Source organism: Lytechinus pictus, chromosome 4 (genome assembly GCF_037042905.1).
Source record: "Lytechinus pictus isolate F3 Inbred chromosome 4, Lp3.0, whole genome shotgun sequence".
In the NCBI taxonomy this organism is placed as follows: Eukaryota; Metazoa; Echinodermata; class Echinoidea; order Temnopleuroida; family Toxopneustidae; genus Lytechinus; species Lytechinus pictus.
The window spans coordinates 27,019,397-27,091,485 of record NC_087248.1 but is presented as its reverse complement, the minus strand read 5'-3'; the positions used below and the strand labels follow the sequence as shown (position 1 = coordinate 27,091,485).

The 72,089-nt window shown below is 36.7% G+C and overlaps 1 protein-coding gene and 1 long non-coding RNA gene across 2 annotated transcripts; one reads left to right on the top strand and one right to left on the bottom strand.

Moving 5' to 3' along the window:
* Nucleotides 1-40,503: 40,503 nt before the first annotated feature.
* On the bottom strand, nucleotides 40,504-43,555 carry LOC135153996 (uncharacterized). Its single transcript, XR_010293457.1, has 3 exons — nucleotides 42,817-43,555; nucleotides 41,478-41,568; nucleotides 40,504-40,612 (listed from the first exon to the last, which is right to left on the bottom strand). It is a non-coding gene; the product is annotated as an uncharacterized LOC135153996 (long non-coding RNA).
* An 8,386-nt stretch (nucleotides 43,556-51,941) lies between these two features.
* LOC135153837 (uncharacterized) lies at nucleotides 51,942-71,781 on the top strand. Its single transcript, XM_064098010.1, has 7 exons — nucleotides 51,942-52,017; nucleotides 55,167-55,478; nucleotides 58,437-58,610; nucleotides 60,138-60,178; nucleotides 67,379-67,504; nucleotides 71,034-71,150; nucleotides 71,689-71,781. The coding sequence occupies exons 1-7, from the start codon at nucleotides 51,945-51,947 to the stop codon at nucleotides 71,779-71,781; spliced, it is 936 nt and encodes a 311-aa protein (XP_063954080.1). The 5' UTR covers nucleotides 51,942-51,944.
* Nucleotides 71,782-72,089: the final 308 nt, after the last annotated feature.

Genomic DNA, 72,089 nt, shown 5'->3' with positions numbered 1-72,089 from the left:
AGTGCAGTTACTACTAACTGTACACATGAATGCTCACATAAATTACAGGCAGGATAAAACTTATGCTAATACCGAAGCATAATGTGTGTCTACATATATATCGATATAAATATGATAAAGGGCAAAGATAGTATGCAGATCATGTATTCCATCTGGTGAATAACACCTGCTGTAAGCACGTAACTGTATTCCTAGTTGGTGTGGTTTGGTTATGAATAGTGTTCTAAAAATATGTCTAAACTTTTTATCTATCTCACTTGAACTATTTATCATTTATGGGTATTTCATTCTATGTTGACAATTCTTTACTTGTCTCTTAAACTATTAATTCAAATAAATACAATGACAATAAAATGACATTAAACACATACAAAAGTACACGTGTGATATGCAAAAAAGCTGATCACATGATCCCAATTAAAACCTATTGGCAATGTGTCCCAATTTAAAACCAATTTGCCAGGGGCGCGCGCGCGCACACACCCTCACACACACATACACACACACACACACACACACACATATATATATATATATATATATATATATGTGACTCATGAGAAAGAGACACATATCTCAACAACAAATTAATGCGAGAGTGAAGCGCGAGCTGAATTTGTTAGTATATTGACCTGAAAACAGGAAAAATAAAAGATACCTGTTCAGGAAAGTGTGTCGTGACTCAAGAGAATACATATCTCACTAAAACAGACAATGCAAGTGCAGAAAGTGAGCTGAGTTTCTTTATCTTCTGACCTGAAAGCTCGATATTCTAATACTTTTTTATACCAATGATTAAGATGGGTATCTAAAAGAACAATTTTTGATATTTCGAACTGAAAAAATGAAAATTTAATGGAATTTTTATTATAAAGACCATATCCAATACACGATTATAGCAAATCGAAGCGGGAGTTCTTTTGAGGTTTAGAACTAAAACCGAGACATGCTATTTATCAATTTAATCAGGAAAAGTATGGGTTTTTTGCTACACAAATGATGTGAGCGCGAAGTGCGAGCTGAAAATTTAGATATTCCAATCTGAAAAGCGGACATTTTGGGCACGATCGTAAAAAGAGCGAATTGTGTATCTCAATCTCGCTCGCCGATTTCTGTGTAACATTACAATTTTATTTTATTTTTGCACATCCGGAATTATGGGGGGGGGGGGGGGGTAAATATTATGTTTGCCCTCCCCCAATATTTTAATTGCTGGGGCAATCGCCCCCCCCCCCCTGGATCGACACCTCTGCAATTGGCGATTGGACGCAATTGAAGCCAAATTTGTATTTGTCCCATTTGAAACCTATTCGGGGTCCAATTGGCCCAGTTGGTCCAATTAAAACGAGTAGGGCAATTTGTCCCATTATAATTCAATTGGGGACCAATAATTGAAAACTCATTGAAGACAAAATTCTTCCATTGGTCCCCCATTGAATTCTAGTGGGGTCAATTGACCCAATTGTGGCCGATTGACCCTATAGTTGGACCTCAACTGGGATTTGATTTGGACCCATTAGACCTATTGAAAACTACTGATATCAATTGAATCCAAATTGAAACTAGTTGAGAATCCAATGGGTTTCAAATGGACATTTGTCATCGGATAGCAACATGCAGTCAGAAAACACGCAAATTTCACAACTTAAACACAGATAAGGATATTTAGTAAAAAGCTGCATGAAAAAAGTTTTTGTCGGCCCCCCTCCAAATATTCTCATTGCAGCCTTTTTTCCAACAAAACATGAATGTAAAGCAAAATCTATCGGGACGTAAATGTTATTAAAAATGTTAGAGGCGCCACTTCTTTATCACTCATTACCATCAATGCTATTTATCTTTTTCTACTGTGAAATATGTGGGAAAGAAAGAATGCCCTGTCCCATCAGACAAAAAAAAACGACTGAAAAACAAACAAACAACAAGTGGAACGCCTCTGACAGTCTCGCCTGCATTACGGAATTCGATATACAGTGCATATCAAAAAACAGTTTATACTTAGGAAAAATCCTGTAAAATTATAAATTTGTAATATCCTGAAGATTTTCCCACATTTTGACATTGGTTCAGATCCATTTAAGCAAGTGACGATTTAACTGTCGAAAAATATTTCCGTTTGAGTGAGCACCACTTACTTTTGAAAAGTTAGTGAAAAATGATTTGCGCAGAATTTCGAAATAGTTATGCGATTATGTTATGTTATTATTAAAAGTAGACCTTAATCATGAAGAACACATAAAATTTAGCTGGTAAAATTGATTTGAAGATATCTTTTACCTTTTTCAACTTGTTTCCTTCCCCCAAAACACTTCGAAGTGTGCATTTGCGCCCCACCCCCCAAACACCGAGGCCATCGTGACGATATTTGCTTTACACTGAGCTGTGATTTACATAAAATGGCTTAGACTGGATTTTCATTTTGTTAATCATTGTCAAGCTAGGAAAAAGTGTGGAGTAACAAGTATTAAATGAAAAATGAAATGTAAACCCACTTTAAATGATAAAAACTCAGTGAAAAATGCTGGAGATGTCTGATATAAACTTTTGTTCAGATTCCGTTATGTCCTCACATCCAGCTGGCACAAAAAGGGTAAAGGTTGTGCTTACTAAGTGTTGGCATTTCAATTTGGGTGGCAAAATTGTTACAAAATGCTTGAATGTATCCGTTTTCTTTCAATTGACTAAAAGTGCAAGGGAAATGTATGAGAGAAATGTTTCGCAGGGTAAGTTTGATTTCACCCTTTCCCATTGACACAGCGTGAAAATGAACATTTCTGCGCAAACAGATTTCTGCGAGCTTTACAAAAATGGACAGTGCTCACTCAGGTGTAACATTCTGTCAAAACTTTTACTTTAATTGGATAGATGAGACCCAAGCTCAGGATTATATGTGAAAAAAATTAACCACATGTTGTATATTTTTAATTCCCAGGGCTTTTTCAAAGTGTAAACTTTTAGTTTGATACGCACTGTATAGCAGCAGTGCTGCCTTTGAAAACAGCTAATGAATTATCATTCACAGAAGAAAACACTTGATAATGAAATATTATGTCCATTCACCCGAAATGACATTTGACTGTGGTCATGTAACGTATAAGACATGTGTAAGACTATGCAAATTCTACACATACTCCCAAGACATTTGATCTGGGCCATGTTCCTGAAATGCGCACAGGGTATTCAGGGATACATTGCTACTCTTATGACCAAGTCTCATGAACTAGATCCATAAACTTTTAAAGTTATGATGACAATTCCACAAATATCCTACCCTCTTGTCGAGGCCCTGGCCCGGAGAGGGGTGGGGTATATAATGCATAGTGGGTATGTGCCGCGGAGGGGACCCCAATTTTCACACTCAAATTTCCGTTCCGAGGCATAGCATTTTTGTGTTATTGAGACAAAAAACAAAGAAAGCCGCTCCAAGGCATAGCACTTTGTTCTTATCGAAAAAAAAAAAAAAAATCCGCTCCAAAGCTTCGCATATTTTTCGTTTCCGGTAGCATTGATCTGCTGCAATTTTGGTGAAAAGCGGCCGCCGAGCGCTGTCCGACCATCGTCTCTGCGCTAGCGCACCCTGCGGAGGCCGCGCTAGCTGCATCATGCACGCATGCCCGTTCCATAGGGGTACATACGCACGTACTCGCACGCTGGCGATCCGTTTCAAGGACCCCCGTCTTCACAAAATTGTAGTTCCGAAGCCCGTTCCGAGGACCCTCCTTTTTACAATAAGCCCGCTCGAAGGCCCCCGTTTTTTGTCTCGCCCGCGGCACTTTCGATATAAATATCTATTGCTAAACTAATAAATCAGAACAATCTGCAAGTGATAATAATTGTGGTAAACCTTCACGAGTATACAGAGTTTCAATTACAGTGTGATTGACACAGTGAATAGCGTGCAAAGTTGTCAAAGTTATACTTAAAGTTGTAATTTTGAAGTTACTACATGATTACCTACTATGATATTTGACATCGTATCAAATTTTTCCATATCTTGTGGGTAGATTTACAAAAACATCTCGTCCTTTCAGTGCAAATTTAATTCCATCGACTTGTAAATCCTTAAATCGGTCAATATTCAGCATTTTAGAGGCCTATTCAATGCTCTTTGATATTTCGTCGTCACTCTTCGCCAATAATCCACGGGTCGCCATTCAAGATGAGCTCATGAATATTCAATATGACGTCATAGTAGCCTGCGCTCTCATTGGATGATTTTCACCTACCAGTTTTTGGTCGGAATATTGGTAAACACAATAAAAAACAAAAGAAAGTCGGTGAAATTCGGCTCAGATGTCAAGAGGCCCTGTCTCGCGCCGCTCTGCTTCGCTCTCTCCCTTGCTTCGCCATGTTCGCTTGGAAAGCAGCCGACAGGGCCTCGACAAGAGGCTAGAAATATCCCCAACATTACCAAAGTTTAATGACCATAAGTGACCTTTGACCTTAATTATGTGACCTGAAACTCAGACAGGATCTTCAGTGATACACTATTACCCTTAATCCTAAGTTTTATGAAATAGGTCTATATATTTTTTGAAGTTATGAAAACATTGCAAAAACTTAAACTTGTTTAAGATTTCGATATTGATTCCCCCAACATGGTCTAAGTTTATTGGCCCTAAATAGCCTTTGATCTTGGTCATGTGACCTGAAACTTGAGCAGGATATTTAGTTATACTCATACTCTTATGTTCAGGTTTCATGAACTAGGTCTATATATTTTTTAAGTTATGATGATATTTCAAAAACTTAACCTTGGTTAAGATTTCAATGTTGACGACACAGTGGGCCAGAATGATCTTGCGTGTTATATTTTTACTTTACCATGTCGAGTAAGGGTAATTTTGGGCGTAAAATCGACTGAACATAATTCAAAGCCGACATGACGTCACCTTGATACCAAATTTTGATTGGCTACTTAAAACTTCTGTGCAAAGCAAATTATGCTAAACAACAGCGTTTATATAAACTTTGTCTTATGACTGTGTTACTATAAGATTGACTAGAGTGAATGTTGATATATGCTTCTCACATGCTTAAAATGATATCCCGAAAATAATTTTATCGCATCAAAATGATTATTAGATTTAAAAAATACTTTAAAATCTGAAAAATATTACCGGTGCTTTATCAAGCTGTGTAGACTTGGGTAAAACGCAGACTATAACACCACGAATGTATCAATATGAGGAGGGTTTTTGGCTGAAATTATTCTACAAGTAACTTTTATCTCTGGAAGAGGGGTGATGGGTATTCCTTATGCGTTATCAACCTTCATTTTGTTTACATTATGCCCGGAATTCATGTCATTTTCATGGAATGGAAGGGGAATCGTCCTCGCAGTGCAAAAATGAACGGCAATGCACACCCCATGCGGTGCGCTGCGAAGAATGCGCGGTATAAAAGTGACCGTTATGGGGATGATGTGTCCCCAGGTAACAAGCCAACGTTGGCTCTACGTTGGAAACTTGAAAGTCGTTGGACGTTGGAAAAACTTGATGGATTAACGTTGAATCGACGTTGGAAACTAGTTTGATGGAAAGATGATGGACAATCAACAATGACACGACGTTGGCAACGTTGGAAACTTGTTAGTTGGAGAGTTGTTGGACAGTCGACAATGTCACAACGTTGGAAACACGTTTGATTGGATAGTTGTTGAACAGCCAGCAAAGGCACAACGTTGGTAACGTTGGAAACTAGTTCGCTGGAAAGTTGTTGAACAACCGACAATGGCACAACGTTGACAAAGTTGGAAACTAGTTTGTTGGAGATTTGTTGGACGGTCAACAATGGCACAACGTTGGAAACTAGTAAGTTGGAGAGTTGTTGGACAGTCGACAATGTCACAACGTTGGAGACACGTTTGATTGGATAGTTGTTGAACAGCCAGCAAAGGCACAACGTTGGCAACGTTGGAAACTAGTTCGCTGGAAAGTTGTTGAACAATCAACAATGAAACGACGTTGGCAACGTTGGAAACTTGTTAGTTGGTCAGTTGTTGGACAGTCGACAATGGCACAACGATGAAAACATGTTTAATTGGATAGTTGCTGAACAGCCAACAATTACACAACGTTGGCAACGTTGGAAACCAGTTCAATGGAAAGTTGTTGATCAACCGACAATGAGACAACGTTGACAAAGTTGGAAACTAGTTTGGTGGAGATTTGTTGGACGGTCGACAATGGCAAAACGTTGGAAACTAGTAGGTTGGAGATTAGTTGGATAGTCGACGATGGCACAACGTTGGAAACTGGTAGATTGGAGATTAGTTAGATAGTAGACCATGACACAACATTGATAAAGCTGGAAACTAGTTAGATGGAAAGTTGTTGAACAACTGACACTGGCACAACGTTGGAAACTGGTAGGTTGGAGATCAGTATGATAGTCGACGATGACACAACGTTGGCAACGTTGGAAAGTTGTTGAACAGACAATGGCACAACATTGGAAAATAGTGTGTTGGAGATTTGTTGGACAGCCAACAACGTCACAACGTTGGAAACATGTTTGATTGGATAGTTCTTGAACATCAGCCAACAAAGGCACAGCGTTGACTACGTCGGAAACTAGTTCGATGGAGAGTTGCTGAACAACCGACAACGGAACAACGTTGGAAACTATTTTCTTGGAGATTTGTTGGACAGTCGACAATGGCACAACGTTGACAAAGTTGGAAACTATTTTGATGGAGAGTTGTTGAACAACAGACAATGGCACAACGTGGACAGTGTAATTGGAATAGTTTATTGGAGAGTTGTTGACAGTTAACATTGACACAATGTTGGAAACTATAGTTTGTTGGATATTTGTTTGACAGTCAACATAATATCCCGGCATAATATACACAGTGTTGAGAACGTGAGAAACTGGTTCATTGAAAAATTGATATACAGACGACTACTCGCATAATTTCCAATGGGGCCAAGGGGGGGGGGGGGGGGTCGATCAAGTAAGTTTGCTTGTCTATCCATGTCACCCTTGGTATCCCCCAGCAATAAGAAAATAAATCGAGAGAGAATGAAAATAATGGGAAGGGAAAGAGGAACTAAAACTAAGGGGAAAACAAAAATAAAGATGGGGTAGAATAGAGAGGCTGCATGCACCGGGGGATGCAAATGTGTCGATTAAAGGACAAGTCCACCCCAACAAAAATTGATTTGAATAAAAAGAGAATAATCCAACAGGCATAACCTGCATAATGTAAAATAATGAAGTTATGAAATTTTAAAGTTTCGCTTAATTTCACAAAACAGTTCTATGCACATCCTGGTCGTTATGCAAATGAGGAGACTGATGATGTCATCCACTCACTATTTGTTTTGTATTTTATTATATGAGATATGAAATATTCTAATTTTCTCCTCATTGTCAAGTGAAACAGTGATTATTTCCTCCCTGAACATGTGGAATTAGCATTGTTTAATGCTTTATGGTTCAGTCAAGTCGGTCCCTATGGTAAAATCTGTAAAAAAATAAATATTTTATAATTCAAACAATAAAGAAAGAAATAGTGAGTGTTGATAGACATCATCGAGTGACTCATTTGCATGTCACTGAGTTGTGCATATCACTGTTTTGTGAAAAATAAGCGAAACTTTAAAATGCCACAACTTTCTTATTTCACATCCGATTTTGATGAAATTTTCAGTGTTATGCTAGTTTGATTTTTCTCTACTTATTCAAATCAATTTTTTTGTTGGGGTGGACTTGTCCTTTAATATAGAAAATAAAGGAAAAAAACAAGAAAACAATTGTAGTTCAAGACCAGAATTTCCAGAAACGCCCTCGTCCTTTGCAGCTGGCTAGGCCTCTCACAGTAAGTACGAGATATATATAGGCCTACCGTCACATAACTAGAAGAAATTGAAGAAGGAAATACAAGCATCAAATGTGCCTATTTAAAAATACCATACTATTCTGATGCGCAGAATTAGTCGCGACGTCGGACTCCTTCTGTGTAGTCTGCTTCCTTCAATTTTGAACTTGAAGAATCTGGCAGAATTTGGACTGGATATAGACAATTAAATTCCTGAATATCTAGTGATCTGGAACAGTACCTATAAGCTGCATATTTAGGACCTACAATCTACAGTGGAATTTTCTTTGCACTTGCAGATAATTGGTAACTGCAACCGTCGCGTTGATCCCCTCCGAAAGATCCCGAAGTCAGCTTCTGTGCGCGTACTGTCCGACGCTAGTATTTTCGTGTAAGTACTTATCACCAGTCACTGCTCAGTATCACTTGTTCACTGCAACCACCCTGCCTGTGGGGAATCTACAGGTTGGACTATGGCATGCCAATGCTGTACAGAGCACACACTTTAAAAAATGATTAAGATATCACTTTTGTGACCAAAATTACTAATTTCCGTACAGTTGCAATTTATTTTTCATTAGTAACTTGGGAATATTTTTTGTATTCACGAGAGCGCTCAAAAACTTGAATTTTGGGCATATTTTTGTGTACGCCCTCTATTGGTGAAAAATAATATGGCAAGAAAATTTTCATTTTTTAATCTCTATTTTTAATTAAGAAAAAAATAATTTAAAGAATCAAATTTACTTAAGGGCCAAGTTGTATGACGAATAGGTGTAATGGAAACTGTCAGTGTAAAAAAAATCAAGCATTTGTCCCAAAGAAAAAGAGAAAATAAGCCAAACATTGCCATCCTTATTTTGCCACACATGGAGATATAACTGAGAACAAGGTTATATCATAACCTTGTTCATTGAATGAGTGCTCAGTATATAACATATTACTAACTTACTAACTTACCTCGTACTTGTGTGAGTGACTAATACTAACCTCGCAATACGTGTGAGTGGGAACGAGTATGCGATACCAAGGGCAAGGCAACAGTCATTGGGTGATTTCAATAATTTCAAGTACAGTGTTGAAATCTGGTGTTGGTGTTGTGACACTGACATTGACAACACCGTACTTGAATCAGGCTGGTGTTGAGATTGACCTCGGAAAATATGGTGTATTTCCGGCAGTTTGTGTTGAAGGCTGGTGTTGATTGTCATCTGCTGAACCCAACACTGCACTGCGGCTGCATGGTGTTGATGATCTACGTGCAATTTCCTCATTCAGCAACACCGACCCCCAGGGATCGATTGGGAGAATCGTGATTTAAAGTTCAGTGTTGGTGTTGATGATCTGTAGCTCACAAACAGGGGGCGAACACGACGAACCATCTCCATAAAATTATCTTTTACATTTAAGATGAGAGCAAATCATTAGAGTTTTTTAATACATTTCAATAAAAAATAATATTACGCTTGGCGTGTTGGAGCTCAGTTCAGCAGCCCTTTCGCGCTCTCAACACCATACACCATACTTGAAATAACCCAATGACTTGCGACCCGGGGGGGGGGGGGGGCACTCGACCAAAAAAGTGGTAGGGGTGTGTCGCGGGCGAGACAAAAAACGGGGGCCTTGGAGCGGGCTTATTGTAAAAAGGAGGGTCCTCGGAACGGGCTTCGGAACTACAAATGTTTGTGAAAACGGGGGTCCTTGGAACGGATCGCCAGCGTGTGAGTGCGTATGCATCCCAATGGAACGGGCATGCGTGCATGATGCAGCTAGCGCGGCCTTCGCCGGGTGCGCTCGCGCAGAGGCGATGGTCGGACAGCGCTCTGCGGTCGCTTTTCACCAAAATTGCAGCTCCTTGTAGCAGATCAATGCGACCAGAACGGCGTAACGAAAAATATGCGAAGCTTTGGAGCGGATTTCTTTCTTTTTTCTCTCGATAAGAAGAAAATGCTATGCTTTGGAGCGGCTTTCTTTGTTCTTTTTCTCAATAAGACAAAAAAGCTATGCCTTGGAACGGAAATTTGAGTGTAAAAATGGGGGTCCCCTCCGCGGCACATACCCACTATGCATTATATACTGAGTGCCCCCCCCCCCCGGGCTTGCTACCTGGCATTCCTGCCTTATTTATTATACGCTGCCTTGAATTGACCTGGTCGGTCCTGCCTGGACCGAGTGTTTTCCAACTGCAGTCAAACCTGTAGTTGCTACGTGAGGCATGCTTACACTTGACGCTGAAATATCATTTAAGAGTTATGGCACGAGCGAGACTAGGCTATGGCCATGCATATTGAGATATCAGTTGACTTCTATCTTAATCAAAAAGAGGCGCTCATTAGTTACAGTAGGCAGTAGCTACGTTACTCTGAGTGAGGCCAAGTTACGCGACCTCCTGAGAGACTGCAATTACACATGTGAGTTTTTGTGATGATTACTGACGTTGCAATTGGCATTGCATACCGAGTCATTAAACAGTTGTAGACAGAAACATATATTGCAACTCGCAAGAAAATGTAATACATCTTAATTCTTATTACATATGCATATGTTTTTTAGTATAAGTCAAAAAAGTTTGAATGCTACAAAGGCCTCAATAAATATCACACGTAATTCTCTTGATTCCTCTTAATTATGTGAAGAGACTTGTAACAGAAAGAATGAAAAGAAATGAATAGCTGTAATAATAGTTGTAATGTTTTTTGACAGAATCATGAACAGGTTACAGATGATGATGGCACAGTGTTGAAAACTGTTGGATGGAGATGGCGCATCGTTGGATTTGTTTAAAATTAGACCATCAAATAATTAACGTTACACCAACATTTAACCGATATAGACAAACATTGAATCAACGTTTACGCCAACGTTGGACTAACATTGGACTAAAGTTGAATCAACTTTCCATCAACATTGGACCAACATTAGACCAACGTTGGATCAACGTCACCCAACGTTGGAACAACATCGGACCAACGCTGCCATACCTGCCTCATCTAGACATAATGATTATGCACTCATGAATATTCATTACATCAGTAAATGACCAAAATTTTAGGTAATATTGCTATAATAATTAGAGTATTTATGTTTATTCAATATTTCCACCATGAAAAGTTTCAGAAAAGTATGTGGCTCCATTACCATATCATTTATAATCAAAACATATTATTTTAAGTGAAATTTTCAAGGTTAAGTGTGGAAAATGATATTAACTGTATTCTGCCAAGTATAGCAAAGTTGCTCTATATATAGGAGTCAATGACAGGATTCTGTGGATAGGTGTAGGATGATAGGAATAGCATTAGGATTAGGATGTAGGATATTAGGATAGGATAAGACATGATGATAAAGATTAGAGTGTAGAGTTGTAATGGTGGACTTCACCTTGAAACCAATTAATGTTTTGTTAATTACTGCCATACGTTGGAATAACGTTGGAGCAATGTTGGAGCAACGTTGTGACAACGTTGTAACAATGTTGGAGCAATGTTGCCAGACAACGTTGGAGCATTGTTGCTGGACAGCGTTGAACCAACGTTGTAAACACAGTTGGACTGACGATGTATGCACGTGCACGTCCATCGCTGCTTCAACGTTGCCCATCAACGTTGCAGCAACGCTGTTATTGATGACTCAGCCGACATTATACCAACGTTGGAGCATTGATGGTGGACAACGTTGAACTGACGTTGGAAAATGTTGTTGGTCTGACGATGTATGGACGTGCACTTCTATCGATGATGCAACGTTGCTTACCAACGTTGTAGCAATGTTGTATTTGACTATTCAGCCAACATTGGATCAACGTTGCCAGACAACGTTGGAACATTGTTGCTGGACAACGTTGAACTGACGTTGGAAATGTTGTTGGTCTGACGATGTATGCGCGTGCACTTCTATCGATGATGCAACGTTTGCCTGCCAACGTTGAGGCAACGTTGGGAAAAAATTTCCCAACGTTGATCCAACGTTGGTCCAACGCTGTATTGTTACCTGGGTCAACTATAATCGGCTCTTAAATAAATAAAACGGGCAAAAACGGGCAGCTAAATTTGGTATCGACTTAAAGATTACACGTCGGGAAAAATGATGCTGATAGAATTTAGACGGAAATCCACGGAAATCTAAACGTTTCTAATGTAAATGCAAAAAATCTGGATTATCAGCCTATTTCGAGGAATAATTATCCTGTAAACCTCCTGAAAGGTGTCTTTTACCTACTTTAAACCCTTTCACACGAAAAAAAGAATATATCATGATTATGTGGGAGTCATTTCAGATTCCAATTTAAAAAATTGTCTTGTGAAATGGCCTGTTTTTCAACTACCCAGGACCAAAATCCAGTTGAAACCAATTAGACCAAAACCAATTGAAACCAGTTGGCCAACTGGTTTCAATAGGGAAATTGGAACAACTGGTTCCAATTGAAAACAGTTGCCAATTGGTTCCAGCTAGAAACCAATTGGGCAACTGGAACCAGTTGCCAATTGGTTTCAATTGGTTCCAGTTGAAACTAATTACGCAACTGTATCTCGGTTGGTTCCAGTTGTTCCAATTTCCCTATTAAAACCAGTTGAATCCAATTGGAGGCAACTGGTTTCAATTTGTTCCAGTTGAAACCAATTGGAGGCAACTGGTTCCAGTTGAAACCAATTACTTTCACCTGGATCCAACTGGGACTTCCAGTTGGAATGAACTTAATTAGTTACAAATTAATTAGCATTTGTACTAACTATTGCTCATGCCAACACAGAAGCATTGTTATAATTATGTCTACAAATACCAATGTAAAGGGCATTGATAATATATAGACTCTCATATATTATATATATTTACATGGAAGAACTAATTATCTTTTAATCTGTTTTAATTATAACCTATGATATTCATGAACATGGTTTTCACTGCTAAGTATTCGAAACATTTATCTTAGAAAAGTGTGGCACTTGAAAAAGAAAAGAAGTGGATAGATACATTATAAATTAAGATGATAAATGATGATGAATACAATATTAATCTGTATACATTGGCAGATAATATGCAAATCAACTGGTTTTCAATTGGATCCAGTTGGGTAACTGAAAAATCTCCAATTGGAAACCAATTGGAAGTCATTTCCAGTTACCCAACTGGATCCAGTTAGGATTTCCATTTGCCCGACTGGTTCCAATTGGTTTCAATTGGAAATTAGTATATTCCAGTTAAAACCAATTGAAACCAGTTGAAACCAATTGAAACCAATTGAAAACCAGTTGGAAATCCAACTGGTTTCAATTGGATTTTGGTCCTGGGTAGGTTGTCATATACGCAGCATTTCGCAAAATGTCACATTTTACGATTTGAGGCAGGAAATTAAAAACTTTAATGCAAATCCGGAATGAAATATTTTGGTGAAGCATTCTTCAAAGTGTTGTCTCAGTTGGGTATGACAAAAAATAAAAAATCTGAAATTGCTCAAAATGACTTTTGGCGCAATTTTGCTTCGCCCCGGCCCACTGTGCGTCGCCGCTGTCGCCGCCGTCGGAAAAGCGGTGCCTATAGTTTTGCTCTGCTATTCAGGCGAGACAAAAATCTATTTTAATGATTATTAATTGAATTACAGATCATGTTCTAATTGTTACCTATAAGCTCGAGATTCATCGACACTGATCGAGTATCCATGCTAGTTGATACTTTGCACCAATAGGTCCCAAAATCTGAAGTTTGTGTGTTGTCAATAGTAAAGGTGATCTTTGTTTCCACACCAGTAAATGAGACGGATATTTGGTGTTTCGACAGTGGAGCGGTACAATCTTTTGTTGAACAAGATCCAATTTCGTGCCGGTCAAGAAAGATCCATGAATTGAACGAAGGATTGGTAGGCGAAAATCTACAGGCGAGCTCAGAAGTCCCCCCTATGTAGGGAGGCAGGTGAACATTTCCTCGAACGGTCAATCCTCTGGCTCCTGAAGAGGAAACATGACATAGTCTTTGAAATAACACCACATGATAACCAATCGCTACATTCTGCAGAGTATCGAAGTCCCCACACACCTCCTTACAAACACACATACGCACAGTAAACATGGTAAACACACGAGCAGGCATGCACCCTCATCACCATACACAACCGTAAAGGCTCACCCGTGGACCTTTGAATGGGCTGAAACAAAGCATGCTAAGTGAAAGTATGTTCAAGACCAGACATTTTATTTTGCAACAAACAATACAATTATTTTTAATGTGATTAATTTATAAGGGTGTGTATGCGTGTGGGTATGTGTTAGTGTGCGTGTGTTGTGGCTCTTCCAACTAGTTATAACAATCATTAACGTTTTCGAGTGCGATCTAACTTACAATGTGATCTCCAATTGGTTCGCCATATTTTTGGTGAAATGATTAATCAAATAATCTATCGGAAGCGTAGAAGACAAACATATATTTCGACTTTATCAAAAGATGTGCACACTATAAAAGGAAGCGCCTAATTTAGCTCTAAGGGAGCGTGTATAGTGACTGCACTTCGGAGTGCTGATTTGTCTAGTTCAAATAAGAACGAGCAAAATCAGCACCCATAAGTGCATTAGCTCTTCCTTTTCTTTTTTTTAGAGTGTACGAATATATTAATACATACGTGCTAATAATATCAAACACAGCAAATAAAGAAGTAATGCATCCATGATGATTGCCAAGAGAATTGCTCTTTCGCATTTGCCAGTGTAATAACTTCCTTTCGCATATCATGTGCACACGTCCAGGTAATTGTCTAGTTGTGATGTTGGACAAAGCATAAACATTCGAGAGTAAAGACTGTCAAGATCGTTAGAGTATCTAAACATAATTAATGGTTTTGCTCTTGTAGGCACTTATTATGGTCTTTCGATTTCGTTGGATAACAGTAAGCTGCATAATGTATACCCCGCAGATGCAGACGATCTAATGTGCAACAGGGATATGTGACCAATCCACCCCCATTACCACACTTTAAACACAAGATCCAAAATGATTTTAAAAAGTAAATAAAACTAAAATAATCATGTAAAATGTGAAAACGGGTTTACCCAATTATATCATTTTTCCTTATCATATATCATTGATAAACGTTTCGGGCTTGTCCCCCGTCTCCTTCCTGAAAACATTAGTTCTGTGCCCTCACTCTATAGACTTTCGATATTAATATCTATTGCTAAACTAATAAATCAGAACAATGTGCAAGTAACAATGATTGTGGTAAACTATCAAGAGTATAAAGAGTTTCAATTACAGTATGGTTGACACAGTAAATAGCGTGCACAATTTCACCATCTTTTATTATCAAAGTTATACTTAAAGTTACTTGTAATTTTGAAATTACAACAGGATTACCTGCTATGATATTTGACATCGTATCAGATAATCAATACATTATAGTTTACTGATGAGATATTCCAATCGTTATCATGAATTTCTTGTATTTCTCCCAGCGGCATGATTTTTTTAGTATCGGATGAAAACATGGTTATAATTTTCTAAAACTGGCTCAAAGAACAAACAAGGAGATAGATAGAGAAATATACGAAGGAGAAAGAAAAGGGAAGGAATGGGAAAACTGTCAAAAAAGGAAGCAGAAGCTGAAGCTCATTTATCTCCAAATACTTACTCAATTGAGAACAAAATATGGCATCAACCACCAAGACACTGAAAATGTTTTTTTTAACTGGGGGTGCTGATGTAAATTAGACAAGCAAAAAAAAAAAAATTTTTACTTCAAAATGAAGGTCAATTCGGTCCGGAGAAATTTGAAAAGCAACCAACGAAAGTTTCAATACAAAATATAGGTTTGGTTTACATTTCTCTATTTTCTAACACTTGCCAGAATTCCAGGCGGGGGGGGGGGGGGAGGGGAGGGGTGCTGCCGTTGGAGAATAATATATGTAGCACCCAAGGATAATATCCCAGTGCCATGTCAACCACTTCCCCCCATCAATTAGTTTAGATGTAGACGTTGTTATTTCTCCGGATAGCCCTACATCATTTTTGTTCTCCCACTTTTCATCTCTCTGACTTAGGGAGCTCCCCGAATAGAGACGAATGAGTCTGAAATAGATACCAATTAAGCGCATAATCGCCAAGAAATCAAGTTTGGTCAAAGACGAATGCCATCCGAATAGTGGCAAGAATTGAGCCAAAGGTGCCCAGAATTGCCGAATGATGACCCGAGTGTTGACCCGAATTGGAACGAATGTGGCTAAATGCGCCGAGCTCGGACCGTTACGCCCCAAATGATACGAATAGGTCCGAATCTGCCCAGAATACTCCGAATATCTCCCCTAACCCAACCGAATTACATCCCAAATGTGGTCCAAATTAAATTTTGATGTAGTCATATTTGGGGGTATTTTGGAGGATATTCGGTTGGTTTTGAACATTTCAAAACGAGGCGAATGTTCCTGAATCCCTCCCGAATTTTCTCGCATTCGCGGATTGAAAACAGAATACTCCCGAAACCACCCGAATAAGAATATTCGAGTTGATTCTCAGCTGATTAGGTTCCGGTGTAACCATAGCTTTAGACAGGGTTACACCAGAACCGATTTCTCCCGAACAAATTCGGACCGGTTCTGTCCGAATACTGTCTTATTCGGATGGTTTCAGAACTTATTCGTCTCCGAGTCGGGAATCTTCCGAATAGAGACCAATGTGTCCCGAATAGGTTGTGATTCAGCACAGAATCGCCAAGAATTGACTCTGATCAATATAGCCGAATGCCACCCGAATAATAACAATGATCGAGCCCAATGTGGCCCGATGGCTCTGATAAGAGCCGAATGGCGACCGGAATGTTGATCCGTATGGGAACGAATATGGCCGAATGCTCCAAGCTCGGCCTTTTACTCCCAAGATGATACGAATAAATCCGGATCTGCCAAGAATACTTTGAATGCCTCCCCTAATTTAACCGAATGTCATCCGAATACATCCCGTATGTGGCCCGAATGAAATTTGTTGTGGCCACATTCAGAAGTATTTTTAGAGGGTATTCGGCTGGTTTTCAACTCTTCTAAACGAGCCGAATTCCTCCGCGAATGATCCCGAATCCCTCCCAAATTGTTTTCGCATTTGCGGATTGAAAACAGAATTCTTCCGAAACCACCCGATTAAGAGTATTTGGGTGGATTCGCAGCTGATTAGGTTCCGGTATAACCATAACTTTAGACAGGGTTACACAGGTACCGATTTCTTCCGAATAAATTCGGACCGATTCTGTCCAAATACTGTTTGATTCGGATGGTTTCGGTGGATTCGAAACGTATTCGTCTCCGATTCGGGAAGCTTCCGACCAGTATGTCCCGAATAGGTCCCGATTCAACACAGAATCGTCAAGAATTGACCCGAATCAATATCGGACGCCCCGAATACCACCCGTATGTGGCCCGAATGAAATTTGTTTTGGCCACACTCGGGAGTATTTTTTAGAGGGTATTCAGCTAGTTTCGAACTTTTCTAAACGAGTCGAATTCCTCCGGGAATGTTCCAGAATCCCACACGAATTGTATCGCATTCGCGATGGTTCGGGAGAACTGATTGGAGAACAGAATACTCCGAAACCATCAAAATACGTGTATTCGAATGGATTTGCAGTTGATTGGGTTCTGGTGTAATCCTTGCTTTAGTGACATACATTAGCATGCTCTAGATCGAGGAATACATCGGGAATTAAAATATCCCGTTTTCAAGTTAATACACTAAACATATTCTGATCGCAAAACGAGTTTTCATTACTCTGTTTAGCGAGAGAGGCATCCTGATCACGATCACCAAAAAAAAAATATATATATAAATGTGATCTCTTGTCTTGCATATCCACGATGATTTCTATTTACCAACACCTCCAATATTGATGTGTGTTGCTCAAAATGCAGACCCCAAATTGAATAGCCCGGCAAAGTCACCAAATACGCCCTATACCTTTGTCACCAATGTTGGCTTCATCATCAAAGTAATAAAGCACTGAATACAAAGGGCGGAAGTGTTTAATTCATTCCATTGATTGATTTCTGCAACTTTTTCATATACAAATTAACAAAAAAGATACAAAATACATAACAAAATATCTGACAATCAAAACACTTAACGAATTTAAATTTTCTATAACATAAGGTTGCATAGGTTGCCACTATAACCTTAGTTGACTGCGTGCTGTGGCAACCTTGTTTGCCTGCGAGGCAACAATTTTTTTTTCTTTCAAAACTTTTTATTGATAAAACAATCGGTATGTATACAACAAACATCACAATATCAATCACATTTACAATGGTATATAGGATACAAAAGCAATACAAAAACATAATTCACAGTACATGAAAAGTGGGTAAAAAACTAACAAGTTATTTGTTATTATCAAAGATACAATCAAATTTTTTTTTTTCAACAGGGGTCCATTTTTCATAATGCAATCCTTCAATATGCCTCTGTTTTTCAATGTTAAGTTCAATTAGTTCAGTATTGGAAATGACAGATTTTAGCCCTCTTTTTAAGACTAGCCAAACATGTGTAGGGTATGCTATTCCCCATAGCTTTTTCACCGGAGTCATATTCTGGCGACAACTTGTTTAGGGGCCAAAATGTGTAAATAAATAAAGCCCGCGAAAAACTTGTTTAGGGAGTTATTTTGCACACAGAGAAAAACTCGTTTACGAGGTGTTTAGGAGGAAATTACTTGGTCACGCGTGTGTACAACAATGTATTTGACTGCCCCCAGGGGTTTCCACACTCATTGGCGGCGGAAGCCAAACATTTTAGGGGGGGACCAACCAACATTTTTTGACAAGCAAAAAAAAAAAAAAAAGATTTATCAACCCAAAATTTTAGGGGGGACGCAGGAAATAGAATTGACAAGCAAAAAAAAAAAAAAAAAAAAAGGTTATCACCACAAAATTTAGGGGGATCGTCCCCCCACCTCAAATTTAGGGGGGACACGTCCCCCCGTCCCCCCCCCCGCTTCCGCCGCCTATGTCCACACTGTTCTCATACTACCACCTTCTCTATCCATATCCAAGTCCTGTATAAAGTTAAAGGATCCTCCTATCACCTGCCTATTAGGCATTTATGTCCTTCATCATTGTATTCTTGTAGTTTCAAATAAAGATCAGTAAAAAATACCACATGTTCCTTTTAATTATTGGGTGCATATACATAAACAATGATAAATATTTCCTTACGTACTTCAACTTTGATGCATTAATAGCGTCCTACTTTATCTTCAATTGAGTCGAGAAGTTTAATATCTGAAGTTCTCCTCAAAATCATACAAACATTCTCTTTATCAAGCTGTCTAACTCTGTCCTTCATTTCCTTCAGCTCAAAATCACTGTGTTGTTCCATTTCTTTCAGTTTCTTTCATTAATTTTCTGAAGGGCCATATCTAGGTTCACATTCATCTTTTCAACTGTATTATTGGTACAATCTACTTTAGTGATGATCGTAAGACGCATTTCTTTCATATCACTCGGGTTACCTGCCTTGCTGTCATGCCCGTTCGTTCGATGTTTTTTTCTCAACATGTCGATCCTCCGGCGGAGCGCCGGATTCTCTCCCCGGCCCGCGCCCCGGGTCCTCAGTGGCTAGTTATTTAGCCCCTTCGGCACGCGACCCGTCGGCAACGGTCTCTGTTTCCATTTCCATATTTTCTTGTCCTTCTCAATTTTTTTACATCTCTTGTGCCTCCTTAGTCGTCTCCAATCTGTTGTAGACATGTATAGATGCATGGGCGGATCCAGCCTTTGCCAATAGAGGGGAGGGCGGATTTTTTTCAGTTATATTTCCTCCGATCGGCCGCTCGAAGTTGATTTTTGTTTGTTTCTTTGAAGGGGTTGTCCTAATAGTCACTTCTAAGCTTTCTTTTTATAAATCAACATATACATAACCTCATAAGCCTTACTTAATTAGTGTTAGCGCGAAGCGCGAGCTATTTGTTATTTCATGTATTTAAAATTTAAACATTCTGGGCAATTTTTTTTTTCCTAAACGAGATGTGTATCCAACTAAATAATTACTGCGAGCGCGAGCAAAAATTACTACTAGTATACGTTTTGATTTGATCCATACAGGATCTGTTAAAGGCTGCTTGCAGTTAGCCGTGAAGACGTTAAATATTTCAACTATCAAATTATGCAAGCGCGAAGCTCTAGCTGAAAAACTTTGACATTTCTACATGAAGAATGGAAATTCTAAGCACTTTTTGCAATCGTAAAAAGGATAAGTATATAACTAAACAATTGATGCGAGCGCGAAGCGCGAGCGGAGAATTCGAAATTTACACCTAAAAATGAGACACACTATTCATGTTTTGTAAATCATGAAAATGATGAGTAATTGAACATTCTTCTACATTAATAATGCGAGTGCAAAGCGCGAGCAGATAATTGGCAATGGCTATGTTGTGGTTAATCCTGTCAAACGCTTTGCTAAAATCAATTGTAACAATCGTGGTAATCATTTCCGGCTCTTCTGCGTTACTATGGATCATCTGAAGTAAATCGATCAAGTAATGGGAGGTTGAGATTCCCTTCGTGTTGCCGAATAGCGCAGGGTCAATGAACTTCTCCATATCGGTAAGAGTCCATTTGACTATGAATTTCTCAGCCACCTTGGCAAAATGGTCTGTCAAGGAAACTGGTCTCAGATCATTTAAAGATGGTTGAGATGTTTTCGGCAAAGGAACTACATGGGCTCTCTTCCAGCATTCTGGTACTAACGACTGGCTGAACGAAGCAATCAACAGATCAAGATATCAGTGAGAGGGCAAATAAGCTCGTAGGCGAATTCTTTGACAAGTCTCGTCGAGATGCCATCCGGCCCTGAAGCTTTTCTTTGATTATAGCTCTTAACTCTCGATAAACTTCCCATGGCTGGATCTGTGGAAGTGGTCGATCAGCAAGTGTGACGGTAGGCCAGACGTGTCCAATCTCGGAATATCACTAGCGATGTTCACAAAGAAGTTAATGATGTTACTGGCTACTGCCTCGAAGTCCATAGGGGAAATGGTGATCCAGTCCGGCTTGACGTCATTGCTCTGAAGTGTTTATACCAGGACGCTGGGTTGGAGCTCTTCAATTTCCTAACACGATTGTTGTAGAAGTCATATTTGGCATGTTGCAATTTCATGGATAATGCGATTCCTCAAGCGACGCCATTCGCACATCTCTCCCAAAGCAAAAGCCCTTTGGCGTTGTTTTATCAGTGACTTTATAGAAGGTGTAATCCAGGGATTATCCTGCTTGTGCAGCTTGACAGTTTGTGTAGGGGGATTTAGGATAGAGTAGAACGCATTGCATTTGTCATTCACATGTATTACAGATAAGACTGGTGACCAATCACAGTTGATGATACTCATCCCAAATTCGCGAATATCACTCTCTTTCATCGGCCTAGTGGTACGACTTTGGGTGATATTACCGTTTTTTCTGGTGATCACTCTCAAAGGGAACACAGTGATCACTCGCTCCTATGGGTGATGCTATACAGTCGGCAATTGATAATAAGTGCTGTAAGCCGCGTGTCGGTTTAATCACACACTGGACGAATCTAGGGTCTAGGATGAGAGATGAGATGTCGAGATCAGTCATGTCCCCCATTACTAAGAAACCCATATCGGGATATCTAGAAAACATTGTTTCACTCACTTGATGGATGTGATCAATAAGTTTGTCAGATGTATTACAACCAGGAGGGTAATAAAGGACGGGAACAACGATGGAAGAAACTGCTCTGGGAAGCCTCTTGGGTTGAATTCGAATCCATATTATTTCTAAGTTATCAGGTACATCAATATATCTTATAGTCCGGGTTATAATTGAGCAAGGTGCCACACGGAAAAGGAAAAATTTTCATATAGTGCTTCTAGACCAGTTTTTTTACGCTGAATATGAATATATGAGGTTACCAGGCTGTATCCTGAAAATTAACCCGTGAGGGCGCTTTATTCAAAATGGCCGCCAAATTTTCAGAACATTTGAATTTTCGTACATAGATTTTGACATAAACATTCCTCTGCCACAAAATAAGTGTCATATGAAAGACAAATAAATTTCCTACAATTTGGTACCATTTATAGGGGATAAGTAGGTCATTTGGTTGAGATTTTCAGTAGAAAACTGCATTTTTTGTCATTTTTTCCCAAAAATCGAAAATTTTGCAATCAATCAAAGTGGCTGTACAGTATAGTAGAAATGCCTGTTTTTGCTTCAATGGGTGCTCCAAAAAACAGTGATTTTTTCCAACAAATAGGCAATATACAACAACATGATATAACCAAGGGGGGGGGGGGGCTTCGACACCCCCACCCCATGAGAGTGTTAGGCCTTGATGTGCCAACATTTTGTTTTATGTAGCTGATAGAGAAATCCTACTCTTAACTATCCAAGTGATTAACGAGCGGAGATAATTGCATTTAATTTTTAACTATACATTATACATATTATACATGTTATATGTATTAGTCTATGGAAATGCATACATAAAGCGACATTTCTGAAATTGAAGTATTCAAGTTTGATACCTTATAAATTTGCTAAGAAGAATGATACAGAATTGGAATTTCATCCACGTGATAATAGTATATCAATAAAGTTTTCTTGAACATTTCAAGGTAATTGTTTCATTTTTCTTAGAATTATGCAAAATCATGTATTTGCAAAATTTCCAATTTTTGGGAAAAAATGACAAAAAATGCAGTTTTCTACTTAAAATCTCAGCCAAATGACCTACTTATCCCCTATAAATGGTACCAAATTGTAGGAAATTTATTTGTCTTTCATATGACACTAATTTCGTGGCAATGGAATGTTTAAGTCAAAATCTATGTACGAAAATTCAAATGTTCTGAAAATTTGGCGGCCATTTTGAAAAAAGCGCCCTCACGGGTTAATTTTCAGGATACAGCCTGGTTACGTCATATATTCATATTCAGCGTAAAAAAATGGTCTAGAAGCACTATATGAAAATTTCTCCTTTTCTGGATCTATAAGAAACAAGTCATAATTCGGAATGATGACGGAATCATGAGGCATGTTAAGTAGTTTGTTATAGAGTTACTTATTTTTATAGGGGGTATATATTACACAACAATCAAAATGCGCGCAGCGCTGGCGGATAGGTTGACAATCAAACCTGAAAATGAATATTTTGAGAACTTTATGGAAAACACGAAGAGAATAGGTACTTGACAAATCAAATAATGCGCGCAGCGCTAGCTAAAAATGTTGATACTGAGACAACAAAATATACATTTTATAGAGCACTTTTTAAAAATCAATTTGTAAATCAAACAAATATTGAAAGCTTGATGTCGGAGCTGAAATATGTTTTGTATATTGACTTAAAAACTTGATATTTGAAGCTCCATATAAGCCTATTGAGGAAATTTATTTATGCATCTCATCAAACATTCAATGCGCTCGCGAAGTGCGAGCGAATATTGTATAAATTGTGACCTGAAAGATTTGTTTCCCAAGTCTTTTCCTCCCCTTATTTTATTCACTTGTCATCCACCTCTTTTTTCTCCACCAATAGGGGGGGGGGGCCGGGTCACTCGCCCCCCGCATCCGCCTATGTAAATTTGAAAAGCCAAAAAAAAAAGGTTTTACTGTAAAATGAAAGTCGCTTCGGTGCCTAGAAAATTAACAAGCCCCACCCCCCCCAAAAAAAAAAGGTGGTTTTAACCCAAGATCTTGGTCATTTTTCATACATTTCTCCTATAATGACACACCTACCAGAATTCCAGGGGATGCTGCCTATGCTAAATAATACACGCAGCACCCCCTGGGAAAATCTTGTGGGTGCTTTAGCACCCCCCGCACCCCCGCTTCCCAGGTCCATGCCATTTAGTCATTTTTTTTCTCTAACATGTCTAAGGAGAGGGCGCCCTGATAAATGGAAGCGTAGGACGTATAGTGTAAGGAGCTGCAATAAATTTTGTTTTAAATTGGTCTAAATTACCATTTTTGGACTTTGAATTCTACTACCACTGTTGGATTACACCATGTTTGGATTTAAGCGGCTTAGATCGGCTAATTCGGAGGATAACACTGAAATAGACATATCTCTTGACGAAGCCCCTCCCAACATACAAGGAAAAGCTGAGACTCGTTCAGAGGTACGTTCAGATAACATTGAATCGATGCTACATGATATTCTAAACAAAGTCTCTGTGCTTGAAAATGTGAGCAAGAAAGTCGATATGATAAATGACAAAATCACTAATATTGAATTGAAGCTGCAATCCTTAGATACAAGGGTTTCTGATTTAGAGAACGGTACCGGATTTCTAGAGTCTGAAGTTGAAGAAATTAAGATAGAAATTGATAGAATCAACACAATTAAAGCAGATTACGGCTATGTAAATGAGCTGAGAAAAAGCGTTGTTGATTTGGTGAATAGAAGTAAACAAAACAATGTAATCCTTCATGGCATACCAGAGGGTGAGGAGAATTCCACGTCACAGGACTGTGCAAAATACGCCCGTCATTTTTTTGCATCTCATTTGCATATGGAAAATGTCGAAGTAGAACGCGCCCACCGTACACCACGCATATCCCGTCCTCAGTCAAGCGACCAGCGCAATCCTCGCCCAAGGCCCATTCATGTTAAACTACTACGCTTCACTGATCGCGAGGCAATCTTGAAGAAGAGCCCAGCGCTTAAAGATGTTCGTATTCATGGCGCAAGAATCGGAATAAGCGACGATGTTCATCCAGACACGAGGAAGGATCACCAACGACTGATGGCAAAGGTCAAAGAACTACGGAATGGAAATAAGTTCGCGTTCATCCCCAACTCGGTCCCGAGAGTAATAAAATACAAAGAAGGACCTAAAGATGCACCCGGACCACTCAAAACAATCCTACTCTCAGATCTCAAGAACGCCAAAGATGATGAAGTATTCTAACTGGCTAAATTAACAAAATATTGAGACCTTGGATACAAATCTGACAGCATTAAGTTTACTTCATAAATGTTATTATACATTTTAAGCAAAAAAGATATGATCCGGCGGACGTAAACTAATTTTTTTCTTTTTGTTTACAAATAATCTTTATTTGAAGTTAAACAAAATAATAATGCAAAAAGAGAATCCTCTTTTTTCACTGTTTACATTCTCATGGTAAGCGTGGTAATATTAGGCCTATACTATGCGTTACAAAGAATGCTCCTTTTACACTCCGTTTTGATGATGGACAGATCAATCAGGAAGGATTTGCCGAATCCTCTTTTCAAATTTTTTTTCTTGATATTTTTGAGTAATGTACATATGTTAATATCTTATTTTAGCTTTTATTTCTTTTTATACCTATACATGCTTAATATACTGCTTCATGATCAAGTTCTAAAATATACAATGTGTACAATTGAAGATACAATGAGACTTATATATTATGATGATGGAAGAGACAAGTCTTGATATAAAGCTATATTCTTTGAATGTTAGAGGTCTCAGAGACAAAGTAAAAGAAGATGTATGTTTGATTGGTTAAGAAATACACAATATGATATCTTTATTTTACAAGAAACTCATAGTACCGCCGAAGTTGAAAGATATTGGTCAAGTGAGTGGGGATCCAAATGTTATTTTTCACATGGAAAATCGTCCAGTGCAGGTGTCTGTGCTCTATTTAAACCAAATGCTGATTTTAAAGTTTGTTCAATACAAAAAGATGACGCAGGACGGATCCTTCTTTTGAATATTACATATGGTAAAACTACTTTTTCAGTTGTGAATATATACGGTCCAAATAATGATAATAACAATATTTTTATTACTTTACATGAAATGATAAGAGATTATGCATTTGAACCTTTGATTATTGGAGGTGAATCTAGTTCAAAACCCACATTTAGATAGAAATCCAACCTCAAAACAATATCACCCTAAATCATTTGATTGCATCGAAACTTTAAAACGTGATTACGATCTAATTGATATATGGCGAGACATGAATCCGTGTAAGATTCAGTATACATGGCAGTATAATTTTTCTCAAAGCAGAATAGATTTTTTTCTAATATCCAGCTCATTGAGAGACTTTATTGATGAATGTGATATGAAATATGGTTATCGGAGCGATCATTCGGCAATCAGTATCAAAATAAATAGATTGGTTCCAAGGAGAGGGCCTGGATTTTGGAAATTAAATAACTCACTGCTTATGAATGAAAGTATAAAAGACGACATAAGAACAACAATAACAACATTTTTAGAGGAAAATGACATATCTGATGTTACAAAAACATGGGAATTTTTTAAATATTATATTAAACAAAAAGTAATCACAATTTCCAAATATGACAAAAATGAAAGAAAACAGAATATAGAAAAAAAGACAAAAAACATTGATTTTTTTAGACGATTATTACAGCAAGATCCAAATAATGAAGAACTAAAAGAACGTATGAAATGTGAGGAAGCTGATTTGATAAATCTTCATGAAAGTTACATTAAAGGAGTAATGGTCCGCACCAGAGCATTATGGGTTGCGGAAGGTGAAAAGAATACTAAATATTTTTTTAACTTAGAAAAAAGAAACTTTAACAAAAAACTTATAACAAAACTTGTTGTTGATGGAAACCTGATAACGGAGCAAAAAGATATCCTCGAGGAAGAAAAACAATTCTATGAAAATTTATACAAGTCAAATGACACTGCTTTAAGTAACAATGAATTTTGGGACAAAGAACTGAACTTACCTATTTTAGAAGAAGACTTAGCTATGGTTTGTGAAGGCGCTATTACAGAAATTGAATGCTTTGAAGCTCTGATGTCAACGCCAAACGATAAGACCCCTGGGTCAGATGGACTTTCTGCTAACTTTTACAAATGCTATTGGAATGAGCTTAAGGGTATTTTATGTAAACTGTTTAACAAATGTTATAGCGATGGTGAACTTTGCTCTTCTATGAGACGAGGCATTATAACTTTGATCCCTAAGTCTGGGAAGGACACAACACAATTAACAAATTGGCGACCCCTTTCTCTTTTAAATACTGACTACAAAATTTTAGCAAAAATAATAGCAAACAGACTAAAAAAAGTATTACCCTCGATAATTTCAGCAGACCAAACAGGATTTATGAAAGGGAGATATATAGGAGAAAATATTCGTTTATTATTAGATATGTTGGAATATTGTAAGGAAAATAAACGACCTGGATTAGCTTTTTCAATTGATTTTGAAAAAGCCTTTAAACAAGACTGTGTAAGATGGATTCGAACCTAAACCTTATATAATAATATTGAAAGCTGTGTTCTTAATAATGGATATTCTTCCCCGGTTTTTTATATCGAGAGAGGGGTAAGGTAGGGGTGCCCACTCTCCCCATATCTTTTTCTAATAGGGGCCGAAATTTTAGGGGCATTGATAAGACAATCTAAAGAGATACAAGGGATTCAGGTTGGACATAAAGAAATACGATTAAGCCAATACGCAGATGATACAATCATATACTTATCAGCTACGGAGAAGAATCTTGAAAATTGTTGTTCTATCCTAACTCATTTTGGAAATATATCAGGTTTAAACATAAACATAGAAAAGAGTAACGTAATACGGCTAGATAGTGCTAAAAATAATAATTTCAAAGAAAGTAAAGTTAAATGGGTAAAAGACGCATTCTCTTACTTAGGAATAAAAATACCTGTTTCTGATGAATTGGACATATACCATTTAAATTTTGATGATAAAATACAACAGGCTGACAATCTACTGAAAGTATGGAATATGAGAACATTATCATTAGCTGGGAAGATAACTGTCATCAAATCTCTAATAATTCCAAAATTTGTATATTTATTTAGCATTATTCGAAATCCACCAAAACATTTTTTTGATTCTCTCCAAAGTAAACTTTTTCGATTTATTTGGAGTAATAAGAAAGATCGTATAAAAAGAAAAATATTGTATAACGATATAGGTGATGGTGGTTTGAAAATGATTCATACAGAAACTTTTTGTCAGGCACTGAAAATAGCTTGGGTCAAAAGAATTTTAGACAAAGAAAACGAAGGTAACTGGAAGATGTTATTTTATATAAATATGAATAAGATAGGCGGTGATTATATTTTACAATGTAACTTTACAGGTAAAGATTTGGATAAACACTTGAATAATTTTTGGAAAGATGTTTTAACTTCATGGTCTCATTACAGATACTTCAACCCAGTTAAATATAAAGATATTTTTAATCAATCATTGTGGAATAATTCTTATATTAAAATTTTTTGAACAATGGTTTGAAGCAGGTATTTTATATGTAAAAGATATTATAAAGAACAATGGACTATTTAAAACTTTTCATGAACTTCTAGACGACTTCAATCTGCCTAAAAGATGTTATTTGGAATATTTTTCATTGATTTCTTGTTTTAGAAAAGAATGGAAAAATACTTTAAGATCAAGTGTTACAAATGATGAATCTGACGATGTAAATAGTTTAAAGAGATTTATAAGTTATAAGAAGGTAACTAAATCCTGCTATTTAACGCTTATAAAAAAACATTGTTTAGATATATCAGATACCAACCAGTGTGAAAAATGGTCGAATGATTTAAATGTAGATCTAAGTCTTCTGATCCAATGGCAAAATAGATTTTTGACTACTAACTGGGTTACTTTGGATTAAAAAATCAGAATGTTCCAGTATAAGTTTATTCACCGTCGTATATCAACTAATGAGTATTTATTTAAGATAGGTGTGAAGAATTCACCATTGTGTAATTTTTGTAAAACTGAACCACAAACGTTAATACACTTATTCTGTTTATGCCCTATTGTTTCTGAGTTTTGGACGGAGGTAAATACTTGGTTGAATTTCCACAATATAAGTTATCACAAATTTTCAAATATTGACATATGTTTTGGTGTTCCAAGTAAGTTTCAACATCTCTCAAACACAATAATTTTATTTGCAAAATACTTCATTTTCAGAACAAAATGTCAAGAAGGACAACTTTCGTTAGCTATATTCATAAATGAGTTGAAATTTGTTGAAAATGTTGAAAAGTTTATTGCTTTCAAAAAGGGCAAGGAGATGCTACATTATAAAAAATGGAGACCTTTTACTAATTTTGAACCAAGTTGAGACTTGCTTGTATTTGTTATGTATTTTATACTTTATCTTCATTACGATGAATATTGATGTATATTGATGTATCTTGTTGTACACGATGAATATTGTACATATATTTTGTTTTATTGAAGCAATAAAGATTCAAAAAAGAAAAAAAAAACATGTCTAAGGAAGTGCATTGCATAATAAGAATACTCCCGAATGTATCACATAAGCTTTGTTAGGCACTCGCTTTAAATGAGGCAGAGCAATATATGGTATTTATGTAATATTGGCAGACAATAGAGACTGCAGAGTACAGGCAGTGAAAAGGGACATTGGGATTAGCTATGTTAATTACATTATTAATTCAACTGGGGTCATTCAAGAGTCTTCTAGAATTGGACTATTAAAAAAGAATGAGAATGTTCTCTGTAAAGACAATACTAGAAGCTTTCAGTACTGTGGAAATTTGCATAGAAAAGCTGGCAGTTTCTTTGATTCGATCAGAACTCAGAGTTTCAGGCTTGACTTCATGTCAGAGCATAGCTTATCTCCACCTGGAATACGTTAACTTCTGTAGAAATATTAGCTCACCAACAATGAACTGTTTGCAGTTATTTTGAGAGAGGAATTCTCAGTTCTCATCGAGATCATCAACCTGTTCTGAAGAACATTTGTCAACCCATGGATTGCTGAAATTGACTGTTCATCATCATCAACTTCGTCTTGACGGACATTTCAACGTACTACAGTGATTGTATAATTATCCATCGCCTTTCAACACCACTTTCATCATCACCAGCATTGTGGACTTAAATCTAAGAAATCATCGCGAGCCAATTCGGACATTATTCGGACTTGCATGATATATTTGTGGATTACCCAGAACTGACTCTTCAAGATATGTAATAAAACTTATTATTTTGTTTTATTTCCTTTATTCCCTATATGACATATTTCTTGTAAATAATAAACAAAAAATAATTTAACTAAATATATGTTATTGGATATTTGTTCAATATCGTAACACAAGAATTGTTTTTGGTCACAGCAGAAAATTCTTTGGTGACACGACATAGGCTCCTGCGACATTTGCTCTGGTCTTTATATCTCAGAGAGCATATGTTTTTGTTCAGAACAATGTTAGGATAATGATTAGGCTCATTTTATAGTTTGGGAGGTCAGGTTTTTATTTTGGGCTTAAAAATGTCGCCAGATAAAAAGTCATGGAACCAAATTCTTTATATGAAGTAAAATCAATTTCATTAACAAAGGCTTTACGTGAAGAAATGGGAATACCAGAGAAAACCGGTTACCATAGGCTACGTACTCAAGCAAAACGTTCAGTTATTACCATGGAGCTATTCTGTAATAGCTCCATGGTTATTACAGTCCCTTGAAACTTTTCGCTAACTTCCCTTCGCTAAACCAGGTGAATGTGCATTTTGTATAGTATGCCTGCATTTGGAATGGGGGTTCAAAGTTCGATTAGAGGGGGGGATTCCCGGTACGTCATGAAATCCCAGAAACGGAATGCATATTCTTGGAAGGGTAGCTAGACTCTAGCTTTTCGTGAGTATAAATTGGGCTAAAATTTTATCTTTAATACAAATACAATGCTATATTATACAGATCATGATGTATTAATGCTATGGTTGGGTAACGGTCTTAAATTGTGTTTAAATGCAGATTAGCAAGAAGTTTAATTGCAGAACATGAATGGTTGATACTCGTTGGGGATGCATGCAGGTCTGGTTGCATAGCGCGGCGTACATGACGTGAGAATGGATGGGCCGGTGTGTGCATGTGGTTTCTTGTCGGTCCATGTTGTGGTAAACGGGTGAATGGCATTTTGGTGAGGTGATGTCACCCATAGCATACAATAGGCCTTCTTGTATATCAATGGTATATCCGTTATATATTATGTAAGTTATTTAGCAGTTTGAAGAATTAATTTACGAAGTCATGTTAGATACATTTTTTCCATTATTGTTTGCGTACCGAAAAATACATTTATTACATTGGTAATTGAAAATTACATTTATTACATTGGTAATTGAAAATTACATTTACTACATTGGTAATTGAAAATTACATTTATTACATTGGTAATTGAAAATAACATGTATTACATTGGCAATTGAAAGTTACATTTATTACATTGGTAATTGAAAATTACATTTATTACACTGGTAATTGAAAATTACATTTATTACATTGGTAATAAAAAGTTATAGGTTCATTCTCTGCTGAGCATGTGGAAAAAAATAAACTTTGGTTTATATTAACCTTTCGTTGTTCAATCAAGAGGGTCCTTGTTGATTCTCAAAAACTGAAAGAAATTGGAAGGCTTATTCCTGCCCACCTTAATTTTCATATCCTTTGTTTAAGTGGGTAGTGCTCACTCAAGCATGAATAGTTTTTCAACTTTTTGGTGTCATTTGAAAGTTTATTTTATTGGCTTTCTATATATATAGACATTTTTCCCCAAAGTGACATATTTTTTGTTTGGCAGCCATTTCAAAAGTGTATAGTTTTTTTTGAGACGCACTGTATATATTTCGGTGTAAAGAAAAGTGACATTATCGACTCCTTCATTTGCGTATCAATGAATATTTAGCATATATATACAGTATATATATATATATATATATATATTGTTCTCTTCATCCATTTCTTTACAATATATATATATATATATATATATATATATATATATATATATATATTATAATATGACATATGATTATTAATCAATATAATTATTATCTAATAAAATGTGAATATTATTCTTTTTTTAAACAAATAAGCAAAATGTCACAATTTCAAACTTTTTATTTATGTCCGATTTTGATGAAATGTTAGTGTTATGCTTGTTGGATATCAGTACTGATTCAAATCACCCCATGGATTACGGAACACTTCTCATTTGCTTACTTCTTGACTAATTGCCTTGGCCTTGAATTTTCCATGCCTTCGCCTTGTCTTGATTTTGGCTGATCTTGGCTGTCAACCGCGCTTTTGATTTTGATTTGATTTGATTTATTTCTGCATTGATTTCACATCAGTATCAGAATTTCAAAATATTATATACAAATGTAAAATATGGTCGCATGTCATAAGGTGGTTTAATTTTGCGAACAGGGTAAAAATGGTCAAAAAAGGTATTACCATTCTTCAAATAATGAAGGAGGATTGTATCCTAAAATACTTTTATTTTTTCTTAAAATGACTATGTAATATCTCATTAGTACATTGATGTCAATGCAAATTTGAATTTTCAAATGCGTTTTCTTCCAATTGGACCTTCTGCACATAAAATGTTGTAAAAAAAATAATGCTACATTGGATCACCCTAGTCAGCCTAGTACTTTGCAGTTGTATTATTTGAACCTTAATGCTTCCATCCATAACAAAATATGGTAATCTGTTACTGCATGCCTATTAATTACATCTAATTTTAACGATGTTTAATTTCGCAATTTTTTCCAAAAAAGTGACTCTCACCCTTACATGCCTTGCAAATTCACTACACCATGAATAGAAAAAAAGGTTTTTGCAATGATACAAGATTTTAAAATAGTATAAATGAAGTTTACAAATTAAATAATTAACAAGCACATGTAGCTAATTCTTGAGTATTTTAATTTGAATAAAATTTAGTTGTTCTTTGCATTGAAACTGACTAGAAATATGAGACTGACAGTCAGTACATGTGCATGTACATATTATGACATAATAGAATATATAATGGCATAATGATACATGTATTAGTTGTTATTTAAGTTAATTAACTTAACATATTTTACATGCATGCCTATATCTTTTTTATGAATGTACATAAACTTAAAAAAGTGAAGACTATAGTCTTTAAATAATTTTAATATATTAGACCGAATCTATTTTTAAATTAAAAGAAGTTGGGTAAAAAAAAGGTTGTTGAATGTTTATATTGGCTAACCTTTTCCTACTAGATCGAGTATATTAATTAGGCAGATCATTAAAAATTTAACTGTATAGGGACATTGAAATAGTTCCAAAAGTTTGTTTTTGACAATAAATGAACTTTATTCTGTTTAAGTAGTGACATTTAATTCAACAAATGCTTTAAATGAACAAAAATAATCACATTTCAACATATTATCATTCACCGCATCAACCAGCTCCGCATCTACCGGCTCCGCCACCCCTGTAACTTCAGACTTAATGTGTTTTTTTGTTGTTGCTGATATTGTATTGATCTAATTTATAGTAATATATTTAGCCCATAGTTCTAGCTTAAAAATGAGACCTTACACAACAAATTTGGCCATGGGGTTGTGATGTAGCTCCAATTTATCCACAACACTGCGTGGAAATTTGTTCATCCGCCACCCTTTTTGCATACCCAACTTATAAACTGCGATCATATAACAAAACTATAGTAATAGCCGTAATAAGCAGTGAAAACTAATATCAATAAGATATTTCATGCATTATAAAACATAATAATTTTACAGGAATGTAGGAAACCGTCATCGTAAGCGTCTAGGCTTGATGATGATAACGGCCTCATAAAAAGTACATATGATGTATTTCTTCATTGATCAAGTAGGTGCAATGCAGGTGTAGGTGCAGGTACGGTAAAGAGCAGTTGAACTATTTACTTGAAGAGTGGAATGCATAACGGTTCTTTAAATAGTACCTTTCAGGGAGTATATTGTTGAACATGATTTACTATTGTCTGCAAAATTGTTCCAAATATCAGGACCGTAATATCGACAAAACAATTGCCACGCGCGGTACCAATGGAATAATCTACAAAACTGTACGTTAAAACTCATTTAAAATATCATTAATAATTTATACGCTAATGTATGCATAAAATCAAAATTTTGTCTGACTAAGTAAGTACTGTGCCCCAAATTGGTATTTAAGTTTATTTCGCAAACTCTTTCATTAGTATTCTGATCACATGTCACCAAAAATCAGTATTATAATTTGTTGTATTTCGTATGTATTTCTTTGTTTTTCAAATATGTTAGTATTTGTTTTCTTCAAATCTTTGAAATATAACCCATGCCATCTTTTTACCAAATGTTCCGTACCATAGTGGCAGTGTGTAAAGTGTCGTCTGCAGTCACAGACAGACAGAGCCAAACTTTGATCAATGAGTTTGTCTTCACATAAGACGATCGCAGTTTCAGAAAGAGACCCTCTGAATATTCCAAAGTCAAGGGTGATGGGAGTTAGGCATGTTGTGCATATTCATGATATTCAGACCATTTATATAGCTCGAGCCATCGAACATATACATGATCTATTTTTTTTACTGTTATCACCGTGACCAAAAGATATACAGTTCTATACCCGAATAATAACCACACCAATGGATGTATATGTATACATATCCCTTTGTGTGGTATTACAGATCACTTGAAAGACGTTTTTGAACACCATTTTGTCTTCCAACTACACTGACGCTGTTCCTTTACAAAAACATGACTGAATATCAAGTTTATTCCTAGACTTCTACATAATAGCGCAGATCATGACTTCGCATGATCTACATTTCTACAATTTGAATGTTCATTATCCTTTTTTTTAATATCTGGATGCACTTTGCCTTTTGAACAGCGCACATATCACCGTACAACAATAAAACCACAGCGGGGGTCGATAAGGAGATGTGGGAATTGGGGAATTCCAATAATAGTCTTAACCCAGGATTTATCATTAATTTCAAAAGACAACTTGTATTTATAATTCTTTAAATTGAATTTAGAGGTTTGTTCTGGACCTATGTTGGGAATAATGATAACGATTAGTCTTAAGCATAAACATGCACAAATACCTGCTTCTTAAATAATGTATGAAATAAGATGTAGTGAATATGCCTTACCATAATTATTACAACATCTCCCGTGCCTGGAAATAGTAAAGCTTTCCAACTTCCCCAACCCTGGGCAGTAGAAATGTTCATTCGAGCCCCTTGCGGGAACTTTATTTAGGTGGGCAAAAGAGTGAGTATACTTAATTTGTTGTATCTTACTTAATATGTACAGCAGGCCGATTAAGGTTTTCATGATATCCAGAGTATAAATATAATTGTGGTGTTAGGTATATAGTAGTTGACGATTGTAGTAGGGGTGTTAACTACTGTCAACGATACGAATTAAGAGCGATAATTACGACTTAGTCAAACGTTTAGTAGGAGTAATATCAAAAGTAGAATAGAAATCGTAGTGGAAGTAGTAATAGTAGTACTAGGAGGATTAGTACGTAACAATAGAAGCTTGAGTATAATATATATAGGCATGATTATAGAGACGCGGTCATGGTAGTGGTAGTGCTAATATCAGAAGTAGTAGTAGTAGTAGTAGTATGGTACATGTAGCAGTACCGGCATACTGGTAGTATAGCGGCGGCAACAGCAGTAGAAGTATGTTAGCAGCAGCAGTAGTAGCAGTGGTGGTGGTTTCTGTGGTAGTAGTATAGTAGTTGTAGTAGCGGTAGTATCAGCAGCAACATCAGTAGCAGTAGTATGGTATTAGCAGCAGCAAAAGTGGTGCAAGGTAGTAGTAGTAGAAGAAAAGGAACTAGTAGTAGAAGTAGTAGTGTTGTAGTAGTGGTAGTAGTAGTAGCAGCAGCAGCAGCAGCAGTAGTAGTATGTAGCAGCAGCAGCAGCAGTAGTAGTGGTAGTTGCAGCATCGACATCAGAAGCAGTAGTAGTAGCACCAGTAGTAGTGGTGGTGGTGGTGGTGGTGGTGGTGGTGGTAGTAGTAGTAGTAGTAGTAGAAGTGGTAGTAGCAACAGCAGCAGCATTAGCAGCAGTAGTAATAATATCAGTGGTAGTAGTCGCGGTGATAGTAATATTAGTAGTAGTAGTAGTAGTAGTAGTAGCAGTGGTAGTAGTCGCAGTAGTAGTAGTAGTAGTAGTAGTAGTAGTAGTAGCAGCAGTGGTAGTAGTCACGGTAGTAGTAGTAGTAGTAGTAGTAGTAGTAGTAGTAGTAGTAGTAGTAGTAGTAGTAGTAATAGTAGTGGTAGTAGTCGCGGTAGTAGTAGTAGTAGTAGTAGTAGTAGTAGTAGTAGTAGTAGTAGTAGTAGTAGTCGCGGTACTTATGACAAGCCTTGCTCTGATCTTTCATATCATTCACACGATCTTCCTTCTTTCATTCTCTTCTTAAAAACTGGAAGATGTAAATGTGAAATTTAAAGAACTAAATCACTAAAAAGGCCTCATTTCTATGGAACGCGGAAAGGCTAAAATTTGATCACTGTCACTTTTGATTTGATGGACCTCCGTACCAGCCATCATCAAATCAAGTGCAGCCATCAGTAAATCAAAAGTGGCCATCATCATATCAATTTTCAGCATCATATCCCTCTGTACCAGCCATCATCAAATCAGTTTCTAACATCAAATCAATGTTGTCCTTTCGGCGTTCCTGATGTGCGCGCCAAAAGGACACCTGTAAGTTGATGGCAGCCACTTTTTATTTGATGACGGTTACTTTTGACTTGATGACGGCCACTTTTTACTTGCTCTTTATTTGATGACGGTTACTTTTGACTTCATGACGGCCACTTTTGACTTGATGGCGGCTGCTTTTGATTCGATGATGGCTGCTTTTGATTTGATGATGGCTGCTTTTGATTCGATAGTGGCCACTTTTGATTTGATGATGGCTGCTTCTGATTTGATGATGGTTGCTTTTGATTCGATAGTGGCCACTTTTGAACTGATGATGGCCACTTTAGATTTGATGATGGTCACTTTCAATTTATTTATCGCTTTTCATTTGATGGTCACTTTTTATTTGATGGTCACTTTTTATTTGATGGTCACTTTTCATTTGATGGTCACTTTTCATTTGATGGTCGCTTTTAATTTGATGGGCACCTTTTATTTGATGATCACTTATTTGATGGTCACTTTTAATTTGATGGTCACTTTTAATTTGATGGTCACTTTTAATTTGATCATCAATTCTTATTTGATGGTCACTTTTAATTTGATGGTCGCTTTTTATTTAATGGTCACTTTTTATTTGATGGTCACTTTAAATTTGATGGTCACTTTTTATTTGATGGTCATTTTTAATTTGATGCTCAGTTTTTATTTGATGGTCACTTTTAATTTGATGGTCGCTTTTTTGTTGCTCACTTTTTATTTGATGGTCACTTTTAATTTGATGGTCACTTTTTATTTGATCATCACTTTTTATTTGATGGTCGCTTTTTATTTGATGGTCACTTTTTATTTGATGGTCACTTTTAATTTGATGGTCACTTTTTTGTTGGTCACTTTTTATTTGATGGTCACTTTTTATTTGTTGGTCACTTTTTATTTGATGGTCGCTTTTTATTTGATGGTCACTTTTTATTTGATGGTCACTTTTAATTTGATGGTCACTTTTTTGTTGGTCACTTTTTATTTGATGGTCACTTTTTATTTGTTGGTCACTTTTTATTTGATGGTCACTTTTTATTTGATGGTTACTTTATATTTGATGCTCATTTTTTATTTGATGATCACTTTTTATTAGATGATCACTTTTTATTTGATCATCACTTCTTTGACGGTCACTTTTTATTTGATGGTCACTTTTTATTTGATGCTAACTTTTTATTTGATGCTCACTTTTAATTTGATGGTCGCTTTTTATTTGATGGTTATTTTTTATTTGATGGCTACTTTAAATTTGATGATCACTTTTTATTTGATGGTTACTTTTTATTTGATGCTCACTTTTCATTTTATGCTCATTTTTCATTTGATCGTCGCTTTTCATTTGATCATCACAATTTAAGTTGATGGTTTCGGCATTCCATACATGGTCGCTTTATATTTGATGGTCGCTTTTCATTTGATCGTCGCTTTTATTTGATCGGCACTTTTCATTTGGTCGTCGCTTTTCATTTGATCATCACTTTTTACAGTACGTGCGCATAAACGTGTCGCAGTGAGCATGCACTGAGCAAATCCTCATGTACCAGGCCCCCGAAGCTCCGCCATTTTGTCGGAGACATTTGGGCAAATCCTAAGCCCCATTTGCATATGCATGAATAATTCATCAGTTCGCTGCTCCACACATCCCAATAGACTCTTTATATGACAAAGCAGAAAGTGGAGATCAGCGTCACGCATGCGCATTGAGCGAGGTCAACTTTGCGTTAATTATTCATGAAATTTAATATATTCATCACGTGATTAATCTACTTCTTACTACTATTGACCAATCAGCGTTCTTCACTACAATGAGTCATCATGCATGCATCGTTTTTCAATCCGTGCATAGAATGCAGTTTACATGCAACGTACACTAGCACCGCAGCCTGACACTTTTCTTAATCTTGTTTAACCTGGAGATGGGGGAGGGGGGGGGGGTGAATCAGCCTGTTTTTATCTTCTTTTTAACATCGGTGTAAATGAAAGGGGAAGATATTTACGAACTAGTTTATATCACAATAACAATACGCCAATATAAATAATAACAATGTATTTCAGTTTGAACGTTTCACTTACTGGTTTTGTAATTTGGTTCTTTCATCTAAAAAAAAATACGACCTTTCTCTGCTGTTCTCCAGATCAGAATCACTAGAGGCATGTTTCACATCGCAGTGTAATCGTTAGTAATGATATAGTAAAAACAAATTCTGAATCCAAAATTTCTTTAGAAAATAGGATTGGATTTAATTAGAACCTATTTATTTTCTGTAATTAATTAATAGTGTGTTTTTTACGCTAAGCTTTTCCAATTATTGATAATGATCATTTAATTTTTTTTTTGCAGGGGGGGGGTAATCTAATTTCTTTGTGTTCACTCTTTTTAACAGCACAGATAAGTGACATGTCATTACCAAACTTCATCAGTTTCAGGCAGGGCGGATCTAGGATTTTTCCAAAGGGGGGCACATTTTCTCAAGGAAAAATTTGAAAAGCAAAAAAAAGGGGGGTCTTCACTTTCAGAAGGGGGACACACTTTACATTACAATTTTTAATTGAGCCTGTCAAATTGGGGGGGGGGGCGCACTGATCGGCTTTGCCCCCCCCCCCCACACACACACACACTCTGATTGGCCTAATTTTTGTCTTTAAGTCATCTCTATTCATCTTATTCCTCTTCCCCACTCTTTATAAATTGTTTCTCCCTCATTTATCCCCGCCTCCTCTCAAAATAAATAAAGAATAAAATTGCCCTTTATGGTTTCTCCTTGTGGGTAAATTGTCAATTGGCTCTGTCCACTCTCTTGTGCACCCTATGCCCCTTCACATTATTATTATAATATATTATCTATTCTTTTAATCTCTCTTCAGCTCTCTCTTTGCCATATCGCACTCTCATTATTAAACCACACACACAACTCTTTCTCTTATATTTTCCACCTCTCAGCTCTTCTCGCAATTCATTAAAAAAAGAAAATACACTGGGTGATTCCAACTTTGGCGTTGGTGTTCGTAGCACAATTTAGTTCTTCCTTCCTCCAAAACCTAATGTGAGTTTACAAAAATAATCCAAATCACATTAATAGCTCAACATCAAGTGAGATGAATCTATGAATCAATTTGATTGTAATTTTGGTGCTGTAATGATGATGTAAAACTTGTAAGACGCCACACCAAAAGTTCAACAGCAAACATGAAATCACCCATGTATCTTTCTCATTAAAAAAAATATATATATTTAGAAATTCTCTATCACATCTACATAACAGCCATGGATCAAACATTCTTTAAGGGGGGGGGGGGTCTTTTGCCCTCCACCTTAAAGGTCCTGGTTCTCAAAAGGATTGTTTTCTATTTTATTTTCAAATTTATTCATTTTTTTAAAATATCTTTATATATTATTTGTTATGTTTTTTAATGGGGGTGATTTTTACAGAGAAAACCTGCAACTACCACCCCTCCAACCTTGATCCATGGCTGCAAAATGTAGGTCTCATTACTCTTAAATTTATGCTGCTTGTTCACTATTGCTCGTCCATTAATTCTACTAGTACTTCCAGTGTCTCCTGAAATAACTTGATTCACCTAAACTCTCAGCTAAAAAGAATTATAGAAGACTTGTTAATTCAGTGACAATGACAAAATTATTATTTCAATTCATTTTATTCCAAATACATAAATCAGGTAACAATTATTTTCCTCTTGAGTTTAAAGATCAAATTTTGATCAGAACTCGTTCCCATCTGCTTAAGATGAAATGGTGTGAAAGAGACTACTGTCCTCACAAACACAGATGCAATGTCACATGCCCCCCCCCCCCCCGAATTCATTGATCATTATTTTTGTTAAACATTCTTCATTGCCAAAATTGTTACACAATTTCATGTACATATTGTATTGCTGAATTTTTATTTATCATCCCTGTTATGTCATTGTAATAAATTTATTATTCTAAGTATTATTATTATAAACATTATCATTATCTACATCCATAATTGTAAAAACTACTGCTACAATCAGCAAGTATAATTACCCCTAAAATAACCGTATCCCTCTTAAATTGTTTATGGGTTTTGTTTGGTCAGTAGTGTGGGGGGGGGGGGGCGGTTACAACACTCTATTGTAAATACATGCAGTAATTCAGTTTGATATAGGATGTTTGGCATATTTTCAATGCATTATTCCCTAATTCTTCCTCCAGAAAATTATTATTGGAATTAAAAAGCAAACCCTTAATTTGGTCTTGTATTTCTTGAGTCTCTAAAACAGAGGATGTGAAGCAGAGTCATGTTCCATATCTGTTGAAAAAAAAAAAAACGACAGAAATGTTAGCAATTCAATCAAGCCATCATAAAAAAATTAAAAAAATTAAAAAATATGTATAAAAGTTTAATGAAACCACAAGCCGAATGAGTCACCTTTACAAAATCTGGTGTGGATTGAAGAATTCATGAGTGGGTAGGAAGCAAATAAGTTGATTACATATGATTTTCCACTTGCTTAGCCTAGTATATTCTGATTTTCTTATTTAATTTTGACAAGCTAGATCTACCGGTAGGTGATATTAATTGTCCCCTGAAAACATGACAGGTGAAAATTAAAATGGAGCCTGTCAATACGACTCCAGCCTAGTCTCTGAGCTGATTTTATTTTTTTATTTAGTCAATACAACTTATATCTTGGTCTACCATGTGAGCCCCCCCCCAAAAAAAAAAAGGACACCTCACAAAACCCCAATTTAATGTAAAAATATGTCATGAACACATAATAATTATATAACACTAGAATCAGTATATTCTCCCAAATAATTTGATACCATATTCATATTTAGATAGTCAGTATGTATTTTTTGCAGAGATGTAGATTTTGATTTGCACCGAAATAAGGCATGGCTAAAATTAATGACTCCAGATGCCAATGATGCCAAAATCTATGAGTTAGCAAATTTTCAAAGAAATTGATTTGTGTATTGACACTAAAAAGAGTTATTATCTTGTAAATTATTGAACATGGGTATTGAAATTTGAAATGGATTTTAATATAACGCTTTTAGGACAATGAAATCATTGACATCTGGACTCATTTTTGGATAAAGTCATTTGGTCTGTAAATACATGAAGTCATTCAGTTTGATAGATAGGATGATTATTGTTTTTTTTTTACCTTTATGAATCAGGAGGGTCCTGCAGCTTAATTCGGTCTTGTAATCCTCGAGTCTCTAAAAGAGGATGTGAAGCAGCATCATGTTCTATGTCTGTTGAATAGAACAATACACACAGACAGAAATGTCAGCAATACAAGCTATTGTAAAAAAAAATTAAAACACATAACACTTGGACTATAGCGTATATATCTAGATCTAATCACAGACTCTGGCGTACATAGATCTGGAACTAAATGTAAGTAGATCTAGATCTACATCAAAAGTAGATTTAAATTTCATTTTTGTTAAACCTACCATTCTGCGAAATGTCAATGTTATTGAATCATACAAGTGTTAGATCTAAACTAAAGCTGTCTTGACCCAGGGTTTTTTTTAATGGTTTCATGACATTTGCTCTGACGACAAATGCCCCGATGAAAAATCTACACGTTAGGCCAAACAAAAGCTAACCTCCAATAAATAAATCCTTAACTTAGACCCTGACTTAGTGACTGAAATAATACTAGGCCTAGCCCTAGGGCTAGGCCTATATAGATTATACAGGAGGTCGCTTTGTTGTAGCCTTGTAGGCCTAAGTAAGTTTAGTCTAGGTCTATAAACCTAAGCTAGAGAATAGATAGGATAAGAGGTAGAAAAGTTTTCTTTTAGCTTTAGCCAAGACCTGTAGGCCCTACTACTGTAGGCCTATTATTAACTTTCAAGTTTAGAAAAATTAAAAAAAAACATGAAAAGAACTATAAATAAGTTTGGACTTTGCCTTTGGGAAATGAAACATCTTTATAAAATTAAAAAATCAAGCCAGGACTAGGCTCCGGTCCTATTGATATGTGAATTCAAAGAAGGGAACGGGTTAATGGAGTGAATGTCTTTCTATAGAGTCAATATGGATGCGCGATAGATCCCAGACAACGTCTAGCCTAAACGTTAAAGGGACTATATCTAGTTCTTTCCTAACCCAGGGGTTGTTGTTGTTGTTCGGCCCGCGGGCCGGAGCCCCGTGGGTTAGTTCTTTCCATGCGCTTATGCCTGCCGAGATCTCGGTAGGCGTCGAAATTTAAGAGAAATTAACTCTCGCCCAAAAGTCTGGCGTGATAATTAATACGAGGTCTCAAATGGTAGCAGATGGAGATTTACATGTAATCTAGCCTACATTTTTAGCTCACGACGATGGAAATAGTTTTGAGTTTTCGCAAGTCGTTTGCTTCCTAATTATTCACTTTTTATAAACACAAATTAATTCATGTTGTACCCAGACTTCTCAAGATCCATATAACATTAGATCTTTTGATTTATTTTTGTAAATGAATTAAAATTCAGCGTTAATCTGACAGTACTCACCGAAAATCTTTCAAGGATATAATCTTCTTCTGTGCGGGTGACGTCATCTTTCAGCCTTTAATTAAGCGGAAGTGACGATGGGGTCAAATTATGACGTACGAATTTCAATAGAAAAATACATTATTCATAAGGTAAGGTCCAATCAAATCACAGTATCTTGCGAGTACGCAAAGAAAAAATAAATGATTCATTAGCAATATGCAAATGGGGCTTAGGATTCGGTTCAAATGTCTCCCAGGGGGTGTGGCCGAAAGTGGTAAAAAATACGCTTATCACCATGGAGCTTCTATGGAGTATCTGTACGTTATATGCAAATGTTATTTAAATGAGGCTTTTCCGCGGGTGCTACCTTTCAGTCTATACGTATTTATTTGTCTATGGTTCGAAGTGTACACAGCATATACATATGGTAGCACATCGAGCAGCACGCGCGCGTTCAACTGATACCAAGCTGCGCTATTTTATCCATGGATCTGCTCAGTGCTCACTGCGACACGTTTATGCGCACGTACTCTGAAAAGCGACGACCAAATGAAAAGTGACGATCAAATAAAAAGCGACGATCAAATGAAAAGTGACCATCAAATATAAATCGACCATGTATGGAATGCCGAAACCATCAACTGAAATTGTGATGATCAAATGAAAAGCGATGATCAAATGTACAGTGACCATCAAAGAAGAAGTGACGATCAAATAAAAAGTGTCCATCAAATAAAAAGTGAGCATCAAATAAAAAGTAACCATCAAATAAAAAATGAGCATCAAATAAAAAGTGACCATCAAATAAAAAGCGACCATCAAGTAAAAATTGACCATCAAATAAAAAGTGACCATCAAATAAAAATCGATCATCAAATTAAAAGTGAGCATCAAATGAAAAATGAGCATAAAATGAAAAGTGAGCATCAAATAAAAAGTGACCATCAAATAAAAAGTGACCGTCAAAGAAGTGATGATCAGATAAAAAGTGATGATCAAATAAAAAGTGACCATCAAATTAAAAGTGACCATCAAATAAAAAGTGAGCAACAAAAAAGCGACCATCAAATTAAAAGTGACCATCAAATAAAAACTGAGCATCAAATTAAAAATGACCATCAAATAAAAAGTGACCATCAAATTTAAAGTGACCATCAAATAAAAAGTGACCATTAAATAAAAAGCGACCATCAAATTAAAAGTGACCATCAAATAAGAATTGATGATCAAATTAAAAGTGACCATCAAATTAAAAGTGACCATCAAATTAAAAGTGACCATCAAATAAGTGATCATCAAATAAAAGGTGCCCATCAAATTAAAAGCGACCATCAAATGAAAAGTGACCATCAAATGAAAAGTGACCATCAAATAAAAAGTGACCATCAAATAAAAAGTGACCATCAAATTAAGTGATCAAATAAAAAGTGACCATCAAACAAAAAGTGACCATCAAATGAAAAGCGATAAATAAATTGAAAGTGACCATCATCAAATCTAAAGTGGCCATCATCAGTTCAAAAGTGGCCACTATCGAATCAAAAGCAACCATCATCAAATCAGAAGCAGCCATCATCAAATCAAAAGTGGCCACTATCGAATCAAAAGCAGCCATCATCAAATCAAAAGCAGCCATCATCGAATCAAAAGCAGCCGCCATCAAGTCAAAAGTGGCCGTCATGAAGTCAAAAGTAACCGTCATCAAATAAAGAGCAAGTAAAAAGTGGCCGTCATCAAGTCAAAAGTAACCGTCATCAAATAAAAAGTGGCTGCCATCAACTTACAGGTGTCCTTTTGGCGCGCACATCAGGAACGCCGAAAGGACAACATTGATTTGATGTTAGAAACTGATTTGATGATGGCTGGTACAGAGGGATATGATGCTGAAAATTGATATGATGATGGCCACTTTTGATTTACTGATGGCTGCACTTGATTTGATGATGGCTGGTACGGAGGTCCATCAAATCAAAAGTGACAGTGATCAAATTTTAGCCTTTCCGCGTTCCATACATTTCACCCGATCATACAGGTCTGTGACTCCTATTTCACTTTCCGTCCCTAACCTTATCTCTTTATCCTGTTTTACGTGTCTTGTCATGTCTCTTGTTTTTCTCATCTTCTATGTCTTGTCGTTCCTTTCCCCTTATACCCTTCTTTTTTTCTCTCATGTCTAGCATATCATTCATTACCGGATACCTCTTTTTACACTGAGCTGGTGTATAATTCAAAATGTTCTTTTTAATATTAATTTCTTCCTCTTTGTTATTTTTATTATATACGCATGTATTATGTACCGATTTTATGTTTACGTTTTCAAGGGGGACTCAAGCGTTGAGACGGCTACTTCGCCCCCTTCCCTGGACAAGGTAGAGACTTTGTGTAAAATGGAATAAAAAAGTCGGGTGTACAAAGCATTTAACAAAAATTTCTTGGGAATAAAACTCAGTTCAAACTCATTGCGAAATTTTCAATTCTAGAACGGATGTTTGCAATTCGCAACTATTTGTGGGGAAAACATAAAATGCTCGAATATCCCAGGCTCTCAAAGATGGTGTCCACAGTGACGGGTATATACACTTATTTCTGTTTTGCCATTGTTTTCAAGCTTTCATTTCAAAGAAAATATTTACAATTCAGAATTTCTAAAAAAACATGTCATCTCTTATTGTCAATATCGTTTCGAACTGCATCTATATTTACATATTTATCTGTATATATGTTATGTTAAAAATTATTGTACTGTTATTTATTTGAACTGTAGCCAGGTTGCAGCTCTTAAGCAGACACTTTTGGCTATTGTTTTGTACGTTTTTCCTGCTGTATCTATCTCTGAATCATGTTGTTGCTTTGTATGTATTTCTAATGGTTAATGGAATAAATGAATGAATAACATGAATGAAAGAATATAAAATCGAATGAAAGCATTTAATGCACCTTGCGTGGGACAATGATCGTATGCAATCAAACGCGACGTGGGAATTCCCTATACTTTTTATTCACTCTTAAATGCAGTATAAATAGTCCGGGTTATAACTGAGCAAGGTGCCACTTGGAGAAGGAGAAATGTTCATGTAGTGCCTCTAGACCAGTTTTTTATGCTGAATATGAATATATGAGGTAAACAGGCTGTATCCTGAAAATTAACCTGTGAGGGCGCTTTTTTCAAAATGGCCGCCATATTTTCCGAGAATTTGAATTTTCGTACATAGAATTTGACATAATCATCTAATTGCCATACAATTAGTGTCATATGAAAGCCAAATAAATTTTCTACAATTTGGTACTACTAATAGGGGATAAGTAGGTCATTTGGCTGAGATTTTAAGTAGAAAACTGCATTTTTTGTAATTTTATCCCAAAAATTAAAAATTTTACAAATACATGATTTTACATAATTCTATGAAAAATTAATCAATTACCTTGAAATGTTCTTGAAAACTTTATTGATATACTATTATCATGTTGATGAAATTTCGACTCTGTATCATTTTTTAAGCAAATTTATAAGGTATCAAACTTGAATACTTCAATTTCAGAAATGTCGCTTTATGTATGCATTTCCATAGATTAATACGTATAACATGTATAATACATGTATGTATAATACATGTATGTATAATGTATAGTTAAAACTTAAATGCAATTATCTCCGCTAGTTAATCACTTGCAGAGTTAAGAGTAGGCTTTTCTCTATCAGCTACATAAAACAAAATGTTGGCACATCGAAGCCTAACATTTTCAGGGGGTGGGGGTGTCGAAGTCCCCCCCCCCCCCCCGTTGCTATATCATGTTGTTGTATATTGCCTATTATTTTGTTAGAAAAAATAACTGTTTTTTGGAGCACCTGTGGAGGCAAAAACAGGCATTTCTGCTATACAGTACAGCTACTTTGATTGCTTTGAAACCACTTGGCGAGGAAAGAGTAGGCTTTTTTCTACCAGCTACATCTAAAGAAGTGGCACATCGAAGCCTACCCCTCTCGGGGAGGGGGAGCTTTTGCTTAATATTGCCAATTTATTTGAAAATTCACAACATTGAGGCCAAAAAGCGATTGTGCTTTGTTGTACATCCCATTTTATTGATTTGAGACCACTTAGAGAGGAAAGAGTAGGGTAGAGTAGAGTTTACCAGCTACACAATAAGCGCTGGTACGTCGAACCCTAGCCCTCTCAGGGGCTGTGTAAGTCACCCCCCCCTCCTCTATATCATGTATATTGCCTATTTTATTGGATATTTCACAATTTTGGATCACCCATTGAGGCAAAAGCGCGTTTCTACTATATAGTACTGCCAATTTTATTTTCTTGCAATGACTCGGAGAAGAAAGAGTACGCTTTGCTCTATCAGCTGTAAAGAAGTGTTGGCAAATCGAAGTCTATCCCCTTCAGAATGTTCGAGGGCTGTAGAATTTACCTAACCAATTTTCGGTATTTGACTATCTATTGGACATTCACAATTTTGGATCACTCATTAAGGCAAAATGGCGTTTTTACTATATAGTACAGCAAATTCTATTTTCTTGCAATGACTTGGAGAGGAAAGAGTAGGCTTTGCTCTATTAGCTCCATATAAAGAAGTGTTGGCAAATCGAAGCCTATCTCATTCAGGAGGCTGTAAAAGTTACCCCACTAGTTTTCGGTATTTGGCTACTTGTTGAAAATTCCCCATTTTGGAGCCCCCATTGAAGCAAAAAGGCGTCTCTGATATATAGTTCTGCCACTTTTATTGCCTTGAAACCGCTGAGAGAGAAAAGAATGGGCTTTGCTTTATCAGCTATAAAGATGTGCTGGCAAATAAAAGCCTACCCCCTTTCTGGGGTCTGTCGAAATCACCCCCTCCCCCCCCTTTGCATTATTGCCTATTTATTGGAAAATTCACAATTTGTTAGCCCCCATTGAGGTAAAAAGGCATCTCTGATATATAGTTCTGTCACTTGTACTGCCTTGAAACCAATTAAGGAGGACAGCATATGCTTTGCTCTATCAGCTACCTATAAAGAAGTGCTGGCACATTGAAGCTTACCAATCTGGGCGGCTGTCAAACCATACCACCCCTTTTGCATTATTGCCTAATTATTTGAAAATTCACAATTTGTGAGCCCCCATTGAGGCAATATGCACTTCTGCTGTATAAACACCCGATTTCATTTTCTTGAAACCATTTGGAGAGGAAGAGTTTGGAGAGTAGATTCCCCTCTTTCAGCTATATATGTCGAATTGCTGCCATATCGAAGCCTGACCCACTTCAGGGGACTATAGATGTTACCCCACCTTTTTTACGATTTTTGCCAATTCATTGGAAAACTCGCCATTTTGGAGCCCCCATTGAGGCAAAAAAGGCGTTTCTGGTATATAGTAGAGCAACTTCTTTATATACAGCTGATAGAGGAAAGCCTACTCTTTCCTGTCCAAGTAGTTTCAAAGCGGTAATAGTGGCAGAACTATATATCAGAACCGCCTTTTGGCCTCAATGGGGGCTCCAAAATTGTGAATTTTCAAATAAGCAATAATGAAAAAGGGGCGGTGCGATTTCAACAGCCCTCTCATGGGGATATGCTTTTATTTTCGAGCATGTCTTTATATGTAGCTGTTTAAAGCAAAGCCTTTTATTCTTTGTGGTTTCAAGGGTGAAAAAAAGGCAGAACTATATATCAGAAATGCCTTTTTGCCTCAATGGGGGCTCCAAAATGGTGAATTGCAAGATGGGGGGGGGGGAGTAATTTCGACAGTCCCCTGAAGGGAGCAGGTTTTTATTTGCCGGCACTTCTTTATATGTGCCTGATAAGGCGAAACCTATTCTTTCCTCCCTAAGTGGTTTCAAGGCAGTAAAAGTGGAAGAACTATAAATCAGAAACGCCTTTTTGCCTAAATGGGGGCTTCGAAATTGTGATTTTTTCAATAGATATGCAATAATGCAAAAGGCATGGGGTGATTTCAACTGCATCTCGGAGGGGTAGGCCTTTATTTGCAAGCACTTGTTTATATATAGCTGATAGAGCAAAGCCTACTCTTTCCTATCCAAGTCATTGCAAGAAAATAAAATTGGCTGTACTATATAGTAGAAATGCCCTTTTGCCTCAATGGGTGATTTAAAATGGTGTAATTTTAAATACACAGGCAATAAACATAATATAGAGGGGGAGAGGTTGACTAAGACAGGCCCTGAGAGGGCTACATGTAGGTTTCGATGTGCAAGCGCTTCTTAATAATGTGTAGCTGATATACCAAAGCCCATGCTTTTCTCTCCAAGCAATAGCAAGAAAATAAAATTGGCTGTATGATATATAGTAGAAATGCCCTTATGCCTTAATCATGTCAATGGGTGATCCAAAATTGTGAAATTGCCAATAAATAGGCAATATACATGATATAGAGGAGGGGGTGGGGTGACTTAGACAGCACATGAGAGGGCTAGCGTTCGATGTGCTGCGCTTATTTATGTAGCTGGTAGAACGAACTCTACTCTTTCAAATCAATAAAATAAATAATAAAGCACAAACGCTTTTTTGCCTCAATGTTGGGTCCAAAATGGTGAATTTCCCAATAAATTAGCAATAAGCAAAAGGGGGAGGGGTGACTTCCACAGCCCCCCCCCCCGAGAGGGGTAGGCTTCGATGTGCTATTTATTTTGATGTAGCTGGTAGAACAAAGCCTACTCTTTTCCTCTCCAAGTGGTTTTAAAGTAATTAAAGTGGATGTACTGTATAACAGAAATGCCTTTTGCCTCAATGGGTACTCCCAAAAAACAGTTATTTTTCTAACAAATAGGCAATATACAACAACATGATATAGCAACGGGGGGGGGGGGGGGGACGGCTTCGACACCCCACCCCCTGAAAGTGTTAGGCTTCGATGTGCCAACATTTTGTTTTATGTAGCTGATAGAGAAAAGCCTACTCTTAACTCTGCAAGTGATTAACTAGCGGAGATAAATGCATTTAAGTTTTAACTATACATTATACATACATGTATTATACATACATGTATTATACATACATGTATTATACATGTTATACTTATTAATCTATGGAAATGCATACATAAAGCGACATTTCTGAAATTGAAGTATTCAAGTTTGATACCTTATAAATTTGCTAAAAAGAATGATACATAGTTGAAATTTCGTCCACATGATAATAGTATATTAATAAAGTTTTCAAGAGAATTTCAAGGTAATTGATTAATTTTTCATAGAATTATGTAAAATCATGTATTTGTAAAAAAATTAATTTTTGGGAAAAAATTACAAAAAATGCAGTTTTTACTTAAAATCTCAGCCAAATGACCTACTTATCCCCTATAAATAGTACCAAATTGTAGAAAATTTATTTGGCTTTCATATGACACAAATTTTATGGCAATTGAATGCTTATGTCAAAATTTATGTACGAAAATTCAAATTCTCGAAAAATATGGCGGCCATTTTGAAAAAAGCGTCCTCACAGGTTAATTTTCAGGATACAGCCTGTTTACCTCATATATTCATATTCAGCGTAAAAAAAAACTGGTTTAGAGGCACTATATGAAAATTTATCCTTCTCCAAGTGGCACCTTGCTCAGTTATAACCCGGACTATAATTGGCAAAATTAGAAAACAATTCAAAATACAGCGAAAGTCAATAGTATTGACAGCAAAATTAAGTTCTTTGTTAAAAGGAATGTAGATTGTACCTGTGTTAATTTTAACTCATACCTGGAATTGAGACAATGTTTTGGTGTAGGCCTATCAATTTTTTGTAGTCAAAATTAGATTGGCCAAGACATTGATTGGCCTTGTGCTCGATTGCGGTAAAATGAATGCATACTTGTCTGTCTGTTCTTCATGGAAAACACAATTTTCAGCATCCACCTTTCTTTTTCACAGAATTTGATGCCAGCTTGACTGGCTAGCAATTAATGATGACTAATATACCCCTGAGAAAATCCGCAGAACTGAACCGGCAATTTAGTTAACGTATTAATCAAATTGATCACATGTTCATGATGTTAGAATGTGTGCGCATGTGTTTTCAAATCCAACGTGTTATCCGACGTTTGACGTGAAACTACTTTTTTTCAACGTAGCGCCGCGCTCATCTAATAAGAAAGTAGAACAGACCCGAGAACAGACAGAAAAGACTCCACTAAACTTAAAAGTTAAATTAATTTGACTGCCATTACTTTTATTACGGTTTCATGGATACATAATGTAATTATATTGAGCTATGTTTCATATTGTGACTTTAGTAATGAAAACAAAAACCCCAGCAGAGTCTCGCGGGCCCTCCTTATATAGTGATACGTTCGTGGTGTCATGTACTCTGCGTTTTACCCAAGTCTACACAGCTTGATAAAGTAAGCTTAATATTTTTTTCTCAGATTTTTAATTAGTTTTTCAGATGTTATGATCATTTTGATGCCATACAATTATTTTCAGGATCTCATACACACTTTTTGGCATGTGAGAAGCATAAACCAACCAACATTCACTCTGGTCAACCTTAAAGTAACACATAACACAAAGTTTATAATTATACTACACATTGTTTCGCATAATCTGTCCTTTCATAGATATGTTATAAGTTGCCAATCAAAATTTGGTATCTCGAGATAGGTGACGTCATATCGGCTTTAAATTATGTTCGGTCAATTGTATACGCCCTACCCTAACCTTATTGAACATGCTAAAGTATTAACAATATAACATCGAATATAATTTTGGAGCTCTTTCAACTCATTCTGGCCCACTGTGCATGCGTCGTGTTTAAGAATTCCTTTAAGAACTATTATCAGAAAAAGTACCTTACAGTCATTTTGAGAACTACCTTAAATGATGTAACCGAAACAAACCTTATCATTCAAGTCTAAATGTTTTGAATCCCCATTGATATCAAGTAGATGAGAAAGACGAGAGGTGGTTGAAATGGTTGAGCCTGACCACGTCGTTGTGAGTGCATGACATCATAGGAAGAGCAACAGTCTGACATAAATATTCCTCTAATAATTGTTTGACATAGGGTCGACAGCAAAGGAAAACATTGAATCCATACAATGAGATTTAAATGAAAGTGCTCGGCCTTACTGCACACATAACCCTCACTTCGTAAGATCACGATTAAACAACGATGCGCTATCTTTTTGTTTCATTTCTCGCAGGAATTCACCATGAACCTCAATATCATCGCTACATTCGCAGTTTTGACTACAATGCAAGTGAGGGTCCTAAGCAAAAGTCCAGGTATAATCGCTATTTCAATGATTTGTCATTGTAAACAATTATATTTTAAGTAAGAGTATGCAACTACTGCTTGAACATGCTGGAAGGATCTTGTATTTTGAGCATATTTGACTATATTCATGATAAAGTGCATTTCTGGGGGTTTTCTCTCTCTCATAAAGTATAACGAAGCACCAAACGATTTCCGGCATCTCAGGCATTTTGTCCTGAAAATTGAATATTCTGATAAACGTTTGTGATCAAGAAGAAGATGCGTCCCTAACTAATCAATTCTGATTAATGCGAGGAAGAAGGGCGAGCTGATGTTTAAAAATATTTTTTTATACTAGCTGGCCTGAAGTATAAGGGACTGCTCGCCGTGACTCATGAAGATTTTCCATATCTCAGCTATCAAAAAATGAGAAAAGAGAAAGCTGAAAATGTTTGATATTCCGATTTCAAATCTAAACATTCTAACAAAGTACTGTTTTTAATCATGAACAAGAAAGATACGTAACTGAAAATTTGATGCAAGCGCAAAAAGTGGGCTGTTTTTTTTAAATTAAGACCTAACAATCAGGGCACTCTATTACATTTCGTAATTATAATAAGGATAGGTATCTTCCTAAATTAAATATGTAAGCACAAGCTAAAATGGTAAAAGGAGAATGAAACATTTGGAACAAGATAGCTTGTGTGAAAACAGAAAAATATCAAAGAAACAGATCAACTGAAGTTTGAGAAAAATCGGACAAATAATGAGAAAGTTATGAGCATTCGAATGTTGCGATCACTGATGCTATGGAGATCCTCAAATTGACAATGCCACAAAGATGTGTGATGTACGTCACTTGTGAACAAGTCTCCCCATTACTTTGTTATATATTTCACTTAATTTGCCTCTTTTATCACATCTATTAGTAGATCTTGTGTTATTTATAGAGGAGGGCATGTAAAATAGATTATTAAAAGATACATCATGGATAAAGAATTTCTATCACAATAAGAAAAGGAACATTTTGAGGGTATTTTATAGTCCATCAAAGGGAAAGCTGTTCACATGTGACATCACACATCCTTGTTGCATTGCCAAAGTGAGGATCTCCATTGCAATATTCAAATGCTCATTACTTTCTCATTATTTGTCAAATTTTCTCAAACTTTATTTGATCTGTTTCTTTGATTTTTCTGTTTTCACACAAGCTATCTTGTTCCAAAGGTTTCATTCTCCTTTAATATTCCAATTTGAAAATGCACATTGCAAGCGCTTTTATTTGAAGAATAGGATGTGTATCGCAGTAAACAATATGGACCTATCCAAGGAGGATTATCTATTGTTACTGGGGGTGTTGTGAAAATGCTCAGCACCCCCAGTAACAATAGAAGAATCCTCTGTGGTCCATGTTAAACAATACGAGCTCGAATTTTTTTAGCTTTTCAGATTTTGACCTGGAATCGAAGAATTCTAAGCACATTTTATCACCATGAAAGCCCAAAGGATGGGAATCTTCCTGAAAAAATTATAAGAACGTAATCAGTAAAGCGCGATCTGAAAATCTTTAATATTCCGATCATTCTGTGAAAGGACAATACAAAAACATGTTTAGAGACTATTTTAAGCATTATTGAACAGGACAAAAAGTGCAAAATGATATGGATCGCGCTTATTTTTTTAAATTCATACATAGAAACGGGGCATTCTAGGCATATTTGTCTTCATAATCTTCTTATCATGCCTATCAGGCGAGCCCCAAAGTGCAGGCTGAAGATATCCCGACCTGAAAGAACGACATTTCCAGGCCTACTTGTAGGCATCATAAAAAGGGATAAGTAGGTCTATCTCATCAAATATGATAACAATAAAAGTAGAGTGCGAATTATTTTGATATTGAGGCTTAGAAGCGAGAGATTCTAAGCACTTTTTGTAACCATGAAAAGGATACCCATAATTGTTTTTTGCAACAAGATCCCCTTTTTTATACTGATCTGAAAAGGGACCTGTAAAGGGTTGTTTTTAAATGGCACATGAAAAGATAGATTCAAATGCGAAGCGCGAGCTCGAAACCTTTGACCGTCTGACCCGAAAGCTGGACGTTCTAAACACTTTTTTAAAATCATGAACACGACAAGTATCCAACTATTGCGAGCGCGATACGCGAGATATGTTTTATTTTTATCAATAATTCAGTCTGAAAACTGGACAGCTGAGCACGTTTTTAATAAAGAACAGATTACACGAGTGCGGAGCGTGATCTAAGATTCCTTTGAGATTTATATCTTGAAACGGGACATTCTAATCACTTTAGGTAATCATGAACAGGATGGGAACCTAATTTAACTTGAATTTTTACTTGAAAGACTCGACAATTTAAACACTTTCTTAGATAACGAGCAAAATATATGAGTGCGGAACGCGAGCTGAGATTTTTTGTTTAGACTATTAAACGGTGCATTCTATTATATCATAACCACCTGAGTTATCATGATATCATCCACTTTGGTTGAAGTCATGATGGTTGAAGTTGAGATAACATGCGTTGGTATTTTAGAGAAGACTGATCAATTCAATTGTTTTCCAAATTACGAAGTTGACGTTGTAAGGACAATAAACACAGAAAACAACATTTCGAGCACATCCTGCCAATATTGATGAAACCTAGCTGTAGAAATTATTTTTTGGTAAAGTTTCATTTGCTTGCCTTTTTACCCTGATTTGAAATGAGTCACATATTCACCTGACATATCAGTTATGGCCAAATAAGAAGTAGACGAACAGAATAAAAGTAATCACAAAAATGTTATGTTAACGTTGATTTAAGCACTGAATAATTCCAAAGACATTTCTTTTTGCAAATCGTATAAGAATATTTTGATTTGTGAACTGGAAAATAGGAAATCACATGTAATCACAGATGAATCCACATAAGTTGATGTAACAGAATCCCAATGCACAATGGTACCTATTTTTGCTGTTTGCGAGTTGGAACGTTTGTAAAAAAAAAAAAAAGATACAAAGCTGGTAAGCTGTAAATATGCATGAAACTGGCTTCGTTGCATTTTGTTACTTTTCATTTTTTCCATTATTTGTATTATTTGTCTTTTTTTATTCCAATAAGGTTTTTAACTGTCACTTTCATAAATGTATTCATTACAATTGCCTCTTGGAACAGAGATACGCGTCCCTACAGGAGGGAATGTAACCCTGGAATGTTCCATCAAAAGTGGTATCACAGAGAAGTGGCAATGGGTGTACTGGCGAAGGAAAAATGAAACGATCTACTCGCTCGACATGGGAACTGGTACCCCAGATAACGTTGCCAACGACACCCGATATGAGAGCACTATTAGTTGTGCTAAGTGCTTCCTCATCAAGAAACTGAAGGTGTCAGATAGCGGGATGTACCACTGTGAAGTTTCGACGAGTAGAACCATCCAGTCCAATATCATGGGCGACGACGTATACCTACAGGTGTATGCCACAGGTTAGCAGAGGCATCGATCTATGTAAAGTATGGCGGAGGGGGGGGGGGTGTTGATACATGACGACCGAGCAAATGGCAAATGTGAACCAGCAACGATTCCATGTACATTTTGTAAACGTTGGTTAGGTATAAATTGGTAAAAGTTGTATATAAATAATATGTTGTTAAAGAAAGGGGTCAAAGGTTACATTAGCGACCTTTCTCAAACCTCAGGGACGCAAACAGAGTCCCGTTACACAAAGGCTAGCGATTAATTGTAAGCTCGATTTTTACAATAGATGGTACAGTTTAGTATAGTAAGTGGAATCTAGCTGTTTATTTTCAATTCGTCTAATGCCAATTCGTCCGATTGCAAGCTCGTCTACTACCATTTGGTCTATCTTCAGTTCATCTACTCACCACATGGTCTACTTTCATTTAGTCTTATGCCATTCCGTCTAATAGCCAGTTGGTCCAATTTTTTTAATTTATTTATTTATTAAACAATATTTCAATAGGGTGCCCTTTCAGCAAAAGCTGGTATCAAAAGGGGCCCTAAAAGCATAAAAACAAGACATGTATATACAATTGGTAAAACATACAAGGTAAAACAAGGGAAAAACATTATATAAATCATACATATTAGAACACAGAAAGGCATGCAAAATTAAGTCATTAAAATATTTGTGGCACAGGTATCATTGACATTTTAACATTTGCTGGACATTATATATGATTTGAGTTCTTTTTTAAAAATAGAGAGGGTGGATAGGGTTTTTTAAATGAAGGGGCGAGGAATTGAACATTGATATTGAGGAAATAATGAATGAGCATTTGTAGTATTCAGTATTGCATTTTGGGACATCGAGTTGTAGATTGGAGGCGGATCTTGTATTTACGTTATGTCTTTCGGATACTAATTTAAAATTTTCATAAAAAAAGTTGGAAGATAAATTATTTAAGCTCTTAAATATAAATATACATCGAAAATACATTACTCTTTGGGGATAGGAGAACCATTCAAGTTTTTTAAATAACTGATCAGACGGGGTGAGGACGTTTGCTTTGAGTATTATTCTGGCAGCATGTTTCTGAAGTTTTATTATTTGATTTGTTTGTGTGATAAATCTTAAACCCCATACCTCACAACAATAGTCAATTTGACTTTGGATTAAACAGTTATAGATTAGTTTTGCAGTGGTAACATCAATGAATGGATTAGCCCTTTTCAGTATGGCGAGAGCAGCACATACTTTTTTACTAACGTGTTCTACATGATCATGCCAAAGAAGTTTATCGTCTATTGTGACACCTAAACACTAGAGTGAACCTTATTTATTACTTTACCATCAAACGTGATAGAAATATCTGAATCTGAATTATTATATTTGTTCATTCTTTGTCTTGATCCCAGAATCATCATATTTGTCTTTTCAACATTGAGAATTAACTTATTTAATTCTAACCATTGGTTTAAAGCATTTACATCTTCTTGTAAAGCCAATTTCATATCTATATCGGATCCTAATAAAAATAATGTTATGTCGTCGGCATACATTGTAACTTGACCATTCTTTATTACATTCGGCAGGTCGTTAATACATGTAAGTACTAGAAAGAGTAGCCGACCTAATATGGATCCTTGTGATACTCCGATAGACACACTTTCTTTCTCAGAAATAGATTTGTTATATTGAACACATTGCAATCTCATGTTGAGATACGAGTTAAACCATTTAAGTGTTTTATCGGAACAGCCAATACGCTGGTGCTTATTTAGCAGTACATTCGTGCAATAACAGAGTCAAACCATAGAGCTATTAAGAGATAGCTTCATGGTCAAACGCACGTCTAAGATCAATAAAAACAGCGCACACAAGCTGACCATTGTCTATTGCTTTAGACCAGTGATCCGTCATTGAAGCTAAAGCGGCTGCGGTTGAGTGACCCGGTCGGAAACCGAATTGTACTTTACTCAAGATTGACTTTTTGGTGAGACAATCGTAGAATTGTTGATGGGCAAGTCTTTCAATTATTTTGCTTATCGTGGGGAGAATTGAAATTGGGCGATAGTTACTTAAATGTGAAGTGTCACCTTTTTTATAAATGGGTAAGACATTTGTGCATTTCCATTCATCAGGGTACTATTTATTTTCATTGTACAAACATTTACAATTTTTCCGACAAACATTAAATAAACATGGTAGGCCTAGTGATGTTTATAGGAACGAGACCCCAATTGCCAAGAAAAAAAGAGATTATTCGTAGTTCCTTGCAGTAAGAAGGAGTTGAGAGTTCTTATTATTATGAATCAATTTCCATGATTGTTTGAGAGGGAATTATCCACAAACACTTCAAGTCACTTAAAAGTACTACTTGCTTTGCCAATATATCTGAATTAGATTTATTTGGTCAAGCATCACTAAACACTCTATTGTTTGAACGAAAAATACTTCTACTTTTACTACACTTCTACTACGCATTAAAATGGTGAATGTGGCTAGTGGAGGCCTATGAGCATTCAATATTTCGAATTATGCATTTTTATTTAAATAAAAGGTGACATCACATGCGCCAAAAATGGATTTCCCGGTCACGTCAGAATATCCTTAGGTGACACCAAAAAGTCTTTAAATTTTAGGTTTCACATGGCTTGAAATTGAAGGAAGTATTTGAAAACATTGATGTTTCTAACATTTTCAGTTGTAATAAGCAACTACTTGCGCTAATCAAGATGGTGACTGTGGACTCAATTCATTTTTTTATTTGAAAGCAGGATAAAGAGCATTGTAGATTAAATACCTTGCTCACGGGCATAGGTGCCACGGCCGGGAATCGAACCCCGGACTTTCTATGTATAGCCAGGCGCCTTAGACCACTTGGCCACGGCACCTCCAATTTCATTATTATCGATATTTCAAGTACCGTTTCTACTTACGTCTTGTAATCGTGGCATTGCTCTAATATTCATATTTTCAGATCAAGAGATTCCTTCAACCACTTCCAGTGTTCCATATAATACTTCTGAGAAGACAACAGCTCCACTGGCTAAAAATGAAGATAGATTAAAATTATTATCTCTATTGATTTTAATCCCAATCGTCGTTATCCCAATCATGGTTATCATCTATCGTGAGCGTTCACGTATACAAGGTAAGGACCGAGGACATCAGGACCCAGCCGGATTAGACACAATATAATTTTGGGGACATATTTTTTTAAACAATACATGGCCTCGACCACACTATTGTATCTAAACCGGCTTTATCCGTATTTATTTTTGTAAGCATGAATAGGGATAGGAGATAAAAACTAAACCTTCTGCAATCTCTCCAAGCTTCCAACGATATCAGTCTTTCTTTAAATGTCACATTGCCAAACTATACTACGTCATTTTTCCTCTTTATATATTTATCATCAACGTTTTCATATTTTGAATTACTATATCGGAAGAGAGTCAACCAGTACTATAATCGATTTAGAATTACTACGCTATATACTTCTTTTTATTCTCGAATCTTAAAATGGAAAAAGATTTGTCCTTTGTAACCTTTATTTTATTTAGGGATGGGGTAGGGTCCTGCACTACAGGCTCTGACTCCACCCACCCGCGATAACTGTCCCCTTTTTTGGTTGTCTGTTTTATTAAATTATATCTAATTTAATTTGAGCTTAGTATAATTGACACAAAAAAAATCGTGCAAAGAAACTTTCAAAAAAGAAAAAGAAAAAACATTTGATCTAAAATATGTTATAAGAAGCCAATTATTGATACAGATGTACTGAATATGTTTTAAGGTTAAATGTGGAAAATTGTTCACCTTAATATGTCAAGTATGCGACCTAAGTATTTTAAATGGTTCATAACTTTTATATGTAAGCTGCTCACCATATTTCTATCTCTCTCTCTATATATATATATTTCATATTTATTTATGTAATTGATTTTTAAGATTGTGTTTTACTGTAATTGTCAGTAAAATTGAGAATGATCCAATGTGTTTGGATTTTTATCAATGAATTTGGAACTTGAATTGTTATTTTTAAGAATAAAATAGACAACTGGCCTATCATTCAAATATAAAAGCGATGCGCATCTTAGCATGGAAATCAATTTGGTTCATAAGGACCACATTAACTTGAACAATCGGAAATATTTCCCCCAAAATCATATTGAAATGTATAATAATATTATGTCAAGCAAAATACATGTAAAATAAAGATGAGAATCCCAATCGAATTTACAAGTAAAATTCGATTGGCATGATCCCGGCATCTGATTAAAAAAGGAATGAACACTTCAAAAGGCGCAGTATCATCTCAGCTAGAACCTAGATTAATTTTCTTATACGTTTATTTCTTCCTGCTCAAATTTAGTATTATAGAGATTTATCGTCCAATCTTATGAAAGATTATGAAAGGATATGAAAGAAATACACAAAACAGGCGTTTATATTAATATTATTAACGGGGATGATTAATCATCTGTTAAAATACTACCATCGGTGCTTTATTTCTCTCAAAAATGGGAAGATAATTATCCACTACACTTTTTCAAGCCTGGGCCATTCATGTACTATATTTTAGATTATAGTTTATCTCATATTATTATCATTGTAATCATAACAGTTCTAATTATCTTTATTATTGATTTTGTTTCATACATTTCTTCATTTGTAGAGTGCATTAACGGAAGATGTATGGCTGCAGGTAAAAGACGAGTAAGTTAATTTTAATAGATGGTGGAATCAGTTATTTTCAAAAGTTTTGCTATAATGTATGGGAACCGTGATACTGAAAACGCAATGAAAATATCGCGGGGGGGGGGGGTCAAATGTATTGCTGCAAACATGCGTGACCAAATTATTTCCAAACACCCCTAAACGAGTTTTTCTCTGTGTGCAAAATAAGTATTATAAATGTATGCCTAACCCCCCTTAACAATTTTTTTTTCGCTGGCTTCATTTACACATTTTGGCCCCAAAAACAAGTTGTCGCCAGAATATGAACCCTAAACAAGTTTTGTCTCGGGCCCGAACACATTTCAGAAACGACGAGGAAAAAGCCCCGGGGAAAATCTTGGGGGAAAATTATACCCTAAACACGTTTGGCTAGTCTTAAAAAGAAGCTCTGAAAAAAAAAAACCCTTCCCTGAATACGTTTGACCCCGGGATTGACCATTGACCAGTCTTTCAAAACCACCCTTTTTTTGTGAAAATCGGTGTTTTTGATACCCTTAACGAGTGCTCGCGCGGCCCGCGTCCAATTTTTTTTTTGGTCATGCATGTGTACAACAATATATTTGACTGCCCCCCCCCGGGGGGGGGGGGGGGGTATGCACATCTAGTAAACTGGCATAATAGTTACAACAAGTCAGGGCATTAGCAATTGAGTATGTGATTATAAAGAAGGTCCAAGTCCATAAGAGGTAATTTCGAGGAAAGCGAAAAAATGATATTTTTAAATTTAGGCAATTAAAGTATATTTGGCCAAAAGACATCTGACAACATCATAAAACAAACTTAATTGTGCATTTTGTATGAACATTAATATTCACGATACCTGTGTGTGTGGGCGGGGCCTTTTGTCTGGTGCGCTTGGGTCGGTTTTAGAATCATATGGACTTTGGTCATTCTTATATTTATATACATGATATACTTCTGTAGAAAGTAGTAAAAATAATGAGAGAGGACGCTATGATATGAATGAATGCAAGAAAAGCCCATTTTATCTTTTACACACTAGATGAGTCATTGTGTGAGGAACTATTTCCCATATTTAACTCAACGCCATTACATAAATAAAGGAAAACCCGGACGATCTCAGGTTAGGGGTGAAGGTAGTTTATTACCGTGACCGAGTCAACCATAAAGTATGGGACGCCATACGAATCACAAACAATTAACACATAGTGGCGTGACCACTTTTTCTCCTTCCCGTGATTATTTAAGATTGTATACATTTATACAAGCAAATCCAAAAATGTCTACTGACAGCTAACTGTCGAATTAAAACATAATACAGCTCTACACCTCAATGACAAAACAGGCATTTACTTAACAACAATCATTTCAATCTTACTTTTCCTTCAACAAGTACCAACTGAACTATCATCTTTAAAATGTAACTTAAAACACCTGCTAATGGAATAGCCTCTTGTGACATAAATATCTTTCAACTGACAACTGAAAATGCACATTGATAGGCAATACATGGTAACATACCTAAACTCTATACCTGGCTAAAACTTTTACACTATTACAACTTAAACAGTTTTCAATTCAAAATTTCAATAAGACATACTACATAAACTAATATGCCAAGTAACAAGGTGCACAAACAATATCAACAAGCATGTTATTCGTTTAACAAAATGCATATACGCCTAGATTTCAAACAAAAGATAAATACATGTATAAGCAACTCAACAATCAAAATATACTTTAAGTCACCATTTCTCTCCTTCTTCCCAAAAAGAAGAGATCTGCACACTCTACACAAGCTAGCATGTATACATGTATAAAAAAGCCTGTAGCAATACTTAAAAACATATGATAAACAATTTCCATACGATCAAATATCAATCCACTTAAAAAATAAAGAAAAAATCAAAAACAAATATACGCGTTCCAAAAAGGGGACACAAAGTAAGATAGGAACAAACATAATTAACCAGGCAGAAAATAACTGCTGACTTCAGGGAACTGACTGGAGAAAAGCAATCAATATAATTATACTGTGTCTAAACGAAATTAATCACTACACTCCGCAAAGAGGGCACTATGCTAGAAAACATGTAAAATGCTGCATATGAAAAGGATAACAGGCACTGTCAACACCATCACCAGATAACATCATCAAAGTCATGTCATAAATGCAAGAGTATAACAAAGGCATTGGGTAATAAAGGCAGAGAAAAAAGGCAATCCTATCAATTATATTCTCAGTAAAAAAACCATGATTAAAAAAAAACAATGGTATCATCGTTATAAAAAATACAAGAGATAGACGCAACCAACAAACAAGTGCGTCCATTAAAACAAGACATCAGCAATTACACAACCTTTCATTCGCAAGTGCAACCAAGAAGTAACAAACGCACCAACCTCACAACCAAGGTAATGCAAACCCACATGAACACACACTAAATGTAACCAACAAACATCAGCAATAAGTCACATATCACAAATGATCATCAAACAGAAACCAAAAATATAAAAATAAGATAATTAATGAGCGAGACATGTAAAAGCAAAATAACTGGGAAACAAAAGTTAAAAATTCAAGGTTATAACTTGTGGAAAACAAAGTCCAAATCATCAAAGTCCAGATGACAAAGTATCAGTCCTTTTGGCTGCCTAGTATAGGCATCAATCAAGTGGGGTCAAAGTCCAGTAGAATGTGGGGAAGGGGCTCTTCAACAAGGTGAGGCCAACGATAAACATGGAAGATTCCTGAATGTCTATTGGATACGAGATGACCTGGACCTGCATGGGGAAGGGCAGCCAGAGTTCTCTCGGACAAAGGATCCAATCCGGCTTCTAGTGAGGGCGGTCGGGTCCACGGTTCCAAGGGGTAAGACTCCAGGTAAGGTAGGCGTCACAGCAGGTAGGACCAGGCAAGGAAGACAGGCCAAGTTCTAGCATAGAATGACCAGTGAAAGAGGCCTGCCGATGAAAATCATAGGTTCTGTCATTAAGAGTGACCATGTGGCTAGTCACCGGAGAAGGCAATGAATGAACGCCCATCACAAGATCGGACTTGCCATTGTACTCAACTAAAGGCTGTCTAGTACAGTGAAGATCTGTATCTCCCGAACATGGACCAAATGGATCAAGATAGCTACCACGAATGGGGTCAGTAGTTGAAGCAGGAACATTGGCATCAGGAGGATATGTCGGCTTAAGCGTGGCATAGTTATCATGATAACGAATGCCGGGAACTGAGCACACGGGCTCAACGACACGAGAGGCGTGCGAGTCGCGATCTATGGACAACGACACGGACCTAGTAGTGACGGGGTCACGTCGGCTATGCATCTCTGGAGATGTCCCATACGAACAGTCAATGCTGGAGTACTCTTTGTAAGTACTCAAAGCGGCTATGGAGTTGTCAGAGAGTTTACATCCGTTCGAGCTACCATGATACGATTCAACGACCGGTGTGTTGACCGCGAAGAGACCTGTTGTTCGTGTACGATCAACAACATGGTTACGACAGTACGACTCGAATGCTCGTTTGCGACGAGCATAGTAGCTGCGATATGATGTAGCACTGCGAGACGAATCGGAATCCGGAGCGTGTTTGGTACGACTGTCGCGATTCGAATCGGCTATGGTCCTATCGATATCGTATGTAGTATCCGAACGCTTAGGCGTGCAACGATCTGTTCTAAGATTGGCTTGCGAGTAACTGTCAGGGAAATACACAACATCAGAGTGCTCAACACCATCGACACATGACGAACTAACAGGCACAGAGCTATGCTCAGTAATAAAGACCGGAGGACCTGGAACATTTACATGTTCCTCTTGGAACCTGCAAGCAAACCGACAATACACAGCCAAGAATCCAACCGCAACAGGATAGCTGTAAACATCTATAACTGTATCAGGGAGTTCATAGGCATGGAGTGTACTTGCAACACAATTTGGTTTGCAATAGACCTCATGATACGTGTCTGAGAGATCATGTTCAGTGTTAGGTATGATGTCATTAGTTATACCTTGTAAGATTTTGACATTGTTGTACCCATGTTTAGACATGTTATTGAGATCAACTGATGGATCAACCTCACTTTCATCTACATTCATGGTTTCCTGAGAGATGTTGTGACGTATCATTTCACCAGCACTCTCAAGTAAGATGTTATGACATATCATGTCACTTTCACTCATGTCACCTTCATTCTCATGTAAGATGTGATTATCACTCATGTCATCTTCATTCTCCTGTAAGATGTTGTCATCAATCACTGTGACACCTTCACTCTCAGGTAAGATGTTATCATCACTCATCGTGTCACCTTCATTCTCGGGTAAGATGTTATCATCACTCACCATGTCACCTCCAAACTCATGTAAGATGTCATAATTCACTGTGTCACCTTCACTCTCGCGTAAGATGTTATCATCATTCATTGTATCACCTTCACTCTCATGTAAGATGTTATCACCACTCATCATGTTATCTTCGTTCTCATGTAAGGTGTGATCATCACTCATCATGTCACCTTCAGACTCATGTAAGCTGTTATCATCACTCATTGTGTCATCTTCATTCTTGTGTGAGATGTTATCATCACCCATCGTGTCACCTTCATTTTCATGTGAAATGTTATCAGTATCACTTATCATGTCACCTTCACACTCATGACAGGTGTTTCCTTCACTCTCATATCCAGAATCATAGTAACCATGGTTACTGATACTGAGGGGTGCACCACACTCATGTTCACTCACAGTCATGTCACAATGGGAGAACACTTCGCTCACCAGGCATGCATTGGATGTACATGTATCAACAATTGCACATTTAATCTTCTTCTCAGTCTTGTCATCAAGGCAAACTGTTGGACTATCCGGCTTTCTCTCATGTGTGTGTTGTACTAAGCTACGGTATGTATGATGTGGTTGTGTGAGATCTGTAGGCTGGTGTTCATTGAAATCATGGTAAATGAACTCAAGTCCAAAGTCACCGAATGTTATTAAACCTTTGGAAGGCCTAACAATCACATCGTTGTGCTCCATGAACGGTGCACCGACGAGGATGTCACCTCGGAGACCTAGACCTACAAATGCATCATCTGCAATCACTAAACCATCAAACCATAGATTATAATCCTCGTAAGATAGCACAAAAGAACTACTGCCAATCACACTCGACCTGGGAATGGGGAATCCCCCAACCGAAGGAATGTTATCATCAGCATCAGACTCGGAAAAATCAACACTGTCATAATCAACAACATCAAATTCAATATCACAATGATCAACAACTGATTTGCTCACCATATTAATGGTACAACCACTTCGTACCTCTACTTGTACGAAGCAATTACTCTCCTGCTGCCCCTGCACGACAGCAGGAAAATGGGGGGCTGGAGCGCGCCGCCTCTTCGACGCATCACCAAAAATGGGCCCGGTCACGGCAATGGCGCATCGCTGCGTTGACGCAAATCCATACATCTTCAGAAGTATGTGGGACTACGATTCACCTAAGAAAAAGAGCTAACCTGACATTATCACGAAAAAGTTACATTCGAGCGCCCGGTCCCACGGATTGGATAAAGTTCCCTAGGTGCCTGGAATAACACTGAGTCGAATGGTCTAGGTTCAGATCCCGACGGTGCCACCACGCCATTACATAAATACATAATGGCGTGGTGGCAGCTACGGAATTTCGTACTCACCATTGATTTCTTTTGCGATGGACTTTATGCGTTTTCTTGCAGCCAGTCGGTCGACAAATCCGTTGTCGTGATAGGTGGTTTAAACCGTTTATGTTTGCTCGCACTGCCGTAATCCCACCGCTGCCACCACGCCATTACATAAATAAAGGAAAACCCGGACGATCTCAGGTTAGGGGTGAAGGTAGTTTATTACCGTGACCGAGTCAACCATAAAGTATGGGACGCCATACGAATCACAAACAATTAACACATAGTGGCGCAATGTCGCCGAAAATTGTACTTTGGTCGTTTTTATATTCGGATACTCAATTTGCTAAATGTTTCTTGTGACGCTGATAAAACGTGCATTGACCGAATTGTCACTTAATACCAATGTGACCATGGCAGCTGTTGTACTGATCTTGACCATCATGGTGGTTTATTTCAGATTGGGCTAATGCCTATTCGTTCAATTCCCAACTCGTCTACTATCATGTGGTCTAACATTAGTCCGTCCACTATCCACATGGTCTAATTGCCATTTCGTCCACACACCATTTCGTCTAATAACCAGTTGATCCAATAGCCATTTAGTCTATGTGCCATCAGGTCTGTTGGGTCTAAGTGTAAATTGGGCGAAATGAATAAAAAAAAATAATAATATTAGACTAACTGGTAATAAGGCGAAATGGTGATGAGACGAAGTGATTATTGAACCAAATGCTTATTGGACCAAATGGCTGTTACACGAAATGTTGATGGACGGAATATCATTTATAGACTACTAATAAATGAAGGTAGACCAGGTGACGAGTTTATGAGTTGGCAAAAGACGGATCGGCAGTTAACCGTCTGGGTGACCAATTTGGCGTTTGCGGTTTTGTAATGGAATATGACAGTGGATGCTCGAATAAAGGCACAGCTCATTGTGGATCCGGCTTAGGACTACAATCAACTGGCATAATGTTTTAAGATAATTCAGTGTATAAGACTGAAACGGCTAAATCCCACACTGGCTATCATAGCTATAGGATGCTACAAAGTATGTCAAGGAGCGTTTCCTGAATGGACTTGTCGGATATTTTGTCCTACGAGTCCAGTTTTCGTATCCTGGCAGTAACTATTATGATTAGTGCTTCTCCAGGGGTGCTTCTCATCCAATCAACATCAAGGAAGTTTTCAGATCTGACAACATGTCGGACGAAAAGTATTGATAGAATGACCCCGTGGTACCATAATATAAATTCGGATTAGAGTGCAAACCATCTCCCTTTTCTCATTTCGATGTATTATTGTGTATCTGAATCTTTGGTGAGCGAGCAAAGCGAGCGACTGCACCATGGCTCTTAATTGTTACTTTATTCCTTTCTTCGCTTCTTTGTACTTTTAGGAGCTTATTACTATAATGGGGCAATGAATTAGGGGGATGGGGGTGTTTTATAGGCCCTTCACATCCCAAGGATCGATCAACATGCACATAGTCTTCACACATGGTACGTCTTGCATGTAATTGTTCTGCTTTTCACTATAGGGAAACAAAATGAATTCGTCTGGTTCCCATGACGATCCCGAAGGTGCTCAAAGTGTTCCGTTGGTAAAACCCGATGAATCATTGCGTAAAAATGATGATTCTGGCTCAAATGCACCGCAAAAACGAGTAAGTACAGTATGTGGATTAATGGTATATTAGTAGCGATACAAACAGGCGTACAACTAGAGTTAAGATGTCATCTTTCCTCTATAATACCCTAAATATCACATTGTGTATGTTGTGTAATATTTGTGACCTAGCGAAGCTAGCGACTGCACCATGGCTCTGAATTTTATTCATATATTCCTATCCTCCCCTCTGTTTACTTTTAGAATCTTACCTCTATATTGGGGGTAGTGATTTATTTATTTATCTATTTTTTTTTTTTTGGGGGGGGGTGGACATGATCCCTAAGATCAACACATAATGTCTGCACACATGATAGGCCTTGTGAATGTGGATGCTGGACAATGCTTTGGTAAATAGGCTTAGTGCCTTTACCACATGAAAGGAAGAAGAGGAATGAATGAAAGAAAGGAATGAATGATTTTGTATAGCCTTTAAAAATGATCGGTTGTGTAATTAATATATGTTAGTGTCCTTTTGGTGAAATTGCATGTATCCTATTCTCATCTCAAGTCCGTCCATGTCAGGTCGTACGTATTTTTTTTCTGGGCAGGACGTGTAAACATTTTTAAAGAAATACGAAGGCGAGGGAGCGAAGCGACCGAGGCTGTCATCGAGGCGAGGTTTTTTGTTGTTGCATTTGTTTAAATGAAATTGAAGGATTTTGTACATACTTTTGGTGAATCAGTGAAAATTTTCAATAAAAAATTTAGGTTTTCAGACTTGCGGGGGGGGGGGCATTGGCGGCGGAGCAGAGGATTATATTTTGTGTTGGGGGGGACGCAAGTTGCGTCCCCCCCAAACACAAACGATAATCCTCTGCTCCGCCGCCTGGGGGGGGGGGGGGTCAACTGCCTCCTGCTGTGTGAGGCCCTGATCATTACAGATCTATGATGTCCTAGTATGGAATGAAAATGTTTTACTCGGTTAATTCAGAGAAATCAATCAACGGATACAGATCCGACTTGTATTTTGTATATAGTTAATCACGATAAAACTTACATTCAGTAATAACAGACTGCTTTTCAGCAAGTCCGTGAACATTAAAAAACATGTAAAAGTGAGACAATACGAAAATATTGAAAAATATTACAGTAACACTTAAAACATACATAATTGTTACTTTGGTGGCATGAAACCTGAAATCTCCATCTACGCTTTTTTTTCAGGGCGATTTCTGATATTTGCATCATAATGCTTGTATATTTTTGTAAGTGACTTTTCTTTTTTTTGCAGGAGTTTCTGCATTTATTGTAAAGTCAAAATAAAATTACAATACATAAACATAATCGGAGTATGACATGAAAGTACATTGTAATGTGACATATTTATAGTAAAAGACAAAGTAGTGAAAAAACAAATTTAGTGGCAAACTATATAAGCAAAATAAATGCTTGAGTAATAGCAGCCAAAGGGGGAAAGGGGCTACATGGAAACCAATTATTCTATAGGTGTAGGTCTGGAAGAAAATCTTACGTCACAAATCTTCAGAAAATGAGAAAGAAGAAAAATGAAGAAATGAAGTGTGCGTGTGTGTGCAAGTGGGTGAACCTACAGGTGTGATATTTAAGAATACTTCGATAAAATATTTTTTTTTCAATGGAGCTTTAAAAGAAAAGATAGATGCAGTGAGTTTAATATCATTGGGCAAATCATTCCAGATGTCTGGGCCGTGGTGTCTGATCGTTTTATGTGCTAATATTGTTATCGGGTTTGTGAGGTGGATATTGGATGAGTGGCGTGTAGGATATGAATGAATGTTGCTGTTGTAAACAAAAATATCTTGAAAGGGTGTAGGTATAGATTTAGTTGAGAACTTGTACATGAAAATGACAGTTTGGAAAGTATGAATGTCATGAATGTTTAATGTTTTCAGGTTCCGAAAAATACGATCAGTATGTGCTAAAAATTGCGAGTGGGAGCAAATGCGGAGTGCTTTCTTTTGGAGGCGTAGAATTGAGTCTATTTTTGTTTTGTTGCAATACCCCCACAATATGTTGCAATATGATATATGTGACAAAATAAAAGAATTGTAAAGCATAAATAGTGATCTTTGGAAAGACAATATTTCAGTTTGAATAGTATGCCAATACCTCTGTGCTAATATAACGAATGTGGCTATTACAAGTTAAATTAAAGTCAATTAATACGCCTAAGAATTTTGTTTCTTGTTTTTCAGCAAGATGGATGTTATCAATGTTAATGGAGCCACGAAATATACAGCGCGTCCCGGAAAAAACGAATCCGAAACCGATGATTTATCATAACTTAATCATAAATAGAATAGACAAATGACCTACCAATGTAAAGCTTAGAATTTCCTCTTTCATCCGGTATTACTTAGATTATTCGTCATTCATGCATGAGTGAGCAAAAACAATTCGAAGAAAGGTTGTAAAAAACTGATTTGGCGGGGGAACCGGATTTCAAAAAGAAAATCACATGACTAAAAAGTTCAATATCTGCTCTTTTATTTGATACCTTATACCTTGGTCACATTTGCTCTACGGCGGCCTTACGGCGAGTCAAAAACAGCCGTTTTCACATTTTATGTACGAGCTACATAGAGGTGGTTTGTATAATAATGAATAAAACGGCTGTTTTCGACTCGCCGTACGGCCGCCGTAGAGTAAATGTGACCATGGTATAAATCACAGAAAATGGTCAAGAAGTAAAAAAGTTATGATCCCTCGAAACAATGCTTGTACTTCCATAATTTCATTAAATAAACATGTTTTCACCGGTTTCCCACAGAAGTTATCGCACAGTAACAAAAGACTTAATGCATGGTTGATCGTCAACAAAACGGAATGTCAAGTGAGTTTGAACGTTAGCCTGTAAAACCTCTTCATTTTATGAAATTATTGAAATTCAAGCCTTATTTCAAATAACCAGAACTTTGTTATTTCTTGACCATTTTTTTAATTGAGGTATCAAATTAAACGGCAGATATTGAACTTTTTAGAAATGTGGTTTTCTTTTTAAAACCCAGATGCAGCCCGCCAAGTGACTTTTTGGTATCCCCTTTTCAAATTGTTTTTGCTCACTCATGCGTGAATGAGAAATAATCTTAGTAATTTCAAATGAAAGAGGAGATTTAAAGCTTTAAAATGGTAGGTCATTTATCTATTGTATTTGTGATTAAGTTATGATAAATCATCGATAAATCTTGGTTTCGTTTTTTGTGGGACACACTGTATGCTTAGAATTGATGTGTTTTAAGTACATTAAATTTGTTTTGTTAATGTTTAAGGAGAGTTTATTTGATTTAAACCACATGGACAATTTATTTAATTCATCATTGAGTACTGCTGCAAGCGTGTCTAAGATACTGTGTGAAAGAAATACATTTGGTATCATCTGCGAAAAGAACATAAGTAAGTAAGGGGTGAAGCATTGATTATATCATTCATATAGATTAAAAATTACTTGGATCCATTATGCTCGTTTACAATGAGTCCCAAACTACCGATGAAAAAATTATGAGAAACAAATTGATGTGCTTTTTGTTGTTCATTATGATGAGCAGATACATGGACGTGATGGAGAACAACAACCGCCGCAGGGAAATGATTCAGTGGAATCCCAAATTTATCGCAGTGAATCAACCCCAGAATTTGATGCTTCTCTATTTCCAAATAAGGAGGTAAGTTTATGACAAGCTACATGACCAAACATTCCGAATGAATAAGAATTAGCGATTGCATGCTTATTAAAAAAACTCTGCAATTCATGTTTAATATCTATATGAAAGTGTTTGAGACCACTGCTCTCGCTTCTGTCACGATACTGCAACAAATAACAACGAAAATTTAGTTTTAAATTTGATTTCCTTTTCTTTATTACAGGAAATATGTTATACATCAAGCAAAACATAAACAATATTTATCTTACATCTCTTGACGTGTCAGTTCTGATTATAATTCAAATAAAATCCAAGTCGGTTGGCCAAGATTCCTTAAATTAACAATGTAAACAACATAGCTAATCCTATTGTTCTTTTCACTGCTACTAGCAGTCTATTGTCTTTGGACATTCCAGAAATAACAAAGATAACTCATGTGTAACAAAGCTTTACTGAGACATTCTGGAATATTCTTAATCATTCTATGCTATGAAAAGAGGAAATCACTAAACAAATGAATGTAATTGCTCTTACAATTCTTATATATAACACTTCATAGATTAGACTTAGCCTTGGCTATGGGATTGATACGTTGGTAGACGACACATTCGTGATACTCGAGGAGAAAGATGCCTGCAAAACAACAAACTAAAGTGGTTACGAAGGGCAACGGACATAGTTTACAATATTTCTGACCGTTGCCCCATGATCTGCCCCTTAACAACGGGCACAGTACGTTAAATTTGGCTGATATCCCCATTTGATTGCGTGAAAAATGTTGCGATTGCGCACCTACCCGCACACAAATCCGCGTTCAGATTATCCCCCGCCTACCGGGACACCCTCCGGAAGATCTGAGAGTGGTTGTGTGATTGTTCCAGTCATTTGAAATTGTGATTTCAACTTCTTGCAGCTTCTTTGTGAATGACGTGTGTGATAAACCGGGAAATTTGTGAAATC

Bases quoted from the DNA above. Each gene is read 5' to 3' on its own strand.
- LOC135153837 (XM_064098010.1), top strand. From the start codon at position 51,945: ATGAACCTCAATATCATCGCTACATTCGCAGTTTTGACTACAATGCAA. The intron at 52,018-55,166 runs GTATAATCGCTA...CTCTTGGAACAG, and splicing joins GGTCCTAAGCAAAAGTCCAG to AGATACGCGTCCCTACAGGA. The intron at 60,179-67,378 runs GTAAGTTAATTT...TTTTCACTATAG, and splicing joins TGGCTGCAGGTAAAAGACGA to GGAAACAAAATGAATTCGTC.